Here is a 53,175-nt window from a genome sequence, read left to right on the forward strand (position 1 = left end):
TATGAGCCCAAGAGACAAGAAAGGGCCACATAAACCAAAGACTGCATCAGACTGAGACCAGAAGAACTAGATGGTGCCCAGTTACAACCTGAAGACTGTCGTGGTGGGGAACACAACAGAGAATCCCTGATGGAGCAGGAGAGCAGTGGGGTGCAGATCACAAATTCTCATAAAAAGACCAGATTTAATGGTCTGACTGAGATTAGAGGGACCCTGGAGGTCATGGTCCCTGGACCCTTTGTAAGCCCAAGACTGGAACCATTCCTGAAGCCAACTCTTCAGACAGGAATTGGACTCAACTATAAGGCAGAAAATGATACTGGTGAGGAGTGAGCTTCTTGGCTCAAGTAGACACATGAGACTGTGTGAGCAACTCCTGTCTGGAGGCAAGATGAGAAGGCAGAGGGGACAGGAGCTAGTTGAATGGACATGGGGAATACAGGGTGGAGAGGAGAAGAGTGCTGTCTCATTAGGAAGAGAGCAGCTAGGAGTACATAGCAAGGTGTATATAAGTTTTTGTACGACAGGCTGACTTGATTTGTTAAACTTTCACTTAAAACACAATAAATAAACAAGAAAACCATCTTTTCCCCATTTGATAGGCTTTGGGCCCTTGTCGAAGATCAGGTGACCATAGGTGGATGGATTTACATCTGGGTTTCCAATTCTGTTCCATTGTTCAGTGTACCTGTCATTGTACAAGTACCAAGCTGTTCTGACTACCACAGCTGTATAGTAGGTTCTAAGGTCAGGTAGCGTGAGTACTCCTACTTTATTCTTCTTCAATAGTGCTTTACTTATCCAGGGTTTCTACCCTTTCCATATAAAGTTAATCATAAGTTTTTCCATCTCTTTAAAGAATGCTGTTGGTATTTGGATCAGGATTGCATTGTATTTATAAGTTGCTTTGAGAAGAACTGTCATTTTCACAATGTTGAGTCCACCTATCTAAGAGCATGGTATGTTTTTCCATTTATGTAGATCTCTCTTGGTTTCTTGCAGTAGTGTTTTGTAGTTTTCTTTGTATAGGTCCTTTACATCCCTGCTTAGATTCCCAAGTATTATTTTATTTTTGCAGGGGCTATTATACATGATATCATTTTTGTGATTTCCTTTTCATTGTTCTCTTTATTGGTGTATAGGAATCCAACTGATTTTTGTATGTTTATCTTGTACCCAGCTACTCTGCTGAATCTATTAGTTCCAGTAGTTTTCTCATGGAGTCTTTTGGTTTTTCTAAGTATAGTATCACATCATCCACAAATAGGGACAGTTTAACTTCTTCATTACCAATATGGATGTCCTTTCTTTTTCTTGCCTTATTGCTTTAATTAGAACTTCCAGAACAAAGTTGAATAGGAGTGGTGATAAAAAGACATCCTTGTCTTGTTCCTGTTCTCAAAGGCAATGTTTTCAGCCTCTCTCCATTAAGAATGATGTTGGTCATTGGTGTGGCATAGACGCCCTTTATTATGCTGAGAAATTTGCCTTCTATACCTATTTTATTGAGAGTTTTTATCAGGAATGGGTGTTGGACATTGTCGAATGCATTTTCTCTGTCAATTGAGATGATCATGTGATTCTTTCCTTTTATTTATGTGATGGATTATGTTGATTGATTTTCTAATGTTGAACGATCCTTGCATACCTGTATGAACCCTACTTGGTCATGGTGTATTATTTTTTTGATATGATGCTGAATTCTGTTGGCTAGAATTTTGTTGAGAATTTTTGCATCTTTTTTTTATATTCATGAGAGATATTGGTCCGTAATTTTTGTTTTTGTGGTGTCTTTGCTTGGTTTTGGTATCAGGGTTATGCTGGCTTCATAGAATGAATTCAGCAGTATTGCTTCCTTTTCTGTGTTCTGAAATAGTTTGAGTAGTACTGACGTAAGCTCTTCTTTGAATGTTTGGTAGAATTCTCCAGTGAAGCCATCTGGGCCCGGGCTTTTATTTTGTTGGGAGTTTTTTTTTTTTTTTAATTACCTTGTCTATTTTCTCTTGTTGTGGGTCTGTTCAGATTTTCAATATCATTTTGTGTTAGTTTGGGTAGATAGTTATTCTAAAAATTTGTCCATTTCCTCTAGCTTTTCAAATCTGTTGTAGTATAGTTTTTCATAATACTCTGTTATGATCCTTTTTATTTCAGTTGGGTCTGTTGTAATGTCTCCCATTTCACTTCTTATTTGGGTTATTTGCATGCTCTCATGTTTTTCTTTTGTCAATTTGGCCAATGGTTTGTTGATTTTGTTGATCTTTTCAAATAACCAACTTTTGGTTTTGTTGATTCTTTCTATTGTTTTTCTAGTCTCTTTATTTCTGCTCTGATCTTTATTATTTCCTTTCTTCGATGGCTGTGTGCTTCTTTTGCTGTTCTTCTTCTATATGTTCAAGTTGTGTAGCGACTTTTGATTTCATCCGTTTCTTTTTTTTTAATGTGTGCATCTATTGCTATAAATTGACCTATAAGCACTGCCTTTGCTATGTCCCAAAGGTTTTGGTATGAGGTGTTTCATTTGACTCTAGGAATTTTTTTATTCCATTTCTGATTTTTTCTATCATCCAGTGGTTTTTAAGCTGGGTTATTCAGTTTGCATTTAATTGATTTTTTCCCTTACCCTTCCTGTTGTTAATTTCCACTTTGATGGTGTTGTGGTCAGAGAAGATATTTTGTGTTATCTCAATGTTTTGGATTTTGTTGAACGTTGCCCTGTAGCCTAAGATGTGGTCAGTTCTGGAGAACATTCCATGTACATTGGAAAAGAATGCGTACTTTGCAGCTGTTGGGTGGAGTGTTCTATATGTGTCTATGAGTCAAGCTGGCTGATTGTGCCATTTAGCTCTTCTTTATCTTTGTTGAGTTTCTTTCTGGATGTTCTATCCTTTACAGACAGTGGTATGTTGAAGTCTCCTGCTATTATTGCAGAACCATAAATTTCTCTTTTCAGTGCTGTTAGAGTTTGCTTTATGTATTTTGGAATCCTGTCACTGGGTGCGTAGATGTTTATTATGGTTATGTCTTCATGGTGGATTGTCCCTTTAATCATTTTATAGTGCCCTTCTTTGTCTTTTATGGTAGCTTTTGTTTTAAAGTCTACTTTATCTGAGATTAGTATTGCCACTCTTGCTCTTTTTTGGTAATTATTTGCTTGATACATATTTTTTTCCATCCTTTGATTTTTAATAAATTTACATCTTTGTTTCTAAGGTGTGTCTCTTGTAGACAGCATATTGATGGATCCTGTTTTTTTATCCATTCTGTCACTCTGTGTCTCTTTATGGGTGCATTTAGGCCACTTATGTTCAGTGTAAGTATTGACAGGTGTGAGTTTATTGCTGTCATTTTGTACTGTTTTTTTTGTGGTGCTGACATTTCTTTGTTCCTTTTACTCTCCTGTGCTGAAATCCCTTCGGATTTCTTTTTCATTTCTTTTGTTTTTGTAGATTTTGTTTTTATTGAGACTTTATGTTTTTCTTCTTTATATTGATAAGTAGGTTCGTTAACTTTCTTTGTGGTTACCTTGAAATTTACCTTTATCTTCCTAGGTTTGAACCAGTCTATTATTATTTGGTATCGCCTTGCCATCCTCTCCAATAGAAAGTTCTATACCTACACCATTTATTTCCTCTTTTATTGTTCTGATGTTTACAGATTAACCTCTCTGGTTCCATATTGTAATTCTTTTGGTTTTGGATAGTCCTTGAGAGTCCATTTCCTAGGTTGGTATCTAGCTGATACAATCTTGTGTCCTAGATTCAGGCTGTGGTCTGAAGTTTTTTTGTTCTCAGACCAAAGGACTCCCTTTAATAATTCTTGTAAGTTTGGTTTGGTTTTTACATATTCCCCTAACTTCTGTTTATCTGGAAACGTTCTAATTTCACCATCTTATTTGAATGAGAGTTCTGCTGGATATATTATTCTCGGTTGGCATTTTTTTCCAAGGTTTTATATGTGTCATTCCACTGCCTTCTTGCCTGCATGGTTTCTGACAAATAATCAGAGTTTGTGACTTTTGTTTTTCTCAAGCTACTCTCAGGATTTTTTCTTTGTCTTTGGTTTCATTGAGTGTTATTATGATATACCTTGGTGATTTTCTCTTGGGGTCTATTCTACATGGGGTTCATTGAGCTTCTTGGATGGTCAGCTTTTCATCTTTCATGATATTAGGGAAGTTTTCTGTCAGCAATTCTTCAATTATCCTCTCTGTGTTTTTCATTGTCTCCCCCAGTTCTGGAACTCCAATCACTTGTAGGTTTTTGCTTTTGATGGTATCCCACAGAATTCTCAGGGTTTCTTAATTTTTCTCCATTCTTTTTTCTGATTTTTCCTCTAACAGAGTTGTATCCAAGTGTCTGTCTTCAATTTTGCTGATCTTGTCTTCCATCACTTCAAACCTGCTTCTCATCCCTTCTATGACACTGTCCATTTCTGAAATCTTGTTTATATTTTGGATTTCTAATTGTTTTTGTAGTATTTCTAGTTGTGAGTTTATTTTGGCATTTTGTTCCTGTATTTCTGAATTCTTCCATTTTTTTTGTATTTTCCATGAATTTGTCTGCCTTTTCCATGAATTTATGTATCTTTTTCTTTATTTTTGTTTGCTTTTTGCTTCAACTCTTGGATAGCTCTGAATTAGAGATCTGAACTCCCAATCAAATAGTTCTAGTGCCTCTTCTTCTACTAGAAAGTCATCTGGTGTTTTATTTTGGGTGCTTACTGGAACCACCCCTTCCTGCTTTTAAATATGTTTTGATATTACATGCTGTCTTCAGGATATTCAGTAGTTACTTTCTTTGTTTATTGGTTGTAGATCTGTTTGTTTCATCCTGCTTTTTTATTTTATTTGGTTATGTCTGAGCAGGCAGGCTGTGCATTCTTTGTTGTTTACTTCTCTGTGGTCATGATACTTTTAACCCCCTTGTTGAATGAGCAGGGCCAGTCACTCAGCTGTGGTACAGCTGAAGAGGAGGTGCTGGGATGGGTTATTTGCGGCACATACTAGGGCCAACAGGGCAGACTGGGAATCAGAACTGGGCAGTTTTTGGTAGGCCTTGTCTGTGCTGCTCAGCGGTGTGACGTTCAGTGCACAGTGCAGGTACGCAGGAAGGAGGGGAGTGGTTGTGATGTGTGGAGCTAATATGGGTAGGGGGACAAGGAGAGAAAGGAGAGAGAAACAGGCGCCAAAAACAAACAAACAAAAAGAGTGCTATAGGAGCTTGCTGTTGGAGTGGAGAGATGAAAAACTGAGAAGTGGAGGAAAAGAAAAAGGAAAATAAAAAAATAAAAAGAAAGGGAAAAGAAAAAATAACTAGATAAAAATTTGGAGGAAAGAATGAAAAAAAAAAAAAAAAAAAAACCCCAGGGATCCCACGGGTGTGGCTGCAAAAACCAGGGAAGTGGCTTGAGGCTGCAGGATATAGCCTGGCTAGAGGGGGTATAGATGTCACACAGCACCAGGTATTCAGGAGATAGGAGAAGAAGGTAAGTCTAGAGAGACAAGAACTGAGAAATGAAGAAAGGCAGAAAAGAAAAAAGAAATGCCCCCAGGGATCCCACCTATGTTGCTGTGCTAATTGGGGGAGTGGCTCCTAAGCTGTGCAGTGCAGCCCAGCTAGCAAGGGCTCCCAAGCCATGAAAATAAAAAGAAAACAAACAAAACAAAGCAGAAAAAAAAAGTCTTGGGGATCCCACCACACGGTATCACAGGCCAGGGTACTGCATCCCCTGTCAAGCGTTGCTTTGCAGACTTTCAAGAGGAAGAAAAGATGGCACATGGAGCCAGGTTTTGGATAGAAAGGAGACGGAGGTGGTGAGTGGCCCAGAAGAAACCAAAAGAAATGGAGAAAAGCAACATTAGCCACAGACAAATGGCACTCATTGTGGGTGGGGTGAATCCAGTGGCCCAGGGCAGAATCAGTTGCCTCTGGGCCAAGAGACTGAGGCCAGTGGGAAGCTGGTGGGGGGATGGGGGTTAAGGTTAGGAAAGCATATACCACTGGTTACCGGGCGCTCTGTCTCCTGCTGGGAACTTTGTCAAACTGTTTTCCCATACTCCCTGTCTGCCCATCTCCAATGTGGGTGGGGCGAATCCAAGTGGCAGGGATGCTGTACTTCCTCATTGGCTGAGCCACCGCTGCCAGCCAGGGAGCCCAGAGGCAGAGGAGCGGAGAGAGGATCGGGGTTGGAAAAGCCTGTGTTGCTGGTTACCAGGTTCTCTGTCTCCTGCTGGGAGCTCCATGAAGTTGCATTCCCATGCTCCCTGTCCGTCAATCTCCGACAGGAGTCCAAGATGGTGAATCTGTGCTACATTAGCTGATAGGGGACCTCCACACATATCTCTCCTTGCTCTCTGTTCTGTCAGTTTCTTATCCCATTTGGTGCTTGGCTGAGTTCTTTATCTCTTCATTTCACACTTTGGGTTCCAGGACTGACATTTGTCTCTGTTTTGCTTAGTTCTTCAGGTCTTTGCTGTGGAGGGATGGCACGGTGCTTCCGTCTGTGGTGCCATGTTGGCCAGAAATCTCTATAGCGTATCTTTAGGATATGCGATTTTAATTAGCCAGATTTCAAGTCATTAATAGCCACCTGTGGCTAATGGCTAATGTACCTAGAGGAAAGGTGGAATGTCCCATCTTGGAATTTAAGGACTTAGTTTCTCCCCCTGAATCCAATGCTGACTAACAAATAAATTATAAGAGACCAAAAAATCCTTTAATAATCCCTGTTAATCTCTGTCCTCTACCAACCATTCTTTCAACAAATACAGTGTTTATCAGGCATCATTCCAGGAGCTGGGCATACTGCAATGAATACAACACCAACCCTGTCTTCACAGAGCTTATGATTTTAATGGGAGAAGAAACACAATAAACAAAAAAATTGGTGACTTGGTAGTGTGATACCTGGTCAAATACGCTATGAAGAAAATACGGTAGGGTATAGGGGGCAAAGCAGATAGTGACTTGCAATTTTAAATAGATGGTCAGGAAGACCTCTGTAATATAGGGAGATTTGAGCAGAGACCAGAAGGAAGCAAGGGGTTGAACCCTGCAGTTTAGTAGAGAAGGAGAGTTCCAGACAGACTGTATGACATGCGAAGGACTTGAGATAGGAGTATCCTTGAAAGTTCAAGTAAGAGTAATGAGACCAGTGTAGCTAGAGCTGAGCAGACAGGGTGCAGGAACAAGCAGAGAGAAGACAAGAATGGGGCAGATCATGCAGGCATAATAAGGACTTTGGCTTTTACTCTGAGTGGAGGAATGACGTGAACTGATGAGGGTACTGGAGATAATTAGTTAAAAAGCAATGGTCATAACTATCTCACAGGACTATGCATATAGAAAGCAGTCAACAAATATCAGCTCATTCCTGAGGAAGCATTAGTTTTCAACACTAAAGAAAAAGGCTAAGAGACTAACATTGAATATAACAGAGGAGTAGATCTGTCTTGGAACCCTGGTGGTGTAGTGGTTAAGAGCTTGGCTGCTTACCAAAAGGTCAGCAGTTTGAATTCACCAGCCACTCTTTAAAAACCCTGTGGGACAGCTCTACTCTGTCCTATAGGATAGGTATGAATAGGAATCAACTCAACAGCAATGAGTTTGGTCTGGTTTTGGTTTAGATCTATCTTTGGAGTCCCTGGGTAGCACAAGTGGTCAGTTTCTAACCAAAAGGTTGGAAGTTCCAACCCAGCAGCTGTTCTGCAGGAGAAAAGACCTAGCAATCTGCTCCCTTAAAGATTACAAAAAAAAAAAAAAAAGATTACAACCTAGAAAACCTTATGGGGGCAATTTTACTTTGCCATACAGGGTTGCTATGAGTCAGAATCGACTCCATGGCACACAACAACTGGCCAAAAGATTGGCAGGTTGAACTCATCCAGAACCACCTCAGAAGACAGGCCTGGTGATCTACTTCTAAAAGATCACAGCCTTGAAAACCCTATGGAGCAATTCTAGTCTGCCCGTGTGGGATTGTCATGAATTGGAACCGACTAGATGGCAATCTCCACCCCCAACACCAACTATCTGAATTCCCATTATGCCATTCCAGAAAGCTGATGAAGGAAATGTGTATGTGTATACTGCAACCCATGTTGGTAGGCTGCTGTCCTGATGAAGACTGGCTAATAACCGGTCCTACTCCCTTAAGCCCAGTGTAGTGAGTCGCTGAGAAATGTTAATGGATAAAATTGTTAATGTATGTAAATCTTCCTTTGCTGCCACTAATTGGAATAACTGGGGAAATTCACTATGGAAAAGAGTCCATGACTTCAGAAGGCAGCATGATAAGGAGATAGGCCTGCTGTCACAGATAACTGAATTTCAATTTGAGTCCTGTCATTTACTGGTTGTGTAGCCTTGGACAAGCTACTTTACCTTTATAAACCACTTTTTCCTTATATGTAAAGTGAAGATGATAATATGGACGTTTTAGTAGTATTTAGCAGATTTATACATATATAGTGTAAAGTGGCCACAACTCATCTATCAGTTTATCATTCTGTGGTGAACTGCATGTTGCTGTGGTGCTAGAAGCTATGCCACTGGTATTTCAAGTATCAGCAGGGTCATCCACGGTAGACAGGTTTCAGCAGAGCTTCCAAACTAAGACAGACTAGGAAGAAGGATCTGGCAATCTACTAAAAAAATCAACCAGTGAAAACCTACGAATAGCAGCAAAACAATGACTGGTACAGAGCCAGAAGATGAGCTCCTGACATTGGAAGCCATTCAAAACATGACTGGAAAAAAGCTGTGTCCTCAAAGTAGTGTCGACCTTAACAACGTGGATAGAGTTAAGCTTTCGGGACCTTCACTTGCCAATGTGGCATGACTCAAAGTGAGAAGAAATAGCTGCAAACATCTATTAATAATAGGAATGTGGAATGTATGAAGTGCGGATCTAAGAAAATTAGAAGTTGTCAAAAATGAAATGTACCGGGGAGGCGGAGCCAAGATGGCGGACTAGGCAGACGCTACCTCGGATCCCTCTTACAACAAAGACACGGAAAAACAAGTGAATCGATCACATACATAACAATCTACGAACCCTGAACAACAAACACAGATTTAGAGATGGAGAACGAACCAATACAGGGAAGCAGCGATTGTTTTCAGAGCCTGGAGCCAACCTACCAGTCAGGTACGGCACAAGCCCAGAGAGCTGCTCCACCCCCCTGAACTAACCCCGGGAGGGGGACCAGCCGGTTCCGTGTGCGGCGTGGGACGCAGCCGGTAGGAGAAGTCCCCGGGAGGCAGTGACTGGTCTTGGTACGGGCAGAGCAGCGTCCCAGCCAGGGAACCATCCCGCCGGGATTTGGACTGGACGCAGGTACGGCATAAACACAGAGAGCTGCTCCATCCCCCTGAACTAACCCCGGGAGGGGGCCCAGTTGGGTCGCGCGGGCGGCATGGGACGCAGCCGGTAGGAGAAGTCCCCGGGAGGCAGCGACTGGTATTGGAGCGGGGAGCACAGCGTCCCAGCCGGGACACTTGGTCATGGCACAAGCACGGGGAGCTGCTCCACCCACCTGAACTAACCCCGGGAGGCGGCCCAACTGGTTCGCGAGGGCGGCAAGGCAACGCGGCTGGAGGGACGAGACGTCCCCGGGAGGCAGCGACTGATTTTGGAGTCGAGAGTGCACCGTCCCAGTAGGGGAGCTTTGACGCTGGGCGTGGGGCTGGAAGCGGAGGATCTGACCTTGACTCCAGCGGGCCAGACCCCCCGGGGGCAATCTCCACACAGCCAGCACACATAGGCGACGTGCCCCGCGGGAATCTCAGATATAATAGTCATTCCAAGCAAGACAAGCAACTCTGGCTATATTCTGAGGTGCTACACTCCTAGCTCTCTGATCCCTCCCCCACCCTTCCCAGGCGGCTCCATTAACATCTGAATAGCCTGAGCCAGAGGGAGAACTCTGATAGGGATCTGACTGCATTTTTTTTTTAGCGGATTTTCTGGAAAAACTAGTTTCCCAGTGATGGCTCGGAGACAACAATCCATATCAAACCACTTAAAGAAGCAGACCATGACAGCTTCTCCAAGCCCCCAAACAAAAGAATCAAAATCTTTCCCAAATGAAGATACAATCCTGGAATTATCAGATACAGAATATAAAAAACTAATTTACAGAATGCTTCAAGAGATCACAAATGAAATAAGGCAAACTGTAGAAAAAGCCAAGGAACACACTGATAAAACTGTTGAAGAACTCAAAAAGATTATTCAAGAACATAGTGGAAAAATTAATAAGTTGCAAGAATCCATAGAGAGACAGCATGTAGAAATCCAAAAGATTAACAATAAAATTACAGAATTAGACAACGCAATAGGAAGTCAGAGGAGCAGACTCGAGCAATTAGAATGCAGACTGGGACATCTGGAGGACCAGGGAATCAACACCAACATAGCTGAAAAAAAATCAGATAAAAGAATTTAAAAAAATGAAGAAACCCTAAGAATCATGTGGGACTCTATCAAGAAGGATAACCTGCGGGTGATTGGAGTCCCAGAACAAGGAGCGGGGACAGAAAACACAGAGAAAACAGTTGAAGAACTCCTGACAGAAAACTTCCCTGACATCATGAAAGACGAAAGGATATCTATCCAAGATGCTCATCGAACCCCATTTAAGATTGATCCAAAAAGAAAAACACCAAGACATATTATCATCAAACTCGCCAAAACCAAAGATAAACAGAAAATTTTAAAAGCAGCCAGGGAGAAAAGAAAGGTTTCCTTCAAGGGAGAATCAATAAGAATAAGTTCAGACTACTCAGCAGAAACCATGCAGGCAAGAAGGGAATGGGACGACATATACAGAACACTGAAGGAGAAAAACTGCCAGCCAAGGATCATATATCCAGCAAAACTCTCTCTGAAATATGAAGGCGAAATTAAGATATTTACAGGTAAACACAAGTTTAGAGAATTTGCAAAAACCAAACCAAAGCTACAAGAAATACTAAAGGATATTGTTTGGTCAGAGAACCAATAATATCAGATATCAGTACAACACAAGGTTACAAAACAGAACGTCCTGATATCAACTCAAATAGGGAAATCACAAAAACAAAAACAAATTAAGATTAATTAAAAAAAAAATACACATAACGGAATCATGGAAGTCAATAGGTAAAAGATCACAATAATCAAAAAGAGGGACTAAATACAGGAGGCATTGAACTGCCATATGGAGAGTGATACAAGGCGAAATAGAACAATACAAGTTAGGTTTTTACTTAGAAAAATAGGGGTAAATAATAAGGTAACCACAAAAAGGTATAACAACTCTATAACTCAAGATAATAGCCAAGAAAAACGTAACGACTCAACTAACATAAAGTCAAACACTATGAAAATGAGGATCTCACAATTTACTAAGAAAAACGCCTCAGCACAAAAAAGTATGTGGAAAAATGAAATTGTCAACAACACACATAAAAAGGCATCAAAATGACAGCACTAAAAACTTATTTATCTATAATTACGCTGAATGTAAATGGACTAAATGCACCAATAAAGAGACAGAGAGTCACAGACTGGATAAAGAAACACGATCCATCTATATGCTGCCTACAAGAGACGCACCTTCGACTTAGAGACACAAACAAACTAAAACTCAAAGGATGGAAAAAAATATATCAAGAAAACAATAAGCAAAAAAGAAGAGGAGTAGCAATATTAATTTCTGACAAAATAGACTTTAGACTTAAATCCACCACAAAGGATAAAGAAGGACACTATATAATGATAAAAGGGACAATTGATCAGGAAGACATAACCATATTAAATATTTATGCACCCAATGACAGGGCTGCAAGATACATAAATCAGATTTTAACAGAATTGAAAAGTGAGATAGATACCTCCACAATTATAGTAGGAGACTTCAACACACCACTTTCGGAGAAGGACAGGACATCCAGTAAGAAGCTCAATAAAGACACGGAAGATCTAATTACAACAATCAACCAACTTGACCTCATTGACTTATACAGAACTCTCCACCCAACTGCTGCAAAATATACTTTTTTTTCTAGCGCACATGGAACATTCTCTAGAATCGACCACATATTAGGTCATAAAACAAACCTTTGCAGAGTCCAAAACATCGAAATATTACAAAGCATCTTCTCAGACCACAAGGCAATAAAACTAGAGATCAATAACAGAAAAACTAGGGAAAAGAAATCAAATACTTGGAAAATGAACAATACCCTCCTGAAAAAAGACTGGGTTATAGAAGACATCAAGGAGGGAATAACGAAATTCATAGAAAGCAACGAGAATGAAAATACTTCCTATCAAAACCTCTGGGACACAGCAAAAGCAGTGCTCAGAGGCCAATTTATATCAATAAATGCACACATACAAAAAGAAGAAAGAGCCAAAATCAGAGAACTGTCCCTACAACTTGAACAAATAGAAAGTGAGCAACAAAAGAATCCATCAGGCACCAGAAGAAAACAAATAATAAAAATTAGAGCTGAACTAAATGAATTAGAGAACAGAAAAACAATTGAAAGAATTAACAAAGCCAAAAGCTGGTTCTTTGAAAAAATTAACAAAATTGATAAACCATTGGCTAGACTGACTAAAGAAATACAGGAAAGGAAACAAATAACCCGAATAAGAAACGAGAAGGACCATATCACAACAGAACCAAATGAAATTAAAAGAATCATTTCAGATTATTATGAAAAATTGTATTCTAACAAATTTGAAAACCTAGAAGAAATGGATGAATTCCTGGAAAAACACTACCTACCTAAACTAACACATTCAGAAGTAGAACAACTAAATAGACCCATAACAAGAAAAGAGATTGAAACGGTAATCAAAAAATTTCCAACAAAAAAAAGCCCTGGCCCGGACGGCTTCACTGCAGAGTTCTACCAAACTTTCAGAGAAGAGTTAACACCACTACTTCTGAAGGTATTCCAAAGCATAGAAAATGACGGAATACTACCCAACTCATTCTATGAAGCCACCATCTCCCTGATACCAAAACCAGGTAAAGATATTACAAAAAAAGAAAATTATAGACCTATATCCCTCATGAACATAGATGCAAAAATCCTCAAAAAAATTCTAGCCAATAGAATCCAACAACACATCAAAAAAATAATTCACCATGATCAAGTGGGATTTATACCAGGTATGCAAGGCTGGTTTAATATCAGAAAAACCATTAATGTAATCCATCACATAAATAAAACAAAAGACAAAAACCACATGATCTTATCAATTGATGCAGAAAAGGCATTTGACAAAGTTCAACACCCATTTATGATAAAAACTCTTACCAAAATAGGAATTGAAGGAAAATTCCTCAACATAATAAAGGGCATCTATGCAAAGCCAACAGCCAATATCACTCTAAATGGAGAGAACCTGAAAGCATTTCCCTTGAGAACGGGAACCACACAAGGATGCCCATTATCACCGCTCTTATTCAACATCGTGCTGGAAGTCTTAGCCAGGGCAATTAGGCTAGACAAAGAAATAAAAGGTATCTGGATTGGCAAGGAGGAAGTAAAGTTATCACTATTTGCAGATGATATGATTATATACACAGAAAACCCTAAGGAATCCTCCAGAAAACTACTGAAACTAATAGAAGAGTTTGGCAGAGTCTCAGGTTATAAAATAAACATAAAAAAATCACTTGGATTCCTCTACATCAACAAAAAGAACACCGAAGAGGAAATAACCAAATCAATACCATTCACAGTAGCCCCCAAGAAGATAAGATACTTAGGAATAAATCTTACCAAGGATGTAAAAGACCTATACAAAGAAAACTACAAAGCTCTACTACAAGAAATTCAAAAGGATATACTTAAGTGGAAAAACATACCTTGCTCATGGTTAGGAAGACTTAACATAGTAAAAATGTCTATTCTACCAAAAGCCATCTATACATTTAACGCACTTCCGATCCAAATTCCAATGTCATATTTTAAGGGGATAGAGAAACAAATCACCAATTTCATATGGAAGGGAAAGAAGCCCCGGATAAGCAAAGCACTACTGAAAAAGAAGAAGAAAGTGGGAGGCCTCACTCTACCTGATTTCAGAACCTATTATACAGCCACAGTAGTCAAAACAGCCTGGTACTGGTACAACAACAGGCACATAGACCAATGGAACAGAATTGAGAACCCAGACATAGATCCATCCACGTATGAGCAGCTGATATTTGACAAAGGACCAGTGTCAATTAATTGGGGAAAAGAAAGCCTTTTTAACAAATGGTGCTGGCATAACTGGATATTCATTTGCAAAAAAATGAAACAGGACCCATACCTCACACCATGCACAAAAACTAACTCCAAGTGGATCAAAGACCTAAACATAAAGACTAAAACGATAAAGATCATGGAAGAAAAAATTGGGACAACCCTAGGAGCCCTAATACAAGGCATAAACAGAATACAAAACATTACCAAAAATGATGAAGAGAAACCCGATAATTGGGAGCTCCTAAAAATCAAACACCTATGCTCATCTAAAGACTTCACCAAAAGAGTAAAAAGACCACCTACAGACTGGGAAAGAATTTTCAGCTATGACATCTCCGACCAGCGCCTGATCTCTAAAATCTACATGATTCTGTCAAAACTCAACCACAAAAAGACAAACAACCCAATCAAAAAGTGGGCAAAGGATATGAACACACATTTCACTAAAGACGATATTCAGGCAGCCAACAGATACATGAGAAAATGCTCACGATCATTAGCCATTAGAGAAATGCAAATTAAAACTACGATGAGATTCCATCTCACACCAGCAAGGCTGGCATTAATCCAAAAAACACAAAATAATAAATGTTGGAGAGGCTGCGGAGAGATTGGAACTCTTATACACTGCTGGTGGGAATGTAAAATGGTACAACCACTTTGGAAATCTATCTGGCGTTATCTTAAACAGTTAGAAATAGAACTACCATACAACCCAGAAATCCCACTCCTGGGAATATACCCTAGAGATACAAGAGCCTTCATACAAACAGATATATGCACACCCATGTTTATTGCAGCTCTGTTTACAATAGCAAAAAGTTGGAAGCAACCAAGGTGTCCATCAACGGATGAATGGGTAAATAAATTGTGGCATATTCACACAATGGAATACTACGCATCGATAAAGAACAGTGACGAATCTGTGAAACATTTCATAACATGGAGGAACCTGGAAGGCATTATGCTGAGCGAAATGAGTCAGAGGCAAAAGGACAAATATTGTATAAGACCACTATTATAAGATCTTGAGTAATAGTAAACCTGAGAAGAACACATACTTTTGTGGTTACGAGGCGGGGAGGGAGGGAGGGCGGGAGAGGGTTTTTTATTGATTAATCAGTAGATAAGAAATGCTTTAGGTGAAGGGAAAGACAACACTCAATACATGGAAGGTCAGCTCAATTGGACTGGACCAAAAGCAAAGAAGTTTCCGGGATAAAATGAAGGCTTCAAAGGTCAGCGGAGCAAGGGAGGGGGTCTGGGGAACATGGTTTGCGGGGACTTCTAAGTCAATTGGCAAAATAATTCTATTATGAAATCATTCTGCATCCCACTTAGAAATGTGGCGTCTGGGGTCTTAAATGCTAACAAGCGGCCATCTAAGATGCATCAATTGGTCTCAACCCACCTGGAGCAAAGGAAAATGAAGAACACCAAGGCCACACAACAACTAAGAGCCCAAGAGACAGAAAGGGCCACATGAACCTGAGACCTACATCATCCTGAGACCAGAAGAACTAGTTGGTGCCCGGCCACAATCGATGACTGCCCTGACAGGGAGCACAACAGAGGACCCCTGAGGGAGCAGGAGATCGGTGGGATACAGACCCCAAATTCTCATAAAAAGACCAAACTTAATGGTCTGACTGAGACTAGAGGAATCCCGGCGGCCATGGTCCCCAGACCTTCTGTTGGCACAGGACAGGAACCATCCCCGAAGACAACTCATCAGGCATGAAAGGGACTGGTCAGCGGGTGGGAGAGAGACGCTGATGAAGAGTGAACTAATTATATCAGGTGGACACTGGAGATTGTGTTGGCAACTCTTGTCTGGAGGGGGGATGGGAGGATAGAGAGAGAGAGAAGCCGGCAAAATTGTCACGAAAGGAGAGACTGAAAGGGCTGACTCAAGAGGGGGAGAGCAAGTGGGAGTAGGGAGTGAGATGTATGTAAACTTAGATGTGACAGACTGATTGGATTTGTAAACGTTCACTTGAAGCTTAATAAAAGTTAATTAAGAAAAAAATGAAATGTACCACATAAAGATTGATGTCCTAGGCATTAGTGAGCTGAAATGGACTGGTATTAGCCATTTTGAATCAGACAGTCACATGGTCTACTATGCCAGGAATGACAGATTGAAGAGGAATGGTGACACATTCATCATCAAAAGGAACATTTCAAGATATACCCTGAAGTACGATGCTGTCAATGACAGGATAATATCCATAAGCCGACAAGGAAGACCAGTTAATACAACTATTATTCAAATTTATGAACCAACCACTAATGCCAAATATGAAGAAACTGAAGATTTTTACCAACTTCTACAGTCTGAAATTGATCAAACATGCAATCAAGATGCATTGGTAATTACCGGTGATTGCAATGTGAAAGCTGGAAACAAAGAAGGATTGGTAGTTGGAAAATAGGATCCTGGTGATAGAAACAACATTAGAGATAGAATGAGACAATTTTGCAAGATCAACGACTTACACATTGCAAAAACCTTTTTTAACAATATAAATGGTGACTATACACGTGGACCTCACCAGATGGAATACACAGGAATCAAATTGACTATAACCATGCAAAGAACAATATCCTCAGTCAGAACAAGGCCAGGGGCTGATTGTGGAACAGACCATCAATTGCTCATATGCAAGTTCAAGTTGATGCTCAGGAAAATTAAAAGTCTACGACAGCCGAAGTACGACCTTGAGTATATCCCACATGAATTTCGAAACCATCTTAAGAATAGATTTGACTCATTAAACACTAATGACCCAAGACCAGACGAGCTGTGGAATGATATCAAGGACTTCATACATGAAGAAAGCAAGAGGTCATTTAAAAGACAGGAAAGAAAAAAAAAATGGATGCCATAAGAGACTCTGAAACTTGCTCTTGAACATAAAGTATCAAACGCAAAAGGAAGAAATAATGAAATAAAAGGGCTGAACAAAAGACTTCAAAGGGAAACTCAAGAAGACAAAGTAAAGTATTATAATGAAATGTGCAAAGACCTAGAGTTAGAAAAACAAAAGGAAAGAACACACTTGGCTTTTCTCAAACTGAAAGAACTGAAGAGAACAGCACTGAAGGATTCTACAGGGAAAATATTAAATGACACATAAGGCATCAAAAGAAGATGGAAGGAATACAGAGTTACTGTACCAAAAAGAATTGGTTGATATTCAACCATTTCAGGGTATGATCAAGAACCAGTGGTATGATATGATCAGTATATGATTGGTATATGATCAAGAACCAATGGAACTGAAGAAAAAAGTTCAAGCTGCTCTGAAGGCATTGGTAAAAATCAAGGCTCCAGGAATTGATGGAATCGAGGTCTCAACAAACAAATGCAGCGCTAGAAGCACTCGCTTATCTATGTCAAGAAATTTGGAAGACAGCTACCTGGCCAATCAACTGGAAGAGATCCATATTTATCCATTCCAAAAAAAGGAGATTAAGCAGAATGTGGAAATTACTGAATAATTTTATTCATGTCACACACAAGTAAAAATTTGCCGAAGGTCGTTCAAAATCAGTTGCAGAAGGACACTGACAGAAAACTGCCAGAAATTCAAGGCAGATTCAGAGGAGGACGTGGAATGAGGGATATCATTGCTGATGTCAGATGGTGTTATGGATTGAATTGTGTCCCCAAAAAAAGGTGTGTCAACTTGTCTAGGCCATGATTCCTGGTATTGTGTGATTGTCCACCATTTTGTCATCTGATGTGACCTTCCTACATGTTGTAAATCCTACCAGTATGATGTTAACGAGGCAGGATTAGAGGCAGTTATGTTAACGAGGCAGGACACAATCTACGAGATTAGATTGTGTAATCTCTTTTGAGATATAAAAGAGAGAAGCCAAGTTGAGAGAGGGGTACCTCATACCACCAAGAAACAAGAGCCAGAAGAATAGAGTGTCCTTTGGACCCAGGGTCCCTGCACTGAGAACTCCTCAGCTGGGAAGACTGATGACAAGGACTTTTCCCCAGAACAGACACAGACAAAACGCCTTCAACTGGAGCTGGAATGCTGAATTTGGACTTCTAGGCTCCTAGGCTGTGATAGAATAAATGTGTTTGTTAAAGCCATTCACTTGTGGTATTTCTGCTTTAGCATCACTAGATAACTAAGACAGATGATCTTGGCTGAAACCAGAGAATACTAGAAAGATGTTTACCTGTGTTTTATTAACTATGTAAATGCATTTGACTGTGTGCATCGTAACAAATTATGGATGACATTATGAAGAATGGGGATTCCAGAACACTTAATTGTGCTCATGGGGAACCTGTACATAGATCAAGAGGTAGTCATTTGAACAGAACAAGGGGATACTGCATGGTTTAAATTAGGAAAGGTGTGCATCAGTGTTGTATCCTTTCACCATATTCATTCAATCTGTGTGCTGAGCAAATCATCAGAGAAGCTGGGATATATGAAGAAAAGGGCATCAGGATTGTAGAAAGGCTCGTTAACAACCTGTGATATGCAGATGACACAACTTTGTTTACTGAAAGTGAAGAGGACTTGAAGTACTTATTGATGAAGAGCAAAGACTACAGCCTTCAGTATGGATTACCCCTTAACATAAACAAAAATCTTCACTACTGGACCAATAAGCAACATCATGATAAACGGAAAAAAGATTGAAGTTGTCAAGGATTTCATTTTACTTGGATCCACAATCAACACCCACGGAAGCAGCAGTCAAGACATCAAACGACATACCGCATTGGGCAAATCTGCTGCAAAAGATCTCTTTAAAGTGCTAAAAAGCAAAGATGTCACTTTAATGACTAAGGTACGCCTGACCTAAGCTATGGTGTTTTCAGTTGCCTCATATACATGCAAAAACTGAACAATAATAAAGATGACTGAAGAAGAATTGATACCTTTGAAGTATGGTGTTGGCGAAGAATATTGAATATACCATGGACTGACAGGAGAATGATCAAATCAGTCTTGAAGAAGTATAGCCAGAATGCTCCTTAAAAGCAAGGATGGCAAGACTTCATCTCACATACTTTGGACATGTTATCAGGAGAGACCAGTAAAGGGTCAGCGAAAAAGAAGACCCTCAACCAGCTGGATTTGCACAGTGGCTCCAACAACGGGCTCAAGCATAACAACAATTGTGAGGATGACGCAGGACCAGGCAGTGGTTGTACACAGGCTTGCTATGAGTTGAACCAACTCAATGGCACCTAAAAACCACCACCACCATTGGGCACTTATGATAAGCCCAGCACTGTGCTAAGTGCTTTATAAACATTGTCTCATTTTTTATTTTTGCAATCTCCCTCTTAGAAAGTACTATTATCTTTATTTTATTTAAAAAAAAAAAAAAAAAAGGAAGAGCTCAGAGAGGGGAAGTGCATTGCCCAAGGTTGCACAGCTGGGCTGACGGAGGCAGGATGGAGCCCCAATCTAATTTCCAGGTCTCAGATTCTTATCTGAGAAACCCAACCCTATAACTTGTAGGTCTTGTCCAGATTCTACCAATTGTTTACTCATTTCCTATCTTTTTTCCCCTCTTTTTGTATATTTAAGCAATTGTCTACTTTAAAATGTCAGCTAAAATGTGGGGTAAATACTATGGTGCCTCAAAAGACACATAATTCTCTGGACTCTTCATTTTGAAGTTAGCTTCTATAAAAAAGAGACGTTCAGAATTTTTACAACTTCTTTAATCATTATGGCACTGAGAGTTTTGGTGGAAGAGGCACATCCTAAGCCCTGGGGTATATGCAGATCTAATAACTGTCAGACTACTACGCAAGGCCCAGCTCTTGGCTGTCTTCTCCTACTCTATACACTCTTCCAGGGTGATCCCATTCATTCTCGTGCCTTTAGCTACTATCTATGAGGCTATGACCCTGAACTCTCTACCTCTGACCCAGTTCTCTCTCCTTAACTCTAACTGGGCATTGCCAGCTCGGTGTTCCATAGACACCGCATACTCAATGCGTCTACATGTGAACTTATCTTTCCTGCCTACCTACACTGCTCTGTTTCCTAATTCAGAACAAAGAACTATCATGGACACTCAAGGTAGAAATCCAGACTTCTGGGACTCCTTTCTCTCCTCTGTCTTTACCTCTGGCTAGTCATCATATCATTCTACCTGTCAACCTGTTTTGTATTTTTTTTAAATCTGTCTTTTCTCTTGCAGTTATCTCTCAGCTGGAGTCGTGTCAGAGCTCCTTACTGGTCTCCTTTCTCCAGGCTCTCCTTTCACAAGTTTTTCTCCATATTGCAGCCAGGGTAGTCTTTTTATACCTCATATCTGTTCTTTAGACTGGTATGCAAAGTCTTCCAGGATCTGAGTCTTATCCCTTCTCAGGACTCATTTCTTACCATTCCTAACCTCAGGTTCTATCTATATGACAATTCTACTTAACTCAATGTTCCTTTGTAACTAATGTTCCCATTGCCTGGAATTCCCTTTCATCCCTTCTTTATGTTGCTAACTCCTATAAATTCTTCTAGTTACTTTGAGCATTAATTGCCTCTTCCAGGAAGACTTCCCTGATGCCCCCAAGATAAACCAAGTGCCCTGCTTGCTTCCACAGGAGTTTTGGGGTGCAGAGGTTAAGCACTATGCTGCTAACTGAAAGGTCAATAGCTCAATCCCACCAGCTGATACATGGGAGATGTGGCAGTCTGCTCTCATAAAGATTACAGCCTTGGAAACTGTATGGGGCAGTTCTACTCTCCTACAGGGTCACTATGAGTCGCAATTGACTCAATGACAATGGCTTTTCTACTTGCTTCCAAAGCAACTGAACTTTTCATATCTCATTACCCTATTGCATGGAATCACACAGTACTGCCTCCTTAGTTCACCTAATTCCTAAAACTTGCCTACGAATTCTTTTGAGGGCAGAGGTGGAGTCAACAGGTATCGAGTATTTTAACACAGTAGCATTTTCAAAAAATGTCCAATGAAAAAATGAGTAAATGGGCAGGTACTGTATATAGGTTAGAACAGGAGAACTAGAGCTAGAAGTGGCAGTATAGTGTAGTAATTTAAAGGGTGGGGTCTAAAGTCAGCTGCTTAGGTTTGTATCTCAGCCTCTCCACCCACTTGTAAGTTACAGAACATCCAGTTGCTCGAGTTTCCCCACCTGTAAAATGACAGTAATAATAATAATAATAGAATTTGGTTCATAGGGTTGCTGTCAGGATCAAATTTTAAATTTTGATATTTTGTTCATTATGGGTTTTTCTAATTTTGTAAAATATTTCATTAAAATATCATTTATCTTCATTACTTTTGGGGGGGCACCTTCTTAAATGTTGTGCTCTAGGTGAGGGCCTCCTTGTCTCACCCAACTTCCAGGTCTGCCTGCACCTTAGTGCTTCAAACACAAGCGGTGTTCAATAAATATTTTTAACTTTTATTTGTTTCCCTATATTTTTAAACTTGGGTATACTATATACTCTGTAAAGTGAACTAATATTGAGTTTATTACTGAGCTCCCTAATTGTGCAGAACATTATGCTAAACAGTATAGGGCGCCTTCTCCTTTCACCCTCAGGTACACAACAGAGGCCTCTGTTTTATAACTTTCTCCCCTTCCACTCTCCTCTTTTCCCACTAAGAAGCGCTGTTAGGAGTTCAAAGTTTAGGCATAATCTTCAGTCCTACCAGTTCCAAGAGATTTCCTATAGGAAAACGTCTTCAGGTCGTCAAACTTTAAAAAAAAAAAAAAAAAAAAATTCCTGCAGGACGGACTACGACGTCAACGCTCCTGGTAGTCCCCAAGAAAACGCACCGAAGGAGGCCACCATCTTCCAAACAGTAGCACTGCATCCGCGCTGGCTCTTCTGCTTGCCGAGCCGCGAAGAGGACGATTTCGTGACTTCTCGGCACCCGTACGTGGCGGAGTGGTGGTGTCAAGGTTTACGCGACTCCCTCTGTACTGCCGGAAGTAGGGAGAGGGGGCGATAATATGGTTGCGCGCGCCAGTGGACGTTCCGGGTTTGGGTAACCTGAGGGCTGGAGTGTAATTGTCGCTAAAGTTTAAAGGCTCCGAGGTGCGCGGGTGGATATAATTCCTGGCTTTGCTAGAAGAAGCATAGTGCGCGCTGAGGTGCGTTTCTAGTGTAAGTGTGCACGTATCCTGGAAGCCGGTAAAGGAGCCTTGGTGGCGCCGTGGTTAAAGCTCTCTGCTGCTCCCGGAAAGGTCGGCAGTTGGAACACCCCAACCGCTCGGCGGGAGAAAGACGTGGCAGTCTGCAGCAGTGTGCTTCCGTAAAGATTTGCGGTCTTGGAAACCCCATGAAGCAGTTCTATTCTGTCATATAGAGTCGCTGTGAGTAGGAATACACTCCACGCAGTGGGTTTGGTTTTATTTTGTCATCTTCAAAGAATTTCACTCTTTTTTCCGTCCCGCTTTAAAAGATGATTTCAGTATTCAGAGAGGCAGAGCCTAGGTTGTAGCCTGGTCCGGGCTCCGCCACTGACTTGCTGCGTGTCTTTATAGACAGGGTCCCATAAATCGTCTTTCAGTTCTTCAGAATTTTATTGCATGCCCATCATGTCGTTTGCGCTACAAAGTCTTGGGAGTTAGATATTATGGTCCCATTTAATAAGGAAGACACTGAGTCCCAGAGTGAGGAGTTCCACGGTTTCCTCTAACTTCCAGCTAACTTTTTGGAGAGTTGAGAATTTGACACTAGAACATTATGCTGTAACTCCATGACCAGATCTTTTTTGTATATTTCTGTATCCGTGCTTGGCCATGTAACAGTTACTCAGAAAGTTTTGAATGAATCTTTTGATGTCCAGGCCAGTGACTCAAGCCAGTCTCTCCACTTCTCTGATGTTTAAACAAGTCTAACTCTTCTCCAGGTGTATCCTGTGCCTTACCTGATTGAGGGCTCTGAGTCCACTTCTGTGGTCTTCACCTTAATCAGACAGACACCATGGAGGCACCTCCAGTCACCATGATGCCTGTCACTGGGGGCACCATTAACATGATGGAGTACCTGCTTCAAGGTAAGTAAACCAGGGAACTTGGATTACCTGTCTTCCTCTTTTTTTCTTCAGCTTCCCTGGAGATGACGAACTTATACAAAGCTGACATACACAATTTCTGACACTCAGTAGACAACAACTATTTTTTGTCCCAATATTTTATTATGGAAAATTTAAAGCAGCATCTTAGTTACCTACTGCTGTCATCAGAAGTACCACAAGTGGTAGCTTTAAGGAACAGAAATTTATTTGCTCACAGTTCTGAAGCTAAAAGTCCAAATCAGGGTCTCAGCTGTATTGATTCCTTATTTCAACCTGCCTCTTAGTTCCTGGTGTCTGTCGGTGACCCTTGACATTCCTTTGCTTGTAGCTGGTCCTCAAATGTCATTTGTCTTCTCCCTCTGTGTATCTCTGTGTCCATTCTGATCTTTTTATAAGTTAGAAGTTATTAGGTGTAAGATCCACCCTACCCTGGTATGATTTCATTAACATAAAAAAGAAACCGCCTATTTCCAAATAGGTCATGATTATAGGGACAGGTGAACTTACCAGACTGTCTCCCGCCTCAGTGCCTGTTATGGATTGAAGTGTGTCCCCCAAAAATGTGTGTCAACTTGGCTAGGCTATGATTCCCAGTATTATGTGATTGTCCATCATTTTGTCATCTGATGTGATTTTCCTATGTGTTGTAAATCCTACCTCTCTGATGTTAATGAGGCAAGATTAGAGGCAGTTATGTTAATGAGACAGGACTCAATCTACAAAATTAGGTTGTATCTTAAGTCAGTCTCTTTTGAGATATAAAAGAGAGAAGCAAGCAGAGAGGTGTGAGGACCTCATACCACCAAGAAACAAGAGTCAGGAAAATAGCACATCCTTTGGACCTGGGGTCCCTGTGCTGAGAAGCTCCTTGACTGGAGAAGATTGATGACAAGGAGCTAGCACTCTGAATTCAGTCTTCTAGCCTCCTAGACTGTGAGAGCATAAATTTCTCATTGTTAAAGCCATCCACTTGTGGCATTTATGTTACAGCAGTGGTAGATAACTAAGACAGTGCCTTTACTTGATGACCCATCCACCCTAGATACTTTTTTCATATCTCTTCAAATGACCATCTAATTTTCATCCTTTGGGTCTCAGCTCAGTTGTCACCCCTTTATAGAGAGGTCTTCTCTGACCATTCCACCCCCTCAGAGAGACCTTCTCTCCTCCCCACTCCACCAGTTGCTCTCTCTGCCATCTCCCTTTTATTTCCTTATATTTGTTTGTTTCCTTACTTATTTATTTTTTATTTCCTGCACTAAACTAATCTCCATGAGGGGAAGGGCCTTCAACTGCCTAACACAGTACCTGGCATGGTATTAAATATCTATATGTTCAGTGAACCAACACTTATTAAATACTTGAAATGTTTGAGGAATGAACAAACGCATGTCTGATCCTGCCCTAAATACAGGATACCAGTCCCTGCTCCCAAGGATCTTCTATCCTGTGATTACTTAGACCTGGTCACGTTCTTTTCCTACAACACTGTTGTTTCCAAAAATTTAGTCATCTGAGTCCCACTATCAATTTTTGAGGTCCCTGGTGATACAAATAGTTTGTGGTTGACTTCTAACCTAAGAATTGGCAGTTGGAATCCACCCAGCAATTCTGTAGAAGAAAGGCCTAGTGATATACTTCTGTAAGATTACAGCCGTTGAAAACACTACTGAGCACAGTTCTTCTCTGAAATACATGGGGTCACCATGAGTTGGAATTGACTCTGGCAATGGGTTATCAATTTTTGCCATAATTATAATATGCTATTATTTACTTCAACAGAGTTACTTAACAAATATTTGAATGTATTTCTAGCATTGGGGTATCAGCAGTGGAAAGAGAAAGATGACTAAAAATGTGAGGTGTATGCTCTTTTATTTAGGCTGGTCAGAAAAGTCCTTTCAGTTAAAGTGGCATTTGAGCAGTTACCTGAAGAAAGTGATAAGGTGAGCCTTGCAGATATCTGAGGGAAGAACATTCTAAGCCTGGGGAATAAGGGAAGAGGCTCTGAAGAGGATATGTACTTGGTATCTTCAGGAAATAGCATGAAGGTCACTATGGCCAGAGAGAGTGAGCAAGGGGGAGAGTGGAATATGATGTTGGACAAGTAGCAGAGACCTGCGTAATATTATATAGGGCCTTAAGGAAACCCTGGGGGTGTAGTGGTTAAGTGCTATGGCTGCTAACCAAAGGGTCAGCAGTTCGAATCTGCCAGGCGCTCCTTGGAAACGCAATGGGGCAGTTCTACTCTGTCCTGTAGGGTCGCTATGAGTCAGAATTGACTCGACAGCACTGGGTTTGGTTTTTTTTTGTTTTTGTTTTATTGACTATGGTAAGGACTTTGGATTTTATTGTGAATGACATGGGAAACAGGGTTCTGAGCAGAACGTTATTATCTGTCTCATATTTTAAAAGGAGCAGTTGGCTGTTATGTGGAGAATAGAGGAAGAAAGCAAGTGTGGAAGCAGGCTATTGCAAAGACCAGGCAAGCAATAAAGGAGTTTTCATCTAGGTGGAAGTGATCAGAGTGAGAAGTGGTTGAATTCTGCATTTATTTCAAAAATACAGATTGGATTGGGATGTGGGAAAACAAAAAGAATTCAGAGATGATTCTTTGGGTTTTTTTGCCTCAGCAGCTGGTAGCAAGGAGTTGCCATTTACTGTGTTGGAGAAAATCACAGGAGGAATAAGTTTGTTAAGGAAGATACTAAGTTTGATACTGAACATGTTAATATGGTGATGTTATGTATCCGAGTGAAGAAATTGAGTAGACAGATGTGTGAGTCCATGGTTCATGAGATGTAAATGTGGGAGTTCTTAGGGCGTAGATGATATTTAAAGTCATGCGAATTAGGTCACCTAGGGAAGAAGAGCCTGCTGATGGAAAAGAGAATCAGAACTGAGCCCTAGGGTCCTCCACCATTTAGGGAAGATAAGGAAGAACCAGCAAAGAGGACTTAAGAGAAATGGTCACTAAGTTAGGTGACAGATCAAGAGAAAGTTGTGTTCCAGAGACAAAAGGAAGAACCGATTTCAAAGTTAGTATAATCAACTGTAACAACTGTATCCAGTGCTGCTAAGCAGACAAATAAAATGAGGACTAAGAATTACTTAATATATTTCCTTGAAGCAGTTTATTCTTTTACTTAATATATTATGTAAAAAGGAAACTATATTTCTTCTATAAACAGAACATCTTTATTTGTTGGAAATAGATGAAAATTATTAAAATGACAACAAGATTATATTATTACACTCTAGGTAGGTACTGTTATGTTAAAGGCTCTGAGCCCCAGGCTTGGCTGGAGATTCACAAGTGTTAGAGAGGGCCTAAAGACTTTCTAGTATCAAATAAGAAAATGTAAACAAATCAACAAAGGAGTAACTTTCTAATAATATTGTGCAATACTGCTTCCTAAAATCTCACATGTTGGGCCTTTACTTTACAAAATAGTGCACTAAACTGTTGTGGTCTCTCATTTAGGTCTTTTGAAACTTTTGCTAATTCCATGATCCAAAATGAAACCTGGAACTCAATAGCGCTTTTTCCCCTTCAGGAAGTGTTTTAGATCACAGCCTGGAAAGCCTCATCCACCGCCTTCGTGGTTTGTGTGACAACATGGAACCTGAGACCTTCCTTGACCATGAAATGGTATTCCTCCTTAAGGGCCAGCAGGCCAGCCCATTTGTTCTAAGAGCCCGGCGCTCTATGGATAGGGCAGGGGCGCCCTGGCACCTGCGCTACCTGGGACAGCCAGAAATGGGAGACAAGAACCGCCATGCTCTGGTACGAAGCTGCGTGGACATTGCCACGTCTGAGAACCTCACCGACTTCCTGATGGAAATGGGCTTCCGCATGGACCATGAGTTTGTCGCCAAGGGACACTTATTCCGTAAGGGCATCATGAAGATCATGGTGTACAAGATTTTTCGCATCCTGGTGCCAGGGAACACAGACAGCATTGAGGCCTTGTCACTCTCCTATCTTGTGGAACTAAGTGTTGTTGCACCAGCCGGGCAGGACATGGTCTCTGATGACATGAGGAACTTTGCCGAGCAGCTGAAACCTCTGGTTCACCTAGAGAAAATAGACCCCAAGAGGCTCATGTGACTAAGAGGGGCTGTCCGTTGTGACCTGTCCTCACCTGTCACAAAAAAGAAGGGATTATAAATATCCCACTTTCCCCCCACCAGCCAGGCAGGAAGGAGGACAGTGAGTACTTGATTCTTTGTCCTGTTTTCTTCACGTGGTGATGTTACTTTTGTGACAGCCTTTTTAAATGAAAGGCTCAGAATTATACAAGAGTCTAACTAATGCCTCCTGCATGAAGAGGGGAAACTGGAATAAATTAGCTGTTGGAGAGAAAAATCTCTTAAATCTTTTTGCCATTTGTGTAAGAAGTTTGTAATGTAGAGGCTGTGACCTTGTATTGTGTGGTAATAAAGGCTGTGAAGAGCAATGTCTGTGTAATTCTGTAATTCTTATTCTTTCCTCTTTTAAATTTTCATACAGATGATAGTTTTTTTACCTTTTGTAAAAGTGATATATGTTTGTTGTTGGAAATTTTTTAAATAGAGACAAACAAAAATAATTTAAAATAATGTTTAATCCTGTTATCCAAAGAGGGAGTCCCTGGGTGGTACAGGTGGTTAAGCGCCCAACTCCCAAATGAAAGGTTGGTGGTTTAGTCTACCTAGAGGCGCCTCAGAAGAAAGGCTTGGCAGTCTACTTCCAAAAAACCAGCCACTGACAACACTAGGAAGCACAGTTCTCCTCTGACTCACATGGGGTCTCTGAGTCGGAATCAGCTTAACAGTAACTTGTTTTTTTTAATCCAAAGAGTTGTACTATTTCTATTTCCATGTATATCCTTCTAGTCTTTTTTTTTTTTAATGTGTATATATGAGATACAGCAATGATTGTGAGAATGGCGCAGGACCAGGCACTGTTTCATTCAGTCATACACAGGGTCACTCTGAGTCAGGAACTGACTCAGGGGCCCTTAACAACAACAGACGAGATATATTAAGTTTATAAGAATATTTGGTATATACTGGTTTGTAGCCTCCTTTTTTCATTTGATGTATCATTAGCATCTTTTTAGGACATTAGTCTACAGTGTCCATTTGTTTAAAAAAAAAAAAAAAAAGCTCATTTATTGAGTTGTTACATGTCAGTGCTGTCCTAAATGCTTTAGGTACGCTAACTTACGCAATCCTCATGACGGTCCCGTTTTATAAACAGGGAAACCGAGGTGCAGAGATTAATGAACTTTCTCCAGACTATACTAAGAAGTAGAGCTGGAATTTAAACAATGTCATTTGTAATTGCTGTTTGTATTCCATCATATGGGTGTTCTATAAATTATTTAATTGGGTCCCCTACTATTGGATTTTTAGTTTGGTCCCAATTTTTTGCTTTTATAAACAATGCTGTAGTGCTTGTGCTTTTAATTAAATCTTTGTTGACATCTACGATTGTTTCTTTAGGATAAATTCCAGGGAACTATTGAGTTGAAGGGTATGTACTATTTTATGACTTCTGTCATGCGTTGCCGCCCAGAAATATCCCAGTGTTCACACCTACCGTGAGTGAGGTTTCTTGACACTGTTGCCAACATGGGTGTTGTAAAAACTTGTTTTTCCCATTCGATGACAGATGGTAATTAGTTTTAATTTTTTTTTTTAAATAGCCATCAGTGAGGTTCAAATTTATTATGTTTATTGAGCATTTTTCTCTTATATGAATTTCCTTTTCATTGATTGCTAGTCTTTTCCTTTTTAATTTGTGAAAGCTTTTATATAATATTTCCCATTTACAACTTTTAATTTAATGGAGTTTTTTTTAAGTGAAAGTTCTTCATGGGATAAATGTTGATCGTTGAAATATTTATAGTAGAATTTTTATTACAGTGAAGAGTGGTTTGCTAAAAATTGTAGGTTACTCAAATTTTTCATTTTCTTCTGGAACTTCCTCTTAGTTATCATCCTGGCTGAGCTACATTGGACAAATAATCTCTTTGCATCTCAGTTTGCCACTCAAAGATGAGATAAATACTTTGTTAGAATGCTTTGAGATACAAGTAACAGAACACTTACCCAAAATTACTTTAAACAATAAGGATGGCATTAACCAATCTAATGAATTAAGTCGCAAAATGAGAGCATTTCCTAAAAATTGGCTAGTTGGTTGTTTCACTGGCTCTGGGATCCTTTTCTTGGCTTTCCCCTGCATGTTTGCAAGATAGCTTTGTTTTTTTCCCTCAGGTTGCAGAAGTGAGAAAATCTTATTCCTCTCATAGCATATTACATGGTTCAGGCAAGGCCCCTTTTTTGTTTCATAGTCTTCCCTTTTATTCCTAAACTCTACTGTTCTTATTCCCTCTGTCTTGTAAGTACCCACTCTGATGTGTTCAATGTATGTTCGTGACGCCTGTCTTATAAAATACATAGTGTTACGTGACTGTTCAATTCAGGTAAATGAAACAGCACTATAAATTTTGTTCTTTTTTTTTGACCTTTTAAGTTAACATTGTTTTTGTTGCTACATGTAAACCTAACTTAGAACTTCCAACTTGCATATGCTTTTATATTAATGTAGTAATGTTGTTGTTATTAGGTGCTGCCAAGTTCTACTCTGGCCTATAGGGTCGCTATGAGTTAGAATTGACTCAGTGGCAGTGGGTTTTGGGGTTTAATGGATGTAAGTGGCAGTTTTTATTTGTATTTCTTTGGCTATAATTAAATTTGAGCCTTTTTTCTTATACTTTCTTATATTTGAAAGTGTATACACTTTTTAGTATATGAAACCAAGGTATTTGCAGTAAATTAGTTTTTCCGTTAGCATTTGAGGAAGTCATTTTCTAGCCACTGCTTTCGTATATTAAGTTCCTGTGTATATACTTTATTTCTGAGCTCTCCATTCTATTCCATTCATCTTTCTATTGTGTCGTGGCCAGCAACACAATGTTTTTATTACTGTGGATTTGTGGAAGAGCCAGATTTACCAGTAGGGCAGGTAACCCTACTTTTTTTCTTCCTCAAAATAGACTTAGCTTTCATAAGCCTTTATTCTTTCATGTTTATTTTAGAGTAAGTTTTACTTTCTCAAACATTACAATTGGAATTTTTGTTGGAATTTTATTGAATATGTATAGAATAATTTAGGGGAAAATTGGTGTCTTTGCCTGGAATTGAATTGTTTGCCAGAATTCAGTGTGACTGGCTCCCTTACCTCTTTCAGATCTCTGTTAAAATGTCAGAGAAGCCTTCCCTGACCATAGTCAATTAAGTAGCGCACACGCATAGCATCACTCTCTATTCCTTTACCTTAATTTTTTCCATGGCATTTATTACTCTCTGAGTTTAGATTATTCATTTAAACAGCAGAACAGTGCCTGGACTATAGTAACCATTCAGTGAATAATTTGTTAAAACAAATGAATTAAATCTTTACAATGGTGAGGTTATCCCAACTATGCAATTTATTCAGATTTTCTTACGTCCCTGAATAGAGCTTAAATTTTTTTCTTGATAGCCTTCTTAGTCATTTTTTTTAGGTTAATATTACTATAGACCAGAAATCAGCAAGTTACACCTGCACCCATTGGTCTGCTGCCTGTTTTTTAAATGAAGTTTTATTGGAACACACCCGCATTCATTCATTTAAATATTATCTATGGCTGCTTTTGTGCTACAACAACAGGGTTAAGTAGTTGTGACAGAGACTGTTTGGTCTGCAAAGCTGAAAATGCTTAGTATTTTATGTTTACTATCTACCTACAGGAAACACTGGTGGTGTAGTGGTTAAGTGCTACAGCTGCTAACCAAAGGGTCGGCAGTTTGAATCTGCCAGGCGCTCCTTGGAAACTCTATGGGGCAGTTCAACTCTGTCCTCTAGGGTCGCTATGAGTTGGAATCGACTCGACGGCACTGGGTTTGGTTTTTGTTTTGGATCTACGTACAGAAAATAGTTTGCTTATCCTTGCTATAGACTATAGTGTAGTTACTATTATAGGTAGTATTAGATTTTTTATTAGATTTTTTAATTGGTTTTCCCTGCTATACAACACTATCGATTTTTGTAAGTTGATTTCTTCACTTGCAAACTTGCTTAACTCTTTTATAGTTCCAATAGTTTGTTGATTCTGTTGTAGTTTCTAAATAGCTGATCATAACATTGGCAAGCAATGACGATTGTATCTCTTTGCTTCCTAGTCTTACATGGCTCCGTCATCTTTTTCTTGTCTAAAAGCTTTGGCCAGACTCTCCAATACTACAGTAACTACTAGTAGTAATAATGAGCATCCACGTTTTAGTCCTGATCTTGATGTTATTGCATCAAATTTCTCTATTAAGTATGATGCTTACTGCAGTTTTCTTTTTTTGAACATTTTATTGTAGTGTAGGTGAAAGTTTACAGAGCAAATTCGTTTCCCATCCAACAATTTATACGTATTTTGTTTCAAGACATTAGTTGCAGTCCCCTCAATGTGACAGCCCTCTGCCTTTCTCCCTGGTTTCCTGTTTCCATTCACCCGTCTTTCCTCCCCTTCCGAACTTTGGTTTCGGGCAAATGCTGCCCTTTTGTTCTCCTATGGTTGATCGTTCTGAGGAACGCTTTCCTCTTGGGTATTAGTGTTCACTTTATAGGCCTGTGTGTTTGGTTAAAAGGTGATCTCCAGGAGTGGATTCAGTTCTGTGTTTGAAGGGTATCTAAGGGCCATAGTCTCAGGGGTTCTAGCAGTCTCTATCAGACCAAAGTCTGGTCTTTTTTATGAATTTGAATTTTGTTTTACATTTTTCTTCGACTCTGTCCAGGACCTTCTATTGTGAACGTGATCAAAGTGGTTGGTTGTGGTAGCCAGGCACTGTCTAGTTCTGGTCTCAGGCTAGTGGAGGCTGTGGTTCATGTGGTCCATTAATCCTTTGGACTTAATTGTTTCCTTGAGACTTTGATTTTCTTTACTCTTCTTTGCTCCAGATGGGAAGAGATGAATAGTTGTATCTCAGATGGCCACTCGCAAGCTTTTTTTTTTTTAATTGTACTTTAAGTGAAAGTTTACAAATCAAGTCAGTTTCTCACACAAAAACTTATACTCCCAATTGCTCTCCCCCAGTGAGACAGCCCGCTCTCTCCCTCTTCATGTCAGTTTCACCAGCTTCTAACTCCCTCTACCATCTCATCTCCCTTCCATGCAAGAGATGCCAACATAGTCTCAAGTGTCCACCTGATCCAAGAAGCTCACTTGTCACCAGCATCCCTCTCCAACCCATTGTCCAGTGCAATCCCTGTTTGAAGAGTTGGCTTTGGGAATAGTTCCTGTCCTGGGCCAACAGAAGGTCTGGGGGCCATGACCACTGGGGTCCTTCTAGTCTCAGTCAGACCACTAAGTCTAGTCTTTTTATAAGAATTTTGGGGTCTGCATCCCACTGCTCTCCTGCTTCCTCAGGGGTTCTCTGTTGTGTTCCCTGTCAGGGCAGTCATCGGTTGTAGCCAGGCACCATCTAGTTCTTCTGGTCTTAGGCTGATGTAGTCTCTGGTTTATGTGGCTCTTTCTGTCTTTTGGGCTCATAATTACCTTGTGTAGTTGGAGTTCTTCATTCTCCTTTGATCCAGGTGGGTTGAGACCAATTGATGCAGCTTAGATGGCCCACTTGCAGCTTCTAAGACCCCAGTTGCTACTCACCAAAGTAAAATGTAGAACATTGTCTTTATGGACGATGTTATGCCAGTCGACCCAGATATGCCTATGGTCCTAGGCCCTCAAGCCCAGTGACTCAGTCCCTCCATGTGTTTGATTATGGCTAAGGAGTTTTCATGAATTTGCCCCCTGTATGCTGTACTATATACATTAATATCTTGCAGCACATACAAATACATATATAGAAACATCCTCTCTCTGCCAAACCTATATATGCTCATGGGTATACTCCCATACACCATCCCATACCAGTTCAGCTTATGTATCTACCTATGTATCTACTCAAATTATTGTTTGTTATTACAGTTATCACAGGATTGTATAGGTAATGGCAATAAATACCATTGTTGCCTTTTACTCTTGCGTAGCTCCCAGTGCCTTCCTTTGCCTTAGTCCTGTTGTGCTGACATCGCATTTATTTTGTATTCCTTTCCCTTTACCCAAGTTAATATGCGTCTATAGCCTAGTGATTTTTTTCTCCCTTCCCTTCCTATCCCTGGAAACCATCAAAGAATGTTTCTTTCTGTGTGTAAATCTTTTCTTTACTTTTTATAATAGTGGTCTCACACAACGTTTGTCCCTCAGCATAATGTCCTCCAGGTTCATCCATGTTATGAGATGTTTCATGGATTGACTGTTACTCTTTAACATTGTGTATTATTCCACTGTGTGTATGTACCATGGTTATCCATTCATCCGTTGATGGGCACTTAGGTTGTTTCCATCTTTTTGCTATTGTGAATAATGCTGTGATAAGCATGGTGTGCATATGTGTCTATTCATGTCATGGCTATTATTTCTCTAGGATATATACCTAGTAGTGGGATTGCTGAATCATATGGTATCTCTATTTCTAACTTTTTAAGGAAGTGTTGTACAGCTTTCCACAGTGTTTGTACCATTTTATAATCCTATCAGCAGTGTATAAGGGTTCCAATCTCCCCACACCCTCACCAGCATTTGTTGTTTTCTGTTTTATTGATCATTGCCTTTATTGCCAGAGTGAGATGATATCTCATTGTTGCTTTGATTTGCATCTCTCTAATGGCTAACAGGAAACCCTGGTAGCATAGTGGTTAAGTGCTACAGCTGCTAACGAAAAGGTCGGCAGTTTGAATCCACCAGGCACACCCTGGAAACTCCATGGGACAGTTGTACTCTGTCCTATAGGGTCACTATGAGTCAGACTTGACTCGACGGCAATGGGTTTTTTTTTTGTTTTTTTTTTTAATGGCTAAGATGGCGAGCATCTCTTCATGTATTTGTTGGCCACTTGAATGTCTTTGGTGAAGTGTATGTCCGTATCCTTTGCCAATTTCTGAATTGGATTGCATGTCTTTTTGTTATTGAGCTATTGAAGTTTTCTTAAATTTTAGAGATTAGCCCCTTGTCAGATATGTCATTGCCAAATTTTTTTTCTCAGTCTGTAGGTTCTCTTTTTACTCTTTTGGAGAAGTCTTTTGATGCAAATAAATGGTTAATGTTTAGGAAGTCCCAGTCATCTAGTTTATCTTCTGTTGTTTGTGCATTTTCAGTTATGTTTGATAGTTTATGCCATAAATTAGGGCCTCTGGGTTTGTTCCTATTTTTATTTCTATGGTTTTTATAGTTTTGGGTTTTATATTTAGGTCTTCGATCCATCTTGAGTTTTATCTTAGTCATCTAGTGATGCTATAACAGAAATACCACAAGTGGATGGTTTTAACAAAGAGAAATTAATTTTTTCACAGTCTAGTAGGCTAGAAGTCCAAATTCAGGGCATCAGCTCCAGGGGGAGGCTTTCTCTGTCTGTCAGTTCTGGAGGAAGGTCCTTGTCATCAATCTTCCCCAGTCGAGGAGCTTCTCCACACAGGAACCCTGGGTCCAAAAGACGCGCTGTGCTCCTGACTCTGCTTTCTTGGTGGTATGAGGTTCCCCTGTCTCCCTGCTCGCATCTCTTTTTTATATCCCAAAAGAAATTGGCTCAAGGCACAATCCAATCTTGTAGATTGAGTCCTGTCTCATTAACATAACTGCCACATATCCCTCCTCAGTAACATCATAAAGGCAGGATTTACAACACATAGGAAGATCACATCAGATGACAAAACAGCAGACAATCACACAATACTGGGAATCATGGCCTTGTCAAATTGATACACACTATTTTGGGGGACACAATTCAGTCCATGACAAGTTAGTTTTTGTATATGGTGTGAGGTATGGACCCTGTTTCATTTTTCTGCAAATGGATATCCAGTTTTTCCGGCATCATTTGTTAGAGAGATTCTTTCTTCCCCATTTAATGGATTTCGGCCCTTTGTCACAGATCGGCTGTCCATAGGTGGATGCACTTACTTCTGGGTTTTAAGTTCTGTTCCATTGGTCTATGTGTCTGTTGTTGCACCAGTATCAGACTGTTTTGACTACTGTGGCTGTATAGTAGATTCTGAGATCAGGAAGCGTAAGGCCTCCTACTTCAGTAGTGCTTTGCTTATCCAGGGTCTCTTTTCTTTTTGTATAAAGTTGGTGATTTGTTTTTCCATTTCTTTAAAGAACGTTGATGGAATCTGGATCAAGATTATGTTATATCTACAGATCACTTTAGATGTTATTGACATTTTCACAATGTTACCGGGGTCTCAGTTTTTCGCTTGGTGCAGCTACTGAGACACAAAAATGGGTGAAAGGGCAAGAAGAAGCTTTATTTGGTTGACCAAGCAAAGGAGCACACCGGGACTTGTGTCACCAAGATGGATCCCTGAACAGTAGCTGATACAGCTTTTGTTAGGGGCAAAAACTGAGGAAGGATCCTGGCTGGAAGGAGCAAGATCACTGATTGGTCTGGCCTGACAAGGCATTCCAGGGCAGTTCCATTGTCTGCTTTTGCTCAGTCCAAAATGGCAGTCTCTCAAACTGAATCTTAGGCTCAGACCCTTAGCTTCTAAAAGTCTTCCCCCAGTCTTGGGCCACTACAAGTTTGGTTCCATCTGGCGGGAGAAAATTTCCAGGGTCATCCAGAGGACAGGGTTGATAATTCTGCACATGTCAGGCAGGCCAGATTTGGTCTTCACTGGTTCTGTGGTCTATGACCCCAGCCTATTGTTTTTCTTATCTTGTTCAGGAAGTTGGCCAATTACCTAAAAACATCTGGAGAAACCAGTTAGAAGGGGAGGTGACTCATGCTATTCTACATACAAGTTGGGGGTTGGTAAAGTTGCCCTGAGGCTGTCAGCCTCAACAATGTTAAGTCTTCCATCAATGAGCATGGTATGTTCTTCCATGTATGTAGGTCTCTAATTTAAGAATGTTCGATCTCTAGTTTTCTGTGTTTTTTTAATCATACATAAGAAATGTGTAATTTTTAAAATTGTTCTTTGTATATACTGAAATCATCCTGTGAGTTTTCCCTTTGGTCTATTTACGTGGTGAATTATATTCACAAATTTTCTGCTGTTGGACCATCCTAGTACTCCTGGGATAACCACTCTGCATCATGATGTGTTATCTTTTGAATACCCTGTTGGATTTGGGTATTACCTTAGATATCTGCTATAACGGAAATACCACAAGTGAATGGCTTTAACAAAGAGAAATTTATTCTCTCACAGTCTAGGAGGCTAGAAATCCAAACCAGGGTGTCAGCTCCAGGGGAAGGCTTTTTCTCCATGTTGGCTCTGGGGGAAGGTCCTTGTCATCAATCTTCCCCAGTCGAGGAGCTTTGCAGTGCAGGGACGCTGAGTCCAAAGTACACCATATTCTCCTGCCTTTGTTTCTTGGTGGTAGGAGGTCCCCCTATCTCTCTACTCACTTCTCTCTTTTATGTTGCAAAAGAGATTGGTTTAAGATACAACATAATCTTGTAGATTGAGTTCTGCCCCATTAACATAACTGTTGCTAATCCTACCTCATGAACATCATAGAGGTAGGATTTACAACACATAGGAAAATCACATCAGATGACAAAATGGTGGACAGTCACACAATACTGGGAATCATGGATTAGCCAAGTTGACACACATTTTTTTGAGACACAATTCAGTCCATGACAGGTACCTATTATTTTATTTAGAATTTTTGCATTGTGGACTTCCTTAATTGCTGTTCAGAGATCTATACAATCTACTCCCTACTTTTTCAGTGATCTCTGCTGGAACTACAAACTAAACACTTGCTGGATGCTGGGTTATACCAGTGGCTAACATATAGTCCCTGTCTTTAATGTTGTTGTATGCCATCAAGTCAATTCTGACTCATAGTGACCCTGTAGGACACAGTGGAACTGCCCCATAGGATTTCTCAACCAGAGGTCTATGGGGAGGGGGGATGGCGAGGCGTGTACCTGGTAGGGCACGTGCCCTGGGTGCCATGTGCGTGCCCTGGGCACAACTCGAGGTGGGGTGCTAATGAGCAATTTCTATTGGCCATCACAGTTTCCATCACCCAGCAATTTAACACTAATTGCCCTAGTTGCTATTTTTTGTAGATAGACCCCTGCTCCCAGGCTTTATGGATGCAGCTCACCTAGCCTTTTCTCCCACCGAGCCATTGGTGGCTTCAAACTGCAGACCTTTTGGTTAGTAGCTCCCGTCTTTAATAATTCCCACTGTAATGGCAGAAACAGACATTTTATACAGTTCATATAGTCATAAAAGCTATGCAAAGAGAGGGTTCATTCCTAAAACGAATACATCTTTATTACTGACCAAGTAAGGCCTCTTCCTTTTCCTTGGATACCCCTAAATGCTTTTGCTTATGTATTATGTTTCTTAATATCCTTTCACCTTTCCCTTTTCCACTCATCTCTGCCTGTGTGACTCTTATACAACCCAAAAGCAAAATCAAACAATGGAAAGCATGTAACGTAGTAGTTTTAAGAGCTCAGGCTTGAGAGACAAACATCGGTTCCAATTCTATCCATGACATTTACTAGCTATGTGACCTCGGACATATTGATTGCATCACCTCCCAGAGAGTCCATTTATTCATCTGTCAAATTAAGAAAATAGTATCTTCCTCACATAGAGAATACAAGCTAACCCGTATGAAGACTTACAACAGAGGGCCTGAGAAGTCGTAGGTGCTGTCCCTTTCTGTCCTGCTATCATTCCTGGACCATAAGAAAGTCACGTAAATCTCTTTCCTCTTACCCCTGCCTTCTAACAGCAGCTAGCAACATCACTTGTTTTACATTTTATAATGTTTCCTGTACAATAATTCTACGTGTATATAGCTTTGCTTCTAGCTCCACCATTTAGTAGCTGTCTGTGTCTCAAACTAGTTATTTAAGCCCTCAAAATGTCACTTTTCTCATCCGCAAAACAAACTTTAATTATACTACCTACTTCATAGGGTTGTCATATGAATTAAATGATCAATATGCATAAAGACCTAGCAGAGTGCTTGACATATAAGGGCTTAGTACACATTAGCTGTTGTAAATTTTAGTATTGTTAACAAAACTGTAAGCTAACTAAGGGGAGGACTATTCCCCTTAAAGGGAGAACCATTGTAGTATATAACATAATGGTTAAGAGCACAGGCTCTGGAGTCTTGAGCTCAAATTCAGACTCAAGCTGGGTAAAACTTGCTAGGCCTTAGTTTACTTACATTCAAAATGGGGATGATAATAGAATCTAGTTCCTAGAGATTATTGAGATAATCCACTCACTTAACATTTAGCACAGTAAACCAAACCAAAACCAAGCCCTTTGCCATGGAGTCAATTCAGACTCCTGGTGACCCTACGTGCTACAGAATAGAACTACTATCATAAGGTTTTCTTGGCTGCCCTGGTGGCACAGTGGTTAAGAGCTCGGTTGTTAACCAACAGGTTGGCAGTTCAAATCCACCAGCCACTCCTTGGAAACCCTGTGGGACAGTTCTGCTCTGTCCTATAGGGTCACTATGAGTTGGAATTGACTCAACAGCAATGGGTTTTTTTTTTTTTTTTTAATCTTTACAGAAGCAGATCACCAGGCCTTTCTTTTGATGTGCCACTGGGTGGGTTCAAACCCCCAACCTTTAGGTTAGTAGTCAAGCGCAAACCATTCGCACCATCCAGTAACCTTTTTAGCACAGTAAAACCAAAAAACCAAACCCATTGCTGTCGAGTTGATTCCAACTCAAAGCGACCATATAGGACAGAGTAGAAATGCCCCATAGAGTTTCCAAGGAGCACCTGGTGGATTCAAACCGCCAACCTTTAGGTTAGCAGCCATAGCTCTTAACCACTACACCACCAGGGTTTCCTTTTAGCACAGTACCTAACATAAACACTGACTTTTGATCAATTATGTGCCAGATAGTGTGCTAGTATCTTTATTTGGCGCTGTTCTAAATATTGTATTTCTGTGGGCCCCATAGCCTCTGCCTAGTTTAGCACTACTCATAATAATCTTTCAAACATTGATCAAATGCTGAGCTATAGACCAAAAGAATCTCATCTGGATAAGCTGGTTTGTCCCAGGTTAACACTCCTCATTTCTCTGTGATAAGTTGGTGTGGAAGCCACATGGCTCAGCAACTGTAAAAAAAGCAGCTTGTGGAAAGGGGAAGCTTTTATACCCTAAAAAAAATCATTCATCTTTTAGTGCTCTAATTTATTTCTCAGAGCTGGTAAAGGATTTGTTATGTAAAATGAATTTTTAAAAGTTGCTCCAGGCAAAAATGTTAAAATTCACTACATTCGGGGTCATGGAGAACATGGAAAACAGAACGTCTTTTTGGAGGAAATAAGAATTGATACAGCTGTTTTGGTGGGCATTTAGCCAAGGAAATAATTAAAGATATGCACAAAGGTTTAGTGTAAGACTGGTCACCTTAATGGTGTGTTCAGTAGCAAAAAAATGGAGATAATCTAAATGTCTAACAAAAGAGGATGGAATAACTAATTGATACTTTATTCAGATAGTGAGATATAGCGACTCAAAAAGATTTTGTAGAAATGAATTTATTGACATGGAAAAATATTCCAGATATATTGTTAACTTATTAGTTATTAACTGTGTGACTTTGGACAAATTACTTAACTTCTCTGACTCTGTTTCTTTATCATTAAATGAGAAGACTAATGTTGCCATCATTACAAGTTTATCATGAGGTTTGAATGAGTTATTATGTATATAAGTATTTTGAATTATGCCTAGTAACCACTATATAAGTATTAGCCATAATTATTACTGTAAAAAAAAAAAAAACCCATTGCTGTAGAGTCGATTCCGACTCATAGTGACCCTATAGGACAGAGTGGAACTGCCCCATGGGGTTTCCAAGGAGCAGCTGGTGGATTTGAACTGCTGACCCTTTGGTTAGCAGCCAAATTCTTAACCACTGTACCACCAGGGCTCCAATTATTACTATGGGGGGGGGGACTAAAAACATTTATGGCATATTATTTTTTATGAAACGTGTACATAAAGTGGTATGAAAATACATACTTCCAAATGTTAATAATTGTTGCTTGGTGTTAGAAATATGCTATAGTTTTTATTCTTTTTGCATCTCATTTTTTATATAATGACTGTGTATTTCTTGTGTAATTAAAAAAGTAATTAAAAACAAAAAGAAAAACAAATTAAGAGCATTGTTTTAGTAGAGAGGTAAGGATATCTGAAATTAGCCACACTGTCAATGCCCTGCCTATGCCAGTCTTCTCCATCCTCTTTGAAACTTGATCTCCCCTCTTCTCAAAAGAGAGAGGATAACACACCCTAGGATGCTCTAAGGCGTGACAGGTTCTTAACAGTGATATTGCCAACACTGAACTCCAGAGGTGGACAGGATGTGAGTCACCACCCTAGCATTTTGTCAAATTGATTATAATTGTTTCTGTATTTTTCCTTGGAGGTGTAAATGTAGTCATAGACTAATTTTCTAAAAAAGCAAATACATCAGAACGTAGACATCTAAATAAGTGGTTCCTGTCAAAGTACTTATCCTGAGAAACCATACACTTATTTCAAGCGGCCATCCAAGATACAACAGTTGGTATTTGCCTGGAGCAGCAGAGAAAGAAGGAAACCAAGGAACTGGAGGAGAAACTGGACTGCAGGTCTAACTGCCTCCATGAACTGCTGCCTCCCTAGCCACGAGACCAAAAGAGCTGGATGGTGCCTGGCTACCATTACTGAATGTTTTGATCAAGAATCAGTAGATAAATCCTGATCAAAAGGGGTAAAAAAATACGGAACAGAATTTCAAATTCTGCCAGAATCTAGACTTACTGGATCTATTGAGACTAGAAGAACCCCTGAATCTATCGCTCTGAAAAAATCTTCAAACTATCAACTGAAATTATCCCTGAAGCCATCTTTAAACTAAGTAACTGTTCGGCTAAACTAGTAAAGAATGTTTGTTATGAGAATTACGCTCTTTTAAAGAATTATCTATATGAGATCAAATTGTCAACAGTATCTCTAAAGCATAGATAAGAAGTTAGGGGGTAGTGAGTCTAAGTCAATATGGTGAAACAATATGGGCAGAGATAGAGTGGTGACACAATATGAAGAATGTAACCAATGTTATTGAATTGAACATGTAAAAATTGATGAGTGTGTGTATGTTCTGTTATGTATATTTTCACCAAAATTAAAATTAAAAAAAAATTGTCATTGTTCAAATTTTTTTTCTTCACAGGGAGAGGATTAACTTCAAAATCTGTTTACATGAAATGGTTTTCTAACTCTTCATTTGTTAAATCATGAAAACCAAAAAGACCCAAACTCATTACCATTGAGTTGATTCCAGCACACAGTGGCCCCAGAGTACAGAGCAGAACTGCTCCATAGGGTTTCCAAGGCTGTAAATCTTTACAGAAGCAGTCTGTCACATCTTTCTCCCGCGGAGTGGCTGGTAGGGTCAAACCGCCAACCTTTCGGTTAGCAGCAGGGCTCTGTTATATGGATTAAATAGTTGCTATAAACTAGAGAGTCCAGGTCGATAAGCTTTAATGAGAATTCTAAACTCTTTCTCAATAAATTCTTTAGAAAGAAAAAAAAAAAAGGAAGTTATAAAGGAAGTTCAGACACTAAGCTGCCACTGAAGGGGCAGAGGAAGCAGTTGCAAAGTTCCAACAAGTTCAGACAGAATAAGTTGCCACTGAAGGGACAGAGGAAGCAGAAGTTTAAAAAAAAAAAAAAAGGAAAGAAACTTCAGTGCACTTAAAAAATGGAAGTGTACACACAGACGCTAGTTTGAGAAATTCAGGCTTTAGCTCTCAATACCCACTTCCTTAAATATCAGATTCTAGCTCTGAATATACAACTGGCTGAAATATTAAATTCTAGCTCTGTTCACACAGACTCTAGCTCTGAATATTTCTAGCCTCTGATCACTTGGACCCACAAAAAAAAGGTCAGTTGGAAATGTAGATAGCAAACCTAAAGCAAAGGAAATAGATGCCATTAATAAACTTCGAAGGACCTCAATGCAAAGAAAGCAGAGTCCTGATTTAGAGAGCTTACCTCAAGATGATCACCAAGAACCCAGGGAGACAGACGGGGCTCAAAGCACCCAAGCAGGTTCCAGTGCTCCAAGTCCATGGTCTTCTGGGGTCGTTGGAGGTAAGACACCTTTGATCCCACAGTAGCTGCCAACAAAATGTCAACGAGCAGAAAAATTCACACTCTGTTTGAAATTAAAGCAAAGAGGTTTATTAAGGGAGAAAACAATTCGCAAATTGGGAAACACAGCGTTGAGAGGCTCTCAACAGAAGTGCTTATTAAATCATGATACCTAGTGATATTTTGTTGTCTTTGTTAGTTGCTGCTGAGTCAATTCCAACTCATGGCAACCCCATGTGTGCAGAGTAGAACTGCTCTATAGGGTTATTACAGCTGTGACCTTTTGGGAGCAAATCACCAGGCCCGTCTTCTGAGGTGCCTGTGAGTGGGTTCAAACCGCCAACCTTTCAGCTAGTAGTAGAGCCCTTAACTGTTTGCACCACTCAGGGACTCCAGTGTTATTTTATGTACAGTGAAATGGGTATTTTCATGTTTCTAATTGGCATTGCAAATGAGTGAAAACCTACTAGAAAGCAATTTGGAACTAAATATCAAGAACCATCAAATTCTCTCATCCTTTAACCTAACAGTCCCGCTTCTGGTAATCCAGATTGAGGAAATAAGCTAAAGTATGGAAAAATCTATATTTCATAATAATAAATTTGAAACATCTTAAATGTTTAGCAAAGGAGAAAAAGTTAAGGAAATTCTAACACATCCATATGATGGAATATTACGCAGCCATTAAAAGCAATTTTTATGAAGACTATGGCAACATGAAAATGTGCTTATGATATAATGTTAAATTGGGTTAGCATGCTACAAATTATATGTACACTAAGATTACTACTGTTTTTTAAAATGTACATTAGGAAAAGATGAGCCAAAAGACTTCACCAAAGAGCAAAAAGAGAACCTACAGATTGGGAGAAAAATTTTGGCTATTACAAATCAGACAAAGGTCTAATCTCTAAAATCTACAAGAAAAGCCAATACCTCTACAGCAAAAAGACGGATAATTCAATTAAAAACCAACCAAACTCATTGCCATTGATGATTCTGACTCATAGGGACCCTATTGGACAGAGTAGAACCATAGGGTTTCCAAGGAGTGGCTAGTGGATTCAGATTCAACCTCTCAAAACTCTACCTCTGTGCTATACTGCTATTAAGTTCACTTGGAGGGGGCTTATGTTGAGGAGGAGGACCAGAAAAGCATGCAAAAGGAAGAATATCCTGATGTCTGTCACTGATATTAGTCCCTCCGCCCAGCCTGGGGAACTGTCTGTATGAGTTCTGTAGGGAAAAGGGGCTGCAAGTTGAAGCTGTTTTCATGTTTCATTCCAACCTCTCAAGCAGAGCTACTCTGGGGCCCAGGTGACAAGACATGACGAGGCAGGAGGGAAGGGTCTCTTCCACCCTTGTTTGAAGTATACAGCTTCACACTGTCACAATGTAGATTTTGAGGAATTGCTCGTCACCTTGAAGCAGCCACAAGCTGGCAACAACACATCAGTGTTGGTAAGTCCCAATCCAGGCCAGAAGCCCCAAGGGGCTTCTTGTACAGTGAGACTGATTAGCAGCACCAAGGTGGGAGCAGATGAATTCAGTGGCCATTCTTCGTCTATACCTAGACTTTTATGAGACACCTCCAAGGACTCTATCATCTAATCAGGTAAGACTTGGCAGGGAGTAAATTGTTCCCTATAAATTTATTCCCTATGCATTGCATTAGGCAAATCTGCTGCAAAGGACCTCTTTAAAGTGTTGAAAAGCAAAGATGTCACCTTGAAGACTAAGGTGCGCCTGACCCAAGCCATGGTATTTTCAGTCACCTCATATGCATGTGAAAGCTGGACAATGAATAAGAAAGACCAAAAAAGAATTAATGCCTTTGAATTGTGGTGTTGGTAAAGAATATTGAATATACCATGGACTGCCAAAAGAACAAACAAATCTGTCCTGGAAGAAGTACAACCAGAATCCTCCTGAGAAGCAAGGATGGCAAGACTGCATCTTACATACTTTGGACATGTTGTCAGGAGGGATCAGACCCTGGAGAAGGACATCATGCTTGGTAAAGTACAGGGTCAGCAGAAAAGAGGAAGATCCTCGATGAGATGGACTGACACAGTGGCTGCAACAATGGGCTTGAGCATAACAATGATTGTAACGCTGGCGCAGGACTGGGCAGTGTTTCATTCCATGGTACGTAGGGCCTCTGTGAGTCGGAACCAACTCAATGACACCTAACAACAACAACAGTTTTTTCCCTGAGGCCTGGGGAAGTTCAGATGACAATAACAGTCATACTTTGTACAGATAAAGGGTTTGGGCAGCATTTGCAGACCCTTTATGGACATGGATCTCCTGAAATGCACATACTGAAGGGACCTTAATATATGCGCTTAAAGAAATGGGCAAAAAATAATAATCCAAGAAAGAGAATGTAGGAGGAAAATTTTTCTAAATAGCATTTGCCAAACCCAGATGACCAGCAGCATCTTCCCAGCCAACCCAATTAGAATCTTTGGAGTGTGGGCCCAGGAATACTGTACTTTTCCCTTATTAATCTCTCCAGGTGAATGTGAAAATCCTGTAACCACTGTTCCAGGCAACTCCATTCACCAAAACTGCAAATCATTTTCAGGCACTCAGAAATTAATTCTTATGGTTGAAAGCAAGACTGGACTATCTTTACTGCTTTGTAGGAGGGGGCAATCTAATTAGAGAAGGGAGGCCAGATCCCATGAGGACTTTAGCATTTAAAGTGGGTCCTGAAAGGTGAGTGCAATTCCAAAGTAAAGAAAGAGAAGAACAAAGACAGCTAGTCCCCCAACTTTAATTTGTACAAGTAAACTAAGATTTGATGCAACGATTCCTCTTCTAGGAATTCATTCTAGGAAAATCACTGAGGCTGGTTGCCCTGTGTTGTATTATTCATAATTAAAAAAGAAGGGAAAGAAAAAAAAAACTCCGGAAAGAATTAACATATCCTACAATAACAATAGGGAACAACTATAAGGTGAAATTCATGCCACTATTTAAAGTGTTATAGAAAAATTTAATGCATACAAAGATGTTCATGATATGTAAAGTAAGAAAAACAGGATATAAAACAATATGTCTGGTGTGAACCCATTTTTAAGATGTATGTACACGTGTATACTGCAAAAAGACATCAAAATGGTTAATGGATTGTGGGTGGAATTATGCTTAATTTTTTAAAATTTTAGTTTCTGTATTTATGAATTTTTTACACTGTTTTTATTTTTTAACAATGTTTTATGAAAAATTTTAAACACATCCAAAAGTAGAAAAAAAGAGTATAATAAGCACTTATGTACCCATCGGGAGCCCTGGTGGTGCACTGATTAAGACCTCACCTGTTAACCAAAAAAGGTCAGTGTTTCAAATCCACCAGCCACTCCTTGAAAACCCTATGGGGCAATTGTACTTTGTCCTGTAGGGTCATTATGAGTTAAAATCGGCTCCACAACATTTTTTTTTGGTATGTACCTGTAATGGAAACCGTGGTTTAGGAAACCCTGGTGGCGTAGTGGTTAAGTGTTACGGCTGCTAACCAAAGGGTCAGCAGTTGGAATCCGCCAGGTGCTCCTTGGAAACTCTATGGGGCAGTTCTACTCTGTCCTATAGGGTCGCTGTGAGTCAGAATTGACTCGAAAGCACTGGGGTTTTTTTTGTTTTGTTTTGTTTCATTTTTACCTGTAATGGATTGTAATGGATTGAATTGTGTCCCCTCAAAATATGTGTCAGCTTGGTTAGGCCATGTATGGTTGTCCTCCATTTTGTGATTTTCCTGTGTGTTATAAATCATAATCTCTGCCTGTGGTTAAAAAGGATTTCAGTGGGACTGTAACACCAACCACCCTTACTCATGTGACCTCCCTGATCCAATGTAAAGGGAGTTTCCCTGGGATGTGGCCTACACCACCTTTTATCTCTCATGAGATAAGAGGAAAAGGAAGCAAGCAGAGAGTTGGGGATCTCATACCTCCAAGAAAGCAGCACCAGGAGCAGAACGTGTCCTTTGGACCTGAGGTTCCTGGGATGAGATGCTCCCAGACCCAGAGGAGATGGATGACAAGGATGTTCCCCCAGAGCCAACAGAGAGAGAAAGCCTTCCTCTGGAGCTGATGTCCTGAATTTGGACTTCTAGCCTACTAGACTGTAAGAAAATAAATTTCTCTTTGTTAAAGCCAACCACTTGTGGTATTTCTGTTATAGCAGCACTAGATGCCTAAGACAGTATTCATCACCCAGATTTAACAATTTCCAATACTTTTCCAATCTTGTTTCATCTCCCTGCCTCCCCCCACTTTTTTTTCTGGAGTATTTTAAGGCAAATTTCAAATATCATGTCATTCCATGCTTAAACACTTTAGTATACATCTCTAACTAATAAATATTTAAACAAAAAATATGCAATAAGACTCTTAATATCATCTGATACCGGATTATTATTCACATTTCCGTAATTGTCTAAAACTATCTTTTTATAGTTGGTTTGTTATAGTCAGGATCCAAAAAGGTCAAAATATTACATTTGGTTGTTACGCCTTTTAGCTTCCTTTTATTCTATAACATCCCCACCCCTTTCTTTTTCATGCCAGTGATATCAAATAACACAGGAATCCAGATAATCTGGTTCACAAAACACAGCTCAGTCATATCCGATTAGCGATCCCCTCTAGTAAGGTCTCCCTGTCCAGCTCACATCATACATTCACGTAAAACCAACCGAACTCATTGCTGTTGATGATTCTGACTCATAGGGACCCTATAGGACAGAGAAGAACCATAGGGTTTCCAAGGAGTGGCTAGTGGATTTGAACTTCTGACCTTTTGGTTAACAGCTGAGCTCTTAATCACTGCCACACCAAGTTTCCTGTGTAAGTGTAAATTACTATAAATACTTGTGCAGTTGATAATACCTCATACCTCTCAAATAAAGTAGACAGAAGAATTCACCAGCTTACCACAGTCATTTGCCTGAGCTGTTTATTCACGCAGGGAGTTAACCAGCATGGCTCTTATCTGCCCATATAAACCAAAAACCAAACCCATTGCCACCGAGTCGATTCCAACTCGTAGCAACTTATAGAACAGAGTAGAACTGCCTTATAGGGTTTCCAAAGAGCACCCAGTAGATTTGAACTGCCAACCTTTTGGTTAGCAGCCATAGCTCTTATCCACTATGCCACAAGAGTTTCCTCTGTCCATATAGTAGGATGATATTTAACCCCTACCAATAAGCAACATCATGATAAACAAAGAAAAGATTGAAGTTGTCCAGGATTTCGTTTTACTTGGATCCACAATCAACACCCATGAAACAGCAGTCAAGTCTTTTGAGACACACTGCATTGGGCAAATCTGCTGCAAAAGACCTCTTAAAAGTGTTGAAAAGCAAAGATGTCACGTTGAAGACTAATGTGCACCTGACCCAAGCCATGGTGTTTTCAGTTGCCTTATATGCATGTGAAAGCTGGGTGATAAATAAGGAAGACCAAAGAAGAATTGATGCCTTTGAATTGTAGTGTTAATGAAAAATATTGAATATACCACTGACTGTCAAAAGAACGAAAAAATCTGTCTTGGAAGAAGTACAACCAGAATGTTCCTTAGAAGCAAGGATGGCGAGACTACATCTTACATATTTTGGACATGTTATCAGGAGGGCTAAGACCTTGGAGAAGGACATTGTGCTTGGTAAAGTAGAGGGTCAGCAAAAAAGAGGAAGACCCTCAAATAGATGGATTGATACAGGGGCTGCAACAATGGGCTAAAGCATAGCAACAATTGTGAGGATGGCACAACACCAGGCAGTGTTTCCTTCTGTTGTACATAGCGTAGCTGTGAGTTGGAACTGACTTGACGGCACCTAAGAACAACAAATACAAGGACCTTCAGACTCAGAAGAGCAAGCTCAAGAGAGGAAGACCCAGAAAGACAACAATCGCCCCTGTACAGCTATTTAAACTAGACTTAGGATGCTTCATTGCCTTCCGAGGACTCTGAGAATCGATGCCAGGAAGCCTGTCTCCTTTTGGAGACCCTAGCCTACTCTACTGGTTCCTCAGGATGATCCTGGGGGCAGGAGGACACTGGTGTAGCCAGGGGATAGCAATGGTGCCATTAGCACCAAAGCTATGGTATTGCTATCCCTTTCTCACTTGTCCTATTGCCCAGTTCTGGGAGAGCAGGAATTTCATCACCACCTGGTCAAGGCAAGCTAAAGGCTGGTAAGAATCAGGGTCAGGCTCACCTAGGCAATCTGTCCTTAGATTTAAAGAGAGGATATAATAGTAGCTGGGTTCTTGGTGATGACAGCCTTCAGTATGTCTCTCAAATCTGGATAGGTGGCCCTGCATGTCTGGTGTACAGCCTGGAGTATTCCCTCTCCATTTCTTTGGGAATTCCCTTTGTTTTTTTTCCCTGTATTATGAATCACATAATTTTCTTCATCTTTATCTCTCTAGTTTTGGTGGAGTACATCTACCAGTAGCTTCTTATGAAATGATGCTTTAGAGGTAAAAATTTTAAGACCTTGTATATCTGATCATGTCTTTACCCATGCATTTGAATGATAGTATTTACAGTTTAACAGAGTATAACATCTGCCTGATATCTGATAATGTTTACCTTTCTGTTCATGGATAAAGGTGGAGGACTAAAAGCTGATTGGAAACTGTGCATGAAGGTTGGCGCCATTGACCATGAGCTTCACCAGAGGGAAATTTGGCAGAACCATATGTTGAGAGACCTCAATGTCGGTATCTTTAGATCTTTCCTATTAGGCTAGTTATTTTCCCCCTAAAAAGAGACATCTGCCTAGAGGGTAAAGTTTAGCTTTCAGCATTCTGGGAACAGAGTGTGGGAAAAGTCTGATTTTTTTTTTTTTTTTTTTAATATGGTGCCCTTAACTGTGCCTGATGACCCTTTTTCTAGAGATTGTCTTACTTTCTCCAGGGAATTAACCTCTATACTGCTGCTGAGGTGGAAGAGGGGTAATCACCTATAGGTGCAGTAAGGGAAGGGAATTAGGCCTTTAATTAGTCCTCCTTATTTCAGCTTCTCTTCATCCCCACTTCCAGGGATATCAGTGGTACATTAATTCCCAGAACATAACAAACTGATTCTCCATTTTCTGGCCTCGGATTCAGTATACTTGGGTCTCCCAGGCCTATTGTTGTTGTTGTTAACTGCCGTTGAGTTGGCCCCCAACTTATGGCGACCCCATGTGTTAGAGCTCCATAGAATTTTCTTGGCTGTAATCTTGATGGGAACAGATCAGTAGGCCTTGTTTTTGCCACCCAAGAACCTTGCCTATTACCACTCATGTATCTGCCTTCCTACCTGCAAAATGTTGTATTTACTGTTCCCTGCCCCCTTTCCTTATGCTTTAAAATAATCCTTTACTGCAGTTTTAGTGGGATTTGAGGAAAGGAGCAGCAAAATTAGATGCATCAAAAATTATAGCCCCCATCTTTATCCAGAATTCTTTAGTTGTTTTTAATGGGATCATACTACATTCAACTACTTACAGACAGGCAAGTTATTTGGATTTCTCTGTGCCTTAATTTCCTTATCAGCAAAATGGGGGGAATAATGTACTGGTACCTACTTTATACTACTGTGGGGATTAAGCGAAATACCATATTTAATTTTTTATATTGTAATTTAGATGAAGGTTTACAGAACAAACTAGTTTCTCATCAAACAGTTAGTACACACATTGTTCTATGACATTGGTTAACAACCCCACGACATGTCAACACTCTCCCTTCTCAACCCTGGGTCTCCTATTACCAGCTTTCCTGTTCCCTCCTGCCTCCCAGTCCCTGCCTGAGGGCTGGTGCGCCCCTTTAGTCTTGTTTTGTTCCATGGTCCTGTTCAATCTTTGGCTGAAGGGTGACCTTCAGGAGTGACCTCATTATTGAGTTGAAAGGGTGTCCTGGGGCCATACTCTCAGGGTTTCTCCAGCCTCTGTCAAACCAGCAAGTCTGGGCTTTCTTTTTGAGTTAGAATTTTGTTCTACATTTTTCTCCAGCTCTGTTCAGGACCTTCCCATATTAATTTTAAGAAACACATTTTTTCCACATTTCACATCTCTGAAATCAGAATGCTTTGCATAAGTCCAAGTATATTGTAAGCATTCAATAAACAGTATCTTAGATTCAGTGAAATATGATAATACACGTAATGCACTTTGAAGAGTGCCTGGAATTAGGCATGCAATAAATGTTAAAGACAGAATTATTATTATACGTACTAAACCATACTTCCACCACCTGTTGCTCTGTTTGTCCTACTGTGGTGGCTTGCATGTTGCTATGATACTGGAAGCTATACTACCAGTAATTTAACTACCAACAGGGTCACCCATGGTGGACAGGTTTCAGCAGAGCTTCCAGAGGAAGACAGACTAGGAAGAAAGAAACATCTGAAAATTAGCCAGTGAAAACTCTATGCATCACAACAGAATATTGTCCAACATAGTGCTAGAAGATGAGCCTCCTAGGTTGGAAGGTACTCAAAATACCCAGTGACCACAACAGTGGACTGGAGTATGCCAGCAATTGTGGGAATGGTGAAGGACTGACTGAGCTGAGCAACATTTGTTTCTGTTGTGCATGGGGGCACCACGAGCCACAGCAAACTCCATGATAACTAACAACAACAAACCATACTTAGCATTCTGAAACTTTCTTATTCCACTTGATAAAATCTTGTGACCACTCTTCTACATCAGTATAAGCAGATCTACCTCTCGTTAAAGTTATATGATATTCCATAGAATGGATGTAATCATACTTTTAAGATCATTCTTCTATTGATGAACATTTATTTTTAAAGTTTTTTTCTAAATATCAACATTGGACACCGTGGTACATACATCCTTAGGCACTTGTGCTAGTACCTCTGTGAGGTACAAGTGGACACGCTCTGTCACATTTGTATGGAAAATGGCTAGTAGGAATTTCCAGAGTGAAAGAGGCATGTAAGTGATTAATCAAGCAATATGCAATTATGCAAAGCACACTAGACTTGAAGACAGAAGACCTACATCCAACTCCTGGCTCTACCACTTATCTTGGGAGATATTGTTTGTTCTTTCACTCGTTTGTTCAAAAGCATTTATTGAATTCTGCTTCCTCTGTGCCAGGCCCAGTGTTAGGGACTAGGAATACAGAGATGAATGAGACACAGTCCTTGTCCTCAAGAAATGTACAGTAATTGGTGGGAATACAGACATGTAAACAGATTCCAGCTGCAAATTATGTGACCTTGGGAGGTTGCTTAACCTCGGAGTGTCTGTTTCTTCAGTGTTGCCATGAAGATTAAATTAAATAATGTATGGGAAGTACCAGTTCCTGGTACATAGTAAGCACTCAGTAAATGGAAGCTATCATTATTGTTTTAGTAGCAGTAATAGAATTTTTATTATAAAAAGTAACTTGCTGTAGTTGCTATGAGACAAGTTCTTTCTCCTTGAACTCTAGTTTCTACAGTATTAAATAATCGTGGAGACAATGATAAAGCATATGCAAAGTGACACTCAGTAAATACTAGTTTCTTTTCTTTCCATTTTCTGTTGAGACAAAGGGTAAACAAGGAGATGTAAATGCAAACATTGATATGTTTGAACACCACAGTGATCTTCCTGCCCCATGTGTCACAGAGCCAATTCTGGGTACTTCCTTAACCACACAGATTTCACCTCTGGCCATATCTGCACATCTGGAATGAGGCTGCATACCTCCCTGTCCACAGCCACAGGTAAACATGGGGACAGAATATTCATATGGCCCAGGCCCGATTGCTGCCTCCTACAGGGTTTTTTTTCCTAGGTTTACTAAGCATAGCCCAGCTTGCACTCCATCCTTAATGTGGTCACTTATTTGCTTGACACTTACTACTTTCACACGATAGTTTCTTTTCTTTCCCATATAGCTATAAAACAAGAGTTATAGGAAGTGTATCTTGGTGGAGTCAACCATACCAAAGATCATGAAGATGACACAGGATCAGGCAGGGTTTCATTCTGTTATACATAAGGCCACCACGAGTTGGAGCCGACTTGACAACAACAATTATCTGGCAACCAACAACAACATCTTGATACCAAAAGTTTTGAACTTTAGCAACTAATTAAATTTAAAGATTGTTAGAGAGAGGAATTTAAGCAGAATTAACCGATAGGAAAGAGCAGTATAAATATTTTGGGCGTGCTCTCTGTTTTAGGGATTAACTGGAGTCTAATTATTGGCTGCACTGTTTGTATTTTGCTTGTTTGTTTACTTTCCTGGGGGGATTTTACACCACCAATAGTTATTTTATTCCTTTCTGGATGTGCACGGGGCCCCACAGGTCATACATTCTCCTGGGTCTTTGACAAGCTGACTTTCCTTGCAGAGGTGATATAGTGCAATGGTCACGTAAGTTTTGGAGTCAGGCAGACCTGGGTTTGAATTCTAGCTTTTCTATTAACTAGGTTTGGGATCTCAAGCAAAAATCTCTGAGACTTAGTTTTTTTATCTATAAAATGGGCAAATGGTATCATTACTACTATGATATTAGTATTATAGAATGAATATGAGGGTTAAAGAAGATAATACATGTAACCATTTAACACAGTGCTCACAGTAAGCACTTTTA

General features: G+C 40.0%; 1 protein-coding gene across 4 annotated transcripts; it reads left to right on the plus strand.

Moving 5' to 3' along the window:
* Positions 1 to 22,200: 22,200 nt before the first annotated feature.
* MED18 (mediator complex subunit 18) lies at positions 22,201 to 32,607 on the plus strand. Of its 4 annotated transcripts, none has more exons than XM_023554423.2 (3): positions 22,201 to 22,599; positions 23,139 to 23,285; positions 26,864 to 32,607. In XM_023554423.2, the coding sequence occupies exons 2-3, from the start codon at positions 23,213 to 23,215 to the stop codon at positions 27,415 to 27,417; spliced, it is 627 nt and encodes a 208-aa protein (XP_023410191.1). In that variant the 5' UTR covers positions 22,201 to 22,599; positions 23,139 to 23,212; the 3' UTR covers positions 27,418 to 32,607. The 4 variants fall into 4 exon arrangements, with proteins under 4 accessions (XP_023410191.1, XP_023410189.1, XP_003415484.1 ...); XM_023554421.2 differs by having other exon boundaries at positions 22,201 to 22,390; XM_003415436.4 differs by having other exon boundaries at positions 22,201 to 22,377.
* The last annotated feature ends 20,568 nt before the right edge of the window (positions 32,608 to 53,175 follow it).

The sequence above is a fragment of the Loxodonta africana genome, chromosome 3, assembly GCF_030014295.1.
Source record: "Loxodonta africana isolate mLoxAfr1 chromosome 3, mLoxAfr1.hap2, whole genome shotgun sequence".
Lineage (NCBI taxonomy): Eukaryota > Metazoa > Chordata > Mammalia > Proboscidea > Elephantidae > Loxodonta > Loxodonta africana.

Excerpts from the sequence above, each read along its gene's own strand:
- MED18 (XM_023554423.2), top strand. The coding sequence starts at position 23,213 with ATGGAGGCACCTCCAGTCACCATGATGCCTGTCACTGGGGGCACCATT. Across the intron at positions 23,286-26,863 it reads GATGGAGTACCTGCTTCAAG|GAAGTGTTTTAGATCACAGC; the intron begins GTAAGTAAACCA and ends TTTCCCCTTCAG.